At 45.8% G+C, this 71798-nt stretch overlaps 2 protein-coding genes across 3 annotated transcripts; both read right to left on the bottom strand.

Moving 5' to 3' along the window:
• Window positions 1-16625: 16625 nt before the first annotated feature.
• On the bottom strand, window positions 16626-32845 carry LOC149869264 (epidermal retinol dehydrogenase 2-like). 2 transcript variants are annotated; one of them, XM_090040015.1, is made up of 7 exons: window positions 32339-32845; window positions 29427-29770; window positions 25008-25139; window positions 23496-23595; window positions 21376-21520; window positions 20547-20672; window positions 16626-17386 (listed from the first exon to the last, which is right to left on the bottom strand). In XM_090040015.1, exons 2-7 carry the CDS (start codon window positions 29745-29747, stop codon window positions 17293-17295), a joined length of 918 nt encoding a protein of 305 aa, XP_089896141.1. In that variant the 5' UTR covers window positions 29748-29770; window positions 32339-32845; the 3' UTR covers window positions 16626-17292. The 2 variants fall into 2 exon arrangements, with proteins under 2 accessions (XP_089896141.1, XP_089896139.1); XM_090040013.1 differs by having other exon boundaries at window positions 32284-32844.
• Window positions 32846-45977: 13132 nt separating this feature from the next.
• Window positions 45978-64006, bottom strand: LOC149869265 (epidermal retinol dehydrogenase 2-like). The gene is given in 7 exon segments (XM_090037697.1): window positions 45978-46263; window positions 51619-51676; window positions 51679-51740; window positions 53204-53348; window positions 55459-55558; window positions 60727-60858; window positions 63680-64006. Coding segments are annotated over 7 exon segments (1110 nt in total).
• Between the last annotated feature and the right edge of the window lie 7792 nt (window positions 64007-71798).

The following is a 71798-nucleotide window of genomic DNA, read 5'->3' on the forward strand; positions in this document are numbered from 1 at the left end:
GTAAAGGAGATTAAGGGCTACAAGAAGAGGTTCTAAGTATGTTGGCCAGAAAATAAGGACCAAGGAAGCTATGGGTCCCTTTGTAACAAGCTAGGGAGAACTCCTAACTGACAATACAGAGGTGGTAGAACTGGTCAACAGCTACTGTGCCTCAGTCAAAATGATTAAGATGGCAGAACAGGGATTATTTGGATAAGAAAGGGGCCAAGCTGAAGGAGGAGATAACAAGAGAGACAGACAGAGAGCTTATGCTGAGTCTGAATAAATTCAAGTCAGCAGGGCCAGATGAACTTCATCCCCAAGGTCTTGAAGGAACTGGCAGATCATTGCCCTCAACAATAATCTTTATGAAGCTGTGGGAGATAGGCCAGCTATCAGGGGACTGGAAAAGGGCTAGTGTAGTTCCCCTCTAAGAGAGGCAGAAGGGAGGACCCCAGGAAACTACAGATGGTTTAGCTTCACCTCAATACCTGGGAAGTTAATGGGGCATATCCTAAGGCAAGCCATATGCAAGCATCTGGAGGAAGAAAGACTGATCATGAACAGTCAGCGTGGATTTATGAAAAACAAATCATGTCAAACATACCTGGTCTCTTCCTTTGACAGAGCAACTGCTTGGTGGATGAAGGGAATCCTGTGGATATAGTCTATCTGGACTTCAGCAAGGCTTTTGACAAGGTCCTGCATGACCTTCCATAAACAAATTGGAGATGGATGATGAGATGGATAAATAACTGGCTCAGTAGCTATAAGCAAAGGGTCATTATTAACCGGTCTATGTCAGAATGGCAGGAGGTTCTGAGTGTACTCCCACAGGGGTCTGTCCTGGGCCCGGTGCTGTTCAGTGGGTTTATTAATGACTTGGATGCTGGCACAGAAAGCTTCTTGAGCAAGTATGCTGATGACATGACACTGGGAAGGATTGTTAACATGTTGGAAGGTGCGAGTGTAATTCAGAAGGATCTTGACAGATTGGAAAGTTGGGCTAGAGCTAACAGGATGAAGTTCAATGTGGACAAATGAAATGTGCTATATTTCAGGAGGAATAATCAAAAACAGAAATATAAAAATGGGGGAAACCTGGCTGGATGGCAGCACTATGGAAAAGGTCTTGAGAGCCTTGAGGGTCCACAGGCTCAGTATGAGTCTCCAGTGTAATGCAGCCACACAAAAGACAAATGCGGTTTTGGGCTGCATCAACAGAAGAATTAGGATCAAGACATGGGAGGTGATAGTGCCTCTCTGCTCAGCACTGGTTAGGCCTCATTTGGAGTATTGCATGCAGTTCTGGGCTCCCCTTTTAAAAAAAAGGACATAGAAAGAAGCATAGAATCATAGAAGTAGGGTTGGAAGGGACCTTGCAGATCTTCAAGTCCGATCCCCTGCCTGGGCAGGAGAAAAAACTGGGCTCAAATGATCCCAGCTAGGTAGGCATCAAGCCTCCTCTTAAAGACCCCCAGGGTAGGATCCAACATCACTTCCCTTGGAAGTTGGTTCCAGATCCTAGCCACCCTAACTGTGAAGTAGTTCTTATGGATGTCTAATTTAAACCTACTCTCCAACAACTTGTGGCCATTATTCCTTGTTATAAAGGTTAGAGAGGTTCTAGAGGCAGGCAGCAAAGATAACCAAAGCTTGGAAGGCAAGTTATACAAGGAGAGGCTGAAGGAGCTAAGCATGTTCTAATAAGTAGTCTTGCAGAAAAGGCACTTAAGTGGGGACATGATAGTAGTATTCAAATACTTGAAGAGTGCCATAAAGAAGACGAAAAGCACCTCTTCTCTCTTGCTGCAGACCAATGGCTTGAAGTTGCAGCAAAGTAAATTTCGATTGGATATCCAGGAAAACTTCACTATGAGAATAGTGAGGCAGTGGAACAGACTCCTTAGGAAGTTGTAGACTCTTCCATTACTGGAGGTGTTCAAGAAAAAGTTGGATAGCCACAAGTTGGGGCTGATCTAGGCGTAGCTATGCCCATGTTCCATGTTCTACCATGGTTATTTCCCATGCTTCTGGGCTTTGCTAGTTGCACCCCCCACTTCTGTTACATGTGTCAGGGTGTTTTTAAGTCTTCTGCCGAGGCATTGGATGTTGGCTATAGCCAAGAATGGGGACTGTGATTGGGGTGTGCCAATACTTCTTCTGGGAGCAAAGCCAGAGATTCCTGGCTAGAGGGCTTACCCCTCCACTGAGGGTCAGATAGATGGCCATATCTGGTGTCAGGAAGGAATATTACTCCATGGTCAGATTGGTATGGACTGTGGGGATTTTTGCCTTCCTCTGTAGTGGAGAGATCCCTCTACCTGGGATCTCTTGAGCTTATACTGACAACATTTCATAGAAGCAGGACATTGGCTGCCATGGTTCCCCTGCTTAACTTGTCATAGTTTAAGGTTAGGTCTATGTTGTGCCAGGGTTGAAGACAGTCCTACATAGGGTTTAGATTATGGGTATATGGGCTAGTTTGGATGGGGGTGATCCTGCCTCAAGCAGAGCGTGGGCCTAGATGACTTCTGGAGGTTCCTTCCAACCCTGCTTTTCTATGACTATGACACCCAATACTAGGACAACAGCAATCATGATAGTAGATAGTATTTAATCTGTATACAACAGGATCTTGTGTACATTAATACTTCTGTCCCAGCCCAAGAGATCAGTTCCTGCCCTCTTATCATTAATGAAGAATTTTAGCAATGTATCTGGTTATAAAATTAATTGGACTTAATCTGAGTTACTTGGACTAGATCATTATACCACTGACTGTCGTGCCTCACCAAATTTATCTCGTATGTCACCTACCAGTTGTAATCCCCAATTCTACGTTGTTAAAGATCAACCTAATGTTCAACAGGCTTCTGTGGGGAGAGGATGAAAGGGCTCAACATTTATTAAAATATGATGCAACTACCATTTGGAATGAAGCTTCTGGAAATATTGCAATGTCTTCGTAGCAAGTCAGACTACATACTGGATCGCTGATAGCTAATAACTCTCCTGTGTGGCTGGAAATTGAACGGGCACTTATGTTTCCCCTGTCAAACTATCTATCTATCTATCATCTATCTGTCAAACTATCGTCTTCTAGGTCTTACAATTTTTGCAGCCCAACCAGCTTTGAAAAATGTGGCCAATTTACTGACGTTTCATCCTTCATTGCATAATAAGGCCTTTATTTGGAGCAATTCCTTTTTGAAGTATGGGTTCCACAGACTGATGCAGAGAAAGTGGATGTCTAAGGGTATGCATGCAGAACAGCTTCTACCAGGAAGTTGTAGAAAATCCTTTTCTGAGTTATGTATGAATATGACTGAAAAAACCCGTTACTTAAGTATTAGAAAAGTCAGTTTGGAACTCTTTAGGTGTAGCAAAGACCCTAGAGATATATATATATTTTTGCCTTTAAATCAGTTTCTCCCCTCCATTCTGTGCCATCGCTTTACAAATATATAATGTTAAATAGCAGACTGGATGCAGGCGATTTATGACTGAAATAGAATGGAGACCTAGGTATCCGTTCCAGATGACAGAGTTCTAGTGGGGAAAAAAAAATCAGCAATTCACAATAGTCAGATATTGAGAATTGATCTTAGACTTGGCTGCAGACAGAAGATGATAATTGTTGTACAGGACAGTCTCCCTCTAAAATTTAACAAATTAAGTATATGGCCAGTAGATATGTATTGGAGATGAGATAATTTGTAGGCAATGCTTGGTCACAGGTCATCATGCCCTATTATCAATTCACTATGGAAAGAAATTGTAACTAGAGTTAACATGGTTTTGAACACAGCACTGATGCCACTGGCAAGTAATTGTGCTCTTAGGTAGATCCTTAAGGAATTCAAATTGAATCCTTCCAAGATTGCATTCCTACAGTGGGCCTTTAGTGACATGAAGGATTATATTACTGCACTGAAAAAAAACCCCATCTCCAAAGGTTTTATGGAGAGATTTGTGTTTAGCAGACTTAACTGCTTTAAAGTTTGGTACAATTTAGAAGAGTTTTTAAACTGCTCTGATAATTAACCATTACTCCTAGGACACTTCTCTCTTCTTTTTCTATCCCTCCCTCTTCCTTTTCCCCCTGTATTATTTATTGATATTTATAGTTGATGCCTGTCACAAACAAACGATCTGAATTATTTATGTGCATATATATTTTTTTGATTTTTTTGGGTTTTTTGAGATCAATTTAAAAAAATGCAAAATGCACTCATTGTGAGGTTACATTAAGTCATATATACAAAACAAATTCTATCAGCTAGTGATCAAAACAAATGAGATCGAACAGGTGTGGTAGATACCTCCACAGGAAAGACACTTTGCAGGGAAAAGACAATACTGACAATTAATTAAAGAATCTCCCTGACAGTCTTATTTTTAGAATATAGATGCATCACAAAAGAAGATTAGAAGAGTGTGATCAATAGTGTTTAGACTGAAATGACTACCGAATGATTTAGAAAAGAAGAGGCAACAGCACTTCTTGTGATAGGAGAATGGTTTCATGGTCCATCTGACTAGCTGGCTTAGTGGGTAAGGCTGATTGTGGAGATGGAGGGTTGCAGGGGTACGCATAGGCAACTGGTGCCTCCTGTGTCAGGGGGGAGGAGGGGGGCATGTGCCCTCCCCCCAGTGGCCAATCAGCAAATGGGGGAAGCGAGGGGGTCCCCCCACCACACCCAATCTTGCTGACAGGTGGGGAGGTGGCGGTGGAGCAGAAGTCCAGTGGCACTTCTCCTGGCAACCCCACTCCCCAGCCAGCGCTGGCAGGGGGGGCACTGGCGCTCCCATCTTCCCCCCACCACCTGTCACCTAAGCAGGGAGCGCTGACTATGAGGGGGTGCACCAGTGCTCTCAGAGGGTGGATGTGCACCCCCTACAAATCGTCACTGGGGGTAAGAGTCAGAAGCCAGTACAAAGCTAGGGTCAGGGGCTAGGAAACAAAAACCTAGTTACCAATTCCAAAGGGTAACATCCAAGAGTAAGCCAAGTCTGGGTCAGGAGTCAGGAACAGGTCTGCCAGGAGAATCCAAAAGCTGAAATGCAGGAGCAAGCTGAAGGCAGGGTGAGGAACCAGGGAAGCCAGAGATGTCACTAGGACAGGAGTGACTCAGAAACTGAAGATAAGTGTGTTGTGCAGGTGCTGTAGGAGTTCCTTAAATGCAGCTCCAGAACCAATCAGAGGGAAGGAACTGGGGCCTTGATAAGTGGTGTCTGCATCAGTACACTTAACAAGGGCTGCAGGGTAGGAGCCTGCAGCCAGAGCTGAGCCAGGTTGTAGTGCAACAGATTTACAAGTCTGGCACAAGGCCCAGGTGCTGACTTAGGGTGATCATATGTCCCAGATTGGCTGGGACAGTCCAAGATTTTGAAGGGTAGTCCTGGTCAGCCACTGAAAATTAAAACAAGTATCCTGGGTGTGGGATTAATCCAGAAATGGAAGCTGTGAAACAGGAAGCTCGACTGTTACTTCACAGGTGATTATTAACACTTGTGACGTAAATAACCTTGGATCACTAACAGGCCATTGAGTCTCTACAGCCAGCAGTATTGGGGGGGCAGGGAGTGGGAGCGTCAATGTCAGTGTCCTGGATTTCACATTGTCCCATATAGTCACCCTAGACTTAGAGGGCGTGACAGAATAGAGGCTTCCTGAGGAAGTTTGTACTTTTCTTGCTGCTGGGATGGAGGTTGGGGCTGAGGCAGCAGGGCTCAAGGCAGCTCTATACCCTGCCCTTCCATCCTCAGTGAATAGCTACTGGTTATAGCTTCTTCCCCTCCTGCAGGTGGTAGGGTTTTTTTGCTACCAAATTTACCTTTGCCAGTTGCTACTGACAAGGACATTGGATGACACTCAATGACCAGCATAAGAGATGGTGGCAGTGGCAGCAGCAGGGGTACACAAAAGGGTCTCTACAAACATTAACCCCCTAGCTACTCCCCATGCCCACACCTTACCCCTTGCTGGAGTGGCCCTTCAAGGTTTGGGCACATAAGGCTGGCGCCCCCTGGACATTGACCATATCACCTACCCTGGCAGCACATTTGGCTCAGGGTGTAAACTGTACGACTTATGTCTCACTGCAAAAGTGTGGCAGCTGAAAAGTATGTCTGTGTGATAAAAGTGCTTGCTGAAGGCTCTGTTAGAAATGGAATATTGTTAGAAATGGAGTATTGTTAGAAATGCACAGCTTGCATCTTGCACCTGATAAGAAAGAAACACTGCCAAGGACTTTGTTCCTTTCCTAGCCTTGCCACAGCTTTTCTTATACTAAATCGCAGACTCTCCCCGAGCTTCTCCCTAGCCTTTTTCATACAGATTACAGAAGCTGGAATTCAACTGACTGTGTCCTTGAAAGGGGGGGGGTTAAACTCTTGGTGACCTATAGTAGTCTCTGAGCATGCTTAATTAGCTGATGCATATTTACCTCTCCGCCCTGCATACTTAAATAGTTAATTATAATATACATGCGATGTATGTAGTGATGTAACCACATGTATGCTTGTATGAAACGGAAGTGAGCTGTAAGAGTTCCTGTTTCTGCACACGTGCCCAGGAGGAAAAAGATAAATACAGCCTGCAAAATTCCTTGGTGGGTTCAGAGTAATCTGAGTTTTTGAGTCTGCTCTGACCCTATTTGCAAATACACCTTTTGTGCCATCTAATGAGTGTGTGTCTGTGATTTTGGTGGCCTCCAGAGAAACGAACCGCTTTAAACATCAATTTGGCACCGCCAGATGGGACGTCTCTGGATCACCTCGGGGCTCAGTGACAAGATCGTCTCTGCCACCATGGGGAGTGCGCATCGAGCCACCTTTTTGGGCTCGCCCAGGGGGTTTGAGACGTGAGTCGGGGTACCCGAGAGATTAAAGGCTCCTGTGCAAAATTTTTGGTTTCTGAGGATGCCAGACACACATTCCGGCATTCTGATCGAGATCTCTGGGGTATCTGAGTGAGTATATGAATTCCCTTGCCCAATTTGGTCTGGATCCGGGAACAAAGACGCGTTCAATTTGGTTTAATACTGGGAAATTTTCGGCCTGGTATATGAGAACCATCTGTAACTAGGATCTTTTGGTATTTGGTGTGCGTTGGACGCACTTTTGTGGGCATATGGGTGCGGGTCGCTCCCGTGTAGAAAACTCGGATACGCCTTTAAGTTATATATTACAAAACTTCAGTAAATTTTTAAAGCAGGCAGATTATGGAGTGAAGATGAAAAAGGGTGATTTAATTAAGTTTTGTCAACTCGAGTGGCCAACATTTGGGGTCCACTGGACCCCGAAAGGCTCCTTTGTAGTAAAAGAAGTGATAGCTATCCATGAAATAGTTATGCAGAACGGATATTGAAATCAATTTCCCTATATTGATTGTTGGTTGTGGGTGGTTCAAAATCAGCCACCTTGGATTAAGAAATGCTTAGTAAAGTCTCATGTGATGGTTGTTAAAGGAAAGACTCGAGGAGGACCGCCTGTACTCCCTGAGTCTAATGAGGGGGGGAATTCTGAATTGGCTGAGTATCGGACCCGCTCTCCGGTCACCCTGTCAGGTAGCGAGGATGAATCAGACACCTCCTCGGGATCCAGTCCCTCTGCACCACCGCTCCCTCCCTCAGGGAAACCACCACCGGCGTATCAAAGCATACCTAATGATTCAGAGTGTGAGCCTCAGCCAAGTGCCCCATCTGAATCAGGGAATAAGGGCTATTATTTGCGCAAGACTGTAGAATCACAGCCGGTGCTGAATTGCCCGATGCGAGAGGTTATCGGAGAGGGGGGCAATGCAACTTTTGTCTACACCCCATTTAATACTTCAGATTTATTTAACTGAAAGAATCAGAGCCCCTCTTTTCGTGAAGACCCTGAAAAGATGAGGGACCTGTTTCGATCTATTGGGCAAACCCATCGACCCACTTGGGCTGATGTCCAGATAATGCTCCAAACCCTCCTGACCCCGGAGGAGAGGAGATTAGTGTTGGGGACGGCAGAGCGCATTGCAGCAGCCAGGGTAGAAGCGGAGGGAGCTGCTGGTCATACCTTGCGTGATACCTGCCCTGTTGAGGAACCGAGATGGGGTAATCATACTGCAGAAGGAAGAGAGCTGAGTGCACGGTACCTGGGGATTATAGTGGAAGCAATGGGGAAGGCAGTGCCTCGGGTTACTAATCTGTCTAAATTGTATGAAGTGAGGCAGGGAAGAGAAGAGGATCCCTCAGCTTTCCTCGGGAGGCTGTATGAGGCGTTCCGCAAGTTTTCGGACCTAGATCCAGAAGCCCCAGATAATCAACGCATGGTAAATCTTATGTTTATTGGTCAATCCGCTGCTGATATTCGTAAGAAGTTACAGAAAACTGAGGGAGGTGCTGGGAAACCGATTTCAGAGCTGGTGGAAATTGCATATAAGGTATATGGGAATCGTGAGCATATGCAGGAGCGCAAGGAGGATAAAAAGGCTCAGCGACAGATGGCAGTGCTGGCAGCTGCTATAACTGGAGGTAACCCTGGAAAGGCTGGGATGCAGAAAGGGAAAGGAGAAAGAGTGGGAGCAGACGTTTGTGCTTACTGCAGGGAGAAAGGACACTGGAAGAGGGAATGCCCAAAGTTGAAGGAGAAGAGAGAGGGTGAACCAAGAGGTCACCTCATGCGGGCAGAGGAAAAGGGTGAGGACACAAAATGAAGGGGACGGGGATCTAAGACCACTACCCTTCGGGTTGGAGCCCGAGAAGATCCCATGGTAACCATTAGGGTTGGTGGCAAAAACTTTGAAGCCTTGGTGGATACTGGGGCTACATTTTCAATGATTCCAGAAAACCCCCCCTGTGCAGGAACTAGTGAACAGCATGTACTTGTGGAAGGGATTGAGGGAACGCAATCCCGACTCCCTGTTTGTAAGCCACTTCTCACCAAAGTGGGGGACCATTTGCTTGAGCACTCCTTTGTATATTCTCCAAGTTGCCCAGTTGCACTACTTGGGCGGGACCTACTCACAAAATTGCAAGCTGAGATATTTTTCAGAGACGACCAGATGGTGGTCCAGCTACCTGTCAAGCAGAGCTTGAACTATCAGATGGCTCTCCTGGAGGACCAACGCCCTGTAGTAAGTTCTGAAGATCACATGACTGGAGTAGACCCTTCGGTATGGGCTGATGGAACCCCTGCACGAGCTAAGTCGGTCTCCCTGGTAAGGATCATACTCAAGGATGGGGAGGGGCCCATTCGGGTAAAGCAGTATCCACTCAGCCGAGCGGCCAGAGCTGGACTCAAGCCGTTAATAGAGAAATACAAGAAGTGCGGATGGCTAGTGGAAGGGTCCTCACCATATAATACCCCCATTCTTGGAGTGCCGAAGGCAGATGGGGTATCATACAGACTGGTCCAAGACCTGCGAGCAGTAAATAAGAAGGTCCTTTCAGACCATCCTGTAGTCCCGAACCCACACACGATTTTGACACAAGTACCGGGGGAAGCTGAAATATTTTCAGTGCTAGATTTGAAAGATGCTTTCTTCTCCATTCCCCTTCACCGAGAGAGTCAAAAATTGTTTGCTTTTGAATGGGAGGATCCAGATACTTTCCATAAAGCCCAACTCATGTGGACAGTTCTTCCACAAGGATTCATAGCAGCCCCCCATATTTTCGGACTTGCCCTTCAGAAGGACTTGGAGGAGTGGAAGGGATCACACCCCGCAGTGACTCTCCTCCAGTATGTGGATGACCTGCTAGTTGCAAGCCCAAACTTGCAGCTCTGCAAGGAAGCCACCAGGTCACTGCTAAACACTCTGGGGAAAAAAGGATATAAAGTCTCTAGAGAGAAAGCCCAAGTATGTCAGCCTCAAGTTACATTTTTGGGATATAAGCTCTCAAAAGGAGTCAGAGCCCTGAGTGCAGATCGCATACAGGCAATCCAAGGTCTAACCTCACCTAAGTCACCCAAGGAGCTGCGGGCATTCCTAGGGCTAACTGGGTTCTGTCAACTATGGATACCAGATTATGGTGGGAAGGCCAGACCACTGTATGACTCACTGACTAAGGAGAGTCTCACTAAATGGAAATGGAATAAAGAAATGCAGCATGCCTTTGATCTGCTTAAGGCAGCATTAACCCAGCCCCCTGCCCTGGCCATCCCAAATAGTAAAAAGCCATATCGACTGTACGTTCATGAGAATCGAGGAGTCGCATCAGGGGTGCTGACACAGCCATCAGGCCCAACCTGGAGACCCATGGGATATTACTCAAAGGTTCTAGATCCAGTTGCACTCAGGTGGCCAGCCTGTCTTCGGGCTGTGGCAGCCACAGCAGTGGTTGTTGAAGAAGCCCAGAAGATAGTCATGGGTGTGGATATGGAAATACACACCCCACATGGAGTTCCCCAGATTCTAGGGACTGAGGGAGGAAAGTTTTTCAACCCCTCCAGACAATCACGGTATGAGATATTTTTGCTCTCTAATCCAGGACTTACTTTCAAACATACTACAGCCTTGAACCCTGCAACCTTGCTGCTGGAGCCAGGGAAACTGACGCATGACTGCCTTGAGGTCCTGAATCAAACCACACAGGTGCGGCCTGATCTTGCTGAGGACCCAATTGAAGACCCAGATGCTGAAAACTTCGTAGACGGCTCCAGCTCTGTCATCGATGGAAAAAGACGAACAGGATGTGCAGTGGTAACCCTGGATAAGGTAGTATGGAGGGAGTCATTGCCCAGCTCATGGTCGGCACAGGCCGCGGAACTCACTGCGCTCACCCGAGCATTACAGCTGGGGACAGGCCAGCGGGTTAATGTATACACTGATTCTCGCTATGCTTTTTCTACGGTCCATGCGCACGGACTATTGTGGAAAGAAAGGGGTTTCATTACGGCTTCTGGGAATAAAATTGCTAATGGCCCCCAGATTATCAAGCTACTAGAGGCACTCCACCAGCCTAAAGAGGTAGCAGTCATTCATGTGCGGACCCATGGGAAGGCTGCTGAGGAAAAGCATAAACTTGGAAACACAAAGGCTGATGCGGCAGCAAAGGAAGCCGCATTTATTGGTGGAGAACCGGAGGAAGTATCCAGGCAGGCCTTGTCCCATGCCATATGGCCATACGTCCGGGATTTAGTCCCGCAGTATTCCCCTGAAGAAGATAAATTTGCACAGAAGGCTTGTGCAAAAAAGAACTCCCAGGGGTGGTGGATAGTACCGGGAGGAAAGGTCATGATACCCAGGCCATTGCTTCAGGAAGTGCTGCATCAGCTTCATGCAAGAACCCATATGGGAAGCTTGGCTATGGGTGATCTAGTGATCTGCCAAGCAGTAGCCCCAGGGCTATATGTAGAAGCTCAGCATATTGCTACCAGGTGTATCACATGCCAGAAAGTAAACCCTCGAAGGAAACCCCCTGTGCCAATGGGAGGTAGACCCTGGGCAGCGTACCCTGGACAAGCATGACAGATTGATTTTGCCGAGCTCCCATGGTCTGGACATCATGGGTTTTTACTTGTCATGGTAGACCAGCTCTCTGGTTGGGTCGAGGCATGGCCCACCAGGACTGCCACTATGGCTACAATAGTGAAGTATTTGTTGCAGGAGATCATTCCACAGTATTCTCTGCCTAAATCCATCGAGTCGGATCAAGGACAACACTTTGTGGAAAAGGTAGTTCAAGAAGTCGCACAAGCTCTCAAGATCACTTGGAAACTACACACACCAGGGAGACCACAGAGTTCAGGACAAGTGGAACACATGAATAGGACCTTAAAGACTCTACTCACCAAAATCTGTATTGAAGCACGCCTTAAGTGGCCTCAAGCATTGCCGCTAGCTCTTACTTGCATTCAAAACACTCCCCGACAGGGCATTAAATTAACCTCATATGAAATTATGTTTGGCAAGCCCCCTCGAGTCTTACCCCCCAGGATGCGAGAAAATGTAACTTTTGAATTAGGTAATAGCGAGCTTCATATGTACGTTATTGCTTTGCAGTCTGTCTTGTCTTCTCTTCACAGGTATGCAGCCTCCTTTCAGCGTCTGCCTTTAGACGTACCGGTACATGACTTCTGCCCAGGAGACTGGGTCTCGGTGCAGCGGTGGAAAAAGGAACCTTTGACTGAGAGGTGGAGTGGCCCTTTGCAGGTACTTCTAACAACCCACACCACTGTAAAGATTGCTGGCCATGACTATTGGATACACCATACCCGTGTGAAACAACATCCACGAGCATCAGAGGACACCAAGTCCCAGGACGAACTCACTCCAGAAGCTGAGTCGTCCTCGGAACAAGAAGCCAGCAAGTGGAGCTGTGAACCTACTGGTGATCTCCAAGTGCGCCTGAGACGGCTTAATGAAAGTTCAGAAAATTAGACAAGAAAGTAAAAAGAAAAAGTTTAGACTGTATTTGATCTCAAGAAAGGGAGAATATGGTGGGAATCTTAATATGCCTTGTTGTTATCTATGTAGTAAGAGAAGCAGGATTGAGCAGCCCTAGATGCCAGCCTATATCCCCGCTTCCCCCAATTGCTCCCCCAGGGACAAATTTGTATGTTGACATGATGGAAAGAATTGCAGGTACCTTCAATCTCACCAACTGCTGGGCCTGTGGGGGGCTCCGAGAGGCCGGAGAACAGGGCCTTAAAAGGACATTATTGGATTTGCGGAAGGCGAGCCTATACGGTACTGCCACAAAGGTGGACAGGAACCTGCTATATTGGGGTAATTGTACCAGCTTTCTTTTTGCTATCATCTGAGGTTGGAAATAAGTTGGGAGTCTCTTTGTATGAAGATTGGAAAAGGACCAAGAGAAGTATTGATGTAAGTTTGACACGGGGTGGCTCCCAAAAGTGGAAGGAGGATGAGTGGCCCCCTCAAAGGATTATTGAGTATTATGGACCAGCTACATGGGCTAATGATGGGAGTTGGGGATACCGGACACCAGTATACATGCTAAATAGAATTATCAGGTTGCAGGCAGTCTTGGAAATAATTACTAACCAAACTGCCACTGCTCTTGAGTTACTGGCCCGACAGAGTTCTCAGATGAAAGAAGCCATATACCAAAATCGAATGGCCTTAGACTATTTACTCGCAGAGGATGGCGGAGTCTGCGGAAAGTTCAACCTTTCTAATTGTTGTCTCCAAATAGATGATAACGGAAAAGCAGTCTTAGAGACTGCCAAAGAGATTAGGAAAATAGCCCATGTATCAATACAAACGTGGGAAAACACATGGGATAAAGACTGGTGGTCTAATCTACTTGGAGGACCCTGGTGGAAGAAAGTAGGGTTTGTATTTTTGTGTGCTCTGACTGGTTTGATTTTTATTCCTTGCCTTACTCCCTGTCTCACTAGATTGATAACCACCACAGTTGAAGGGATGCAAGTTACAGCAGTCCCCCTCAAAGCGCAGACTGTAGCAAAAGTCATGGTACTCAGAAAAATTCCTCGTAATTATCTTGATCTGCCTAAATGAAAATGGGGAGCAGAAAGCATCTTGAGGGGGGAATATTGTTAGAAATGGAATATTGTTAGAAATGGAGTATTGTTAGAAATGCACAGCTTGCATCTTGCACCTGATAAGAAAGAAACACTGCCAAGGACTTTGTTCCTTTCCTAGCCTTGCCACAGCTTTTCTTATACTAAATCGCAGACTCTCCCCGAGCTTCTCCCTAGCCTTTTTCATACAGATTACAGAAGCTGGAATTCAACTGACTGTGTCCTTGAAAGGTGGGGGGGTTTAAACTCTTGGTGACCTATAGTACTTTCTAAGCATGCTCAATTAGCTGATGCATATTTACCTCTCCGCCCTGCATACTTAAGTAGTTAATTATAATATACATGCGATGGATGTAGTGATGTAACCACATGTATGTTTGTATGAAACGGAAATGAGCTGTAAGAGTTCCTGTTTCTGCACATGTGCCCAGGAGGAAAAAGATAAATACAGCCTGCAAAAATTCCTTGGTGGGTTCAGAGTAATCTGAGTTTTTGAGTCTGCTCTGACCCTATTTGCAAATACACCTTTTGTGCCATCTAATGTATGTGTGTCTGTGATACTTTGCGAGCCTCCAAGAAACGAACCACAATTTTTTTGCATCAGCTCGGCCCCAGGTACAGCCCGTGCTGTCACTGCCACAAGATCCTGGCCCCAGCCTTGAAGCAGCTCCCCACCCTGCCAGTGCTGCTTGTGCTTGTCTCCATAGAAACCCTGGCCCCATGTTGTCACGGCCCCACCACTCCTGGGGTCTCCATGAAAACTGGCTGTAGCAATGCGGGCAGGGCTGCTGGGAAATAGAGTCCACCCAGGCCTGAAAAAGAAAAAGAAAAAGAAAAGAATCCCCCCCATATGAAACAAAAACAAACAAAAAATAAATCAGCATCTGTAACAGATGTAAGCCAAACTTGATCTTAATCCTGTAATTCTTTCTATAAAACTCAGATGCCTTTTGTGCTTTTCAATTGTTAATAATTGTGGATTAAGGAGATGCTTCACATACTTTCAGGGTGTCTAGCACACTTCTGCACACACTGTAAATAAGACTGTCACTGCTTCTGACACCTGATCGGCACACATGTATAAAAAAATTCAGAGCAATTCTTCACTTGTAGCATCTCAAATGACTGCACAAATAAAAGCTTCACTTGGAAGTCTGTTGATGAACCATCCTCTCAAAACTGCTTGGTAACAGGTTTTATTCTAAATGTTTAAAAGGCATTTATATTTCCATACATCTACTTGCCAGTATCACCCTTGGTTTGAAGTCAGAGGGAAAATGTTTTCAGCTCCCCGTTCTCAGACCTCAGGTATTTATGATGATACAGGTACTGCTAGGTACCAATCTTCTCTGTGAGGGGGATAAAATTGTACCTTTATGTAATTGTTACAGCTGGTTGAACAGCTGAAGGAAAAATGCTGGTGAAACTGTCTCATTTTCATCTTTAAAATTTTGAAGTTGTCTCCCCGCTTGAAATTACATTCCAATTAAAAAAAAATTTTAAAAAAAAGCTTCCTTTTAAGCTCTTTTTGCCTATAGTCCTCCAGGGGAAATCTTACTTCTTAGGTCTACATGTGCACTTGAACATCCATACAGAAAAGCACTCCTCTCTTTGAACAGTTCATTTTTGTTGAGGGTTCTGCTCTCTTGAGCTGGCTAGAATACCTCATAAAAGCCAAGTCCTTCACTGACATGTAGCCGATTTGAAGTTTCATTGAGAAGTGGAACACGTGATTGTGAAAGACCCACATCCCAAAAAAGCCAATATTTTTATTGTTTGGGCACTTGCATGGGACACAGAAGACCTGAATTCAGATCTTCGATGTTTTACCTGATGTGGAGCAGAGGCTTGAATTTCACTTTCCCACAGGCCAGGCGAGTGCCTGTAGAGTCAAATTCTCTCTATGCCAAGGAACACTTGTTTTGTCCATAAATAACATTCTTAAACCATTTAAAATGTTGTTTACGCTACAAATTTCCAGATGGGCAACCAATTTCAAATGGTTTAAACATGCCAGAATATTTCAAAAGTGTACCTAGGTAATCAGGGATTATTTTGAACTGGTTCTCTTTGAATCAACCCAGTATTACTAAAGGGGATACCAGTAGTTGTTGGTTCTTGAAGTGCTGGTTGCTCTAGGGGGACTGCCAAATGTCTTTGCAGCTCTTAAACAACACTTTCCTGAAAATGCTTGTTAGTTTCAGGCCATTGGTGGGAAATGATCAAGCTTCAGGACATCCCAGGCTAACATGGACAAGGGAGGCTTGATGGCTAGAGGGGGAACAACTACTGTTTTTGTATTCCAGTGGGCTGCCCAGCACCACTGCACTTTTAAAACAGCACTTTCCCCCAGTCCACTGTTCAATTTAATTCAATTTCTACCAACTGAGGTACAGGCCCTAGGCAGCTCACAAGAGCACGCAGCACCCTGGGAACCCAGAAGCAGAGGTACCCCCTTTACCTGCCCAATCACTTTTCCCCTCCAGATCAGTCTGAGATGCCCCAACACCTAGTCAATTGTCACAAATGGAATAAAACTGATAAGCAGCTTAGGGAAAATGCTGTTTAAGAAAGTCCTGGAGGCTCTGGCACCCTCCCTTGCCTCCACACACTTGGCCACCTCTAGGGAAAGACTCCTTAAGGCAGTAGGCTGAGGCAGAGACCTTGGGCAACACCACCCCCCAAAAAACATGCAGGTCCCCGAGGCTCTGAAGCAGGAGTCTAAGGAGGCCACTCTTCCTTTTAGGCTTTGAGAGAATTACAGAAAAAAATTGTGAAGCCCCCTTATAATGTAAATGGTGTAAATAAAGCAAGTCAGAAGAATAAAAACATAATTTACAATGATGCTTTAAATTCCTGAATTCTAGAAGAAATGTCCATTGATTCCATCATAGTTGATTCTCTACTACCAGCCTCTTACCTCCTTTTGAAACAAATTTTAAAAAGAAAAGCTCAAGATTATACTTTAGCACCACTAGTTTTGTATTCAGTTGCCTGTCGTTTTATCTGCTTGATTCCTAGAGATTGTTTTTTATTCTTATTTGGTATGATTCTGTATACAACTTTTTACTGCTTTAACACCCCCCCCGCATTATTAAATGTGTAACTCTAAAACCTCACATTATACTATATTAATAATGCTTCAGTCCTAGTGAAGTTATAGAGTTTTATTTAAAATTGAAACACTCAGAGAAGTGCACGCACACTCTCACTTGTTAACAGTATGCCTCTGTAAAAAGTACATGTAATAGTATCCACACTTTTAAAGCATACCCTCATTATTCATATTTATAAGAGTTTTAGTGACTTTCAGTAGGTATAAAGAGGGGCTAGACAGTTCAGAAAACTAGCTTGTTTAGTAAACCACTCACTAGGCAAGCCAATGACAATGTAAGCTTCCTCACACTGAAACTCTCCAGAACAAGGTCAATTCAGCTTCTAATTCCATTACACCACTGGTTTCTTAACAGCAAGCTACCAATAATCGGTCTGTAATGATTAGTTTGTGATGTAATAAGCCATACATTACAAAATTAAGGCAGAAATTATATATAGGTATGCTCAAAGCTATACATTAAGGCATTAAGACAGATCATAGATCTCCAGATCCGGTGAAAGAAATTTTGTACAGGCACTGTACTGTTCTCATCCATCAATCATTAGAGAAGCCAGCTGAGGCTGGGAGCTGTTGATTAAACTTGATACAAACAATAAGCATGAGGCACCTTATGTTCTTGGCTGGTGAAGCAGTAAAGAATGTGCATCTCTAAACTGGTCCATGTTAACTTAGAGCTGCTGGTCTTTGACATCATTCAGTTCTCATTCTTTTTTTAGCCTGCCATTGAAATTGTCCATGAAATTAAAGACTCCAAGGTAGTTTTCCAGGAGACGTATCATTTTCACAGGCAGAATACTGAAGGGCAGAAAAGGAAAAAGCACACACAAAATTGTTACACAGAGTCTTGCAACTCACAAAAGTCACTCGCCTGATTAGCCCCCTGTGGCAGGGCACTGTTTGTGCTTGCCACTTTAAGAGCCAGAAGGCAGCAGCTGGCAGGTGCCTGATTAGGGCAGCCATTTTAGATTCAGGGCTGCCCGTATAATTAGGGCAGTTCTGCTACTGGAGGCCAGGTAGCAACACTGCCTGGCTGGAGAGCTGCTGATTATCATTTGGAGGTAAGGGAGGAGCTGTAGGGGATGGTCAGGAGGCTCTTGGTCCTGGGTATGACCTAAAACTGCCCCCTGCTGGCTGTGGGTGGCCTGGGTGGGCTCCCAGTGTTGTGGGAGCCCCCCAGGAAATGCCAGGCCAGTTACCACCCTGGGTTGGGGTGCCTTCACCCCTAGTCTCCACAACCAGGTGGGTTACCCCTTCCTTTGGAGGGCCCAGAGGGTGGACCCTGGGAGAGTGAGGAAAGGGCCATAGACTCAGGCCTGTCTGAACTCCCCCGACTGGCCCATGCTGGGGCCAGGACTGGAAGGGCTGGGGGGCCCACTGTGAGGAATGCCCAAGAGCTGAGGGCCTGGGGTTCTGGCTGGCCTGGAGGTGGGCTAGGGCTAGAGAACCAAAGGTCCTGGTGGGGGGATCACACCTGAAGTGGGATCAGTTCAGGGAGCTATGTTGCCTGGTATGATGATGGAAGAGTCTGCCTGAGGGGAGGAATCCAGGTGGGGTTCAATAGCAGGATTCTGGGCTCTAGTGAGGGGCTGGTGATATTGAGAAGATTGTGATGCCATCTGCGAGGCTTGGGTTGTGGTGTAGGGAAGGAAAGGAGATGCAGATAGAGCCCCCTGGCATTAGGGTAGAAAATGGGCAGCCTCCTGCTTATTAACATCTTTAAATAGTTAATTACCCACAAGGTGTGGTGGGTGACAACATGGGCAGTTAGCCCAGGAACAGGTGGGCGGGCCACACTGAGATTGGCCCTGGGCAGGTCCCGTTACACCCCCGTTAAAAGAAAACAGAAGTTCTGCCTGGCTGCAAGAATTCTGGACAGTCTGCATGGCATTCCCATGGGGCAACAAGTATCTCCAGTGTACAGCCAAAGAAACCGAGGTAGAGGGGGTGATCCCTGGTACCACAAAAGCTCGTCTGTCAGAGCCAAGATTACACCTTGGGAACCCTAGTCCCCAAATGGGGCACATTTTTTGACATACTTCAGTCTCTATTTGATAACTTCCTAAATGTCTTGGTAATATAGTAAGTGGGAGGCACATCCCAAAGCTAGTGGGGCTACTTCTGGAGTAGACAATTGATTTTTTTTTTTTTTTTTTTTTTTTTTTTTTTGGACATTGCAATTTAAAACAGTCATTTATTTGGGTTCAAGACCACGGTTGCCTTGTTTCAGTGTATTAGGTTCTTACACCCTAGCCAAGGGCAGGGCTTGCAGCATGGCAGAGACACTTGGAGGTGACAACAGTGGGCAAAAAACACGAAAAAGTTAATACATTTGAAATCAGTCTCTTGTCAAGCAGTTTTTCTGTCTCTCCTTAGAACTCCCATACATTCTCTCCCACATTATACCAGTGTGCTTATGGCACTTGGAGTAGAAGGAAACCTAGAAAGAACAACTAGAGAAGCAACTTCTGTTTCCCCAGGTAAAAGGAACATTTTTTGTACAGTCTTTTTAGTTCCACTAGCAATTCTGCACTTGCATACATGTAATGTTTCAGTAATGTCATATTTTCTTGCATCCCATATGTCCCTGAAAACGCTACATATCTTGTTTTGAAAGGCAGAATGAAGAAAAAGCTGTTTCCTTGAAAATATCAGCAAGTATGGCACTTTTACAGGGAAACCCCCCCCAAAAAACACAACACAAGCAGGCCTTTGCAGGGGGAGAGGAAGAAAAGAAAAGACTGGCTGTTTTGTTAACTTGGGGTACAGCAGATGTCATTAGCTGCCACCTAGGTCAAGAAGAGAAAACAGGTCAGACCATTCATCTTGGCAATCAATGCCTGCCAAGTCAGCTGGCAGATAATTTGCTGAAGCTGAATTGGCCAAACCTTTTCTCATGCTGGATAGACCCCTAAGCTGACTCTGCCGGTGCTGCTGGCTGCTCACCTGGCTTATAGGGTATTTGGGTCCCAGAGGATTGGGCTCTCTACTCCCTGAGTGTGTCATTATAAGTGAGTAAATACTATATTCTGTTATTTTAAACAGGAAAAATAAAATGAGTTAAGTAAGCGTTACACTGCTAACTGCTTCTAGATGTCATTCAGCCTTTGGAAACCTTAAAAAAACCAAACCAAAACAAAAAACTCCCAACACTGACAACAATAGAAAAATTGGCTATTAGAGCCTTCTCTACCATTTTACCCATGGCATGTTTAAGTAGTGAATTAATATTGTATCAACTTTCAACTTTCAAATAAACCACAAGAATATCAAGCAGATTATACTGGTGCACTGAACTTCAATGGATTGTATAATCTGCACAAGTTTCAGAACCGGTTTGTTTCTGGAGAGCCAGTGACTATATGACCAGGTCCTTCTGTTGTATAGGTTCCCCCTTATCCAGCCAACAGCCACATTTGACAGAACTCCAGAATCAGCCACCTGTGTTCTGTTAAAGGGGTTGCTCTGTGTTCATAATAAAGCTGCTTTATCCAGAATATCTACTGCTGTTGGTCTCAGCTATTTGGCATGGATTTTTCAGGTAAGGCTTTCAAAAACGAGTATTGGGGCACCTAGTCCAACTCAATTCATCTGCCAACCCCTACTGACTTGCTTAAATACCCAGTAGTAGTGCTAAGGCAGCTTAATCAAGGTAAGATTTCTATTGTACTCCTATTGGCTTGTTTTCAATACATTTGAATACATTACTCTCCTTAGATATAGTCAGCAATAGAAAGGTATCCTCTAGTACTAGTTCTTGTGTAAGCTGCCCAAGACTATAGTCTGCAATAAAGTCTCTATGGTAATGATTTACCAAACACAGAAGTGACCTGAAACCCACAGAAATTAATATGTAGCTTGGCTTAGCTTTAACATAAATTTTCTATTTGCACTGCAGCATACAAGTTAGAAAATGTGTAGGTAAAGAAAGGAAGATACAATGACTCTTAATTCTTACTTTTTCAGGGCCACTACAATGTATAGGGTTCGTGGCATTATTAGGTACACTTGTTCCTGTAGAACAGCATTTACAATCATTTCAGCTGCATACTCTGAATCTAGACTAGGAATTAGATGTGGCCATCTGGAAAGAAAATATACAGTTAAGACTGCAAAAATGTTCAATGCTTTCATTTTGGATTTAGTCCTAAATTCCAAGGTACCCAATTGTAGCAGCTTCTGTCTCTATCCCAGCTTCAACTACAAAGTGTTATTCCTCACAGTTCACTATTTTTCCATTTCTACTGTAGAGAGGAAATATTCATAACACCAAATATTTCAAAGTGAAGGCTAGCTGATTTATAAGACAACCAAATAAGCAGTCACTTCCAGAGGTACAATTTCAGGCCAACAGAAGAGAGCCCTTTATTGGTCAACACTAGATTTGTGTCTGAAAGGTCTGTTACAGTCATAAGCCTTAGATGTAAAAAGTACTTAAATTTTGTAGCCTGAAAAAGGGCCTGTGTCCAAGCACATCAAAGATGAAGCAATAAAGTAAAGCCTACCTTACAATACTTTATGCTTAGTGATTTCTACTATTTAAATACAGGAGTCATAAAAGGGAGCTAGTAAACCAGGAGTGGGCAAAATGCAGCCTGTGGGCTGGATGCGGGCCCTAAAACATTTAGAAAAGTAATATTTATCTTCCCCCAGCTGCCTATCACGGGGCCCTCAGTAAGCAGTCCTCCGCCCGAAATAATTGCCCACCCTGTAGTAAACCATTATTTTGTGTGCACCACATACAAATAGATATTATACCAGAAAAAACCCTCCCCAGATTCACTCACTTCCTTCTACAGCCATCAAACATGCCTGTATGTATTAGGTATGGACATACAATAGTTGTTTTAACACCAGTTTTCCTCTGAGCATGCATCTCTACATCAATGGATTCTGCAAAGCCCACTGCTGCAAATTTAGTTGCACAATAATCTGTAAAACAAATGAAAAGACAGAAGAGAGAGTTATTGTTTTAGACATTTTCCATTGAAAAATACATTTTGGTAAAAGCATGGTGAGGTGGCAGTATCCCTTCCCAGAATCTTACCTGCAAACACACAAAGCAAAATCTTTTTGTCTTGGGAGGAAGCCTGATAGACTTATATTCTAATACGAGCAGTCTGGGTATCTGCTGCTTTCACGGATCTTCAGCAACAACAATCACCAAGAACCTCAAGCAATTCTAAGATGCTCACATTTCTCAATAACAAACCTAGCATAAAAAACAACCCAGGGTAAAGCTGTCTTTGACACCCTTTATTTCTCTCTCCCATTTTTAATTCTAATTACAATCTTGATTTTTTTTCCTAAACTTCATTAAGCACATCATGGTCTCCACCTTAGGTAGTGGCTTCTCATCTTCATCTCTGGTGCACCTCTTTTTTCTTCCATACTTCAAGAAATTATTGTCACTCTCTCTGTCAGTCAAAATGCATGTCTTACCCTTTTAGGCTATGTACAGACAGTCAAAAAGCCCAAGGCTAAATTGATTCAGTCTTTGCAGGTTAGTTTAAGCCGCAGGGATTGAACTGATAAGCAAATGAACACACATTCACTTTTGATTCAGGAAATGCAGTCACATTCCTGCAGTGACTCAAGCCAGAAGCTGGGGAGTGCTAGAGCACAACGGCTGGCCACTGCAAAAGGGGAGGGAAGAGAGAAAGCCCTGCTGGAGTGGAGGGGGCATGGCCGGGCCCCATCCTGTGCTTTGCTTGGGCAGTGGGAGGAAAGTAGTGGCACTGAATTCATAAAGGGGGGCAGGAGAAAGTAGTGGCACTGAATTCATAAAAGCTTGAAAAAGAATACTTCTTTCTGTGAAAAACTATGAAGTGAAGAGCAATAAATGCAGCCTGGGCTGTGTGTTCCCTTACTCCTCTTGCTGCCCCTGAGGTCTCTGAGATTTGCAATCTGCAATCACAGCAGTAGGACTCTCAGAGTTGCTCATCACTTCCTCTTCCTGCTTCCAGGTGCATCTGGGATTTGTAGTCCACAATCACAGCTAGCACGAAGTTATTAGCAGGGCAGGGCAGGGCAGGACAGCTCTGTACTTGGGGGAGGGTGAGTTTAACCCCCCTTCTCGGGCCCCAGACTCTGGATAGGGTTTGCCTGGGGGGCCTAGTGAGCCATCCCTCACTGCTGCAGCTAGGGAGCAGAGGGGTGGGAACAGCCCTGCTCTCTGAAGCAGACAGCACAGCTCAGCCCAGGGCTGTGAAGCATGCTGGGGGACTCTGATTTAACTTAAACCAGGAAGGGGTCTGGGACAGAAATTTCATAAACTGGTTTGACCTAAATCACTTAAGTCTGATACTACATTCAAGCAGGTTTATTTTAAACCAGTTTCAGCCATTTTGAAACTGGTTTATGTGCACTGAACTTCTGTCCTGTTACAGGTTTAAACCAGTTTATGTATAATGTCTGTCCCTAGCCTTATTCATTTTTACAGCTCTAGCTGTGACTTGGGTGTCTTGCTGCTTCTTTGGGACAGTCTGCTCAGAAGAGAGACCATATATTTTTGACGCTATAAAATAATACAAAAAACCCCCAACCACCAAAATGCTAGTATGTTATGGAGGTTGCGGTTCTTTGAATCAGCAAAAGTCTGAATTGGGTTTAAATGTAGTATTGGGTGTTTTTACCAAGTCCTATCTCCTTGCCAAATCCCTGCATGTGAGTTTGAGCTACACATCTGAACTTCCAGAATTGGAAGATCCTACCTTAAAGTTCAGCAATACTGAACACTTAGGAAGGCAATTAAGAGGCATTCATAGGTTTTGAAAGTCAGGCTATTTATTTTAAGTGTTTGACATGAGAATTTAGGCTTTATTATTGAAAATCTTGGCTGAAGAGTTTAGCCCAAATTACATTTACCTTTATTTTCATGAAGACATATCTTTAAAAACATACTAACCTGCTAGCCCACTGGCTCCAGTTAGTCCTGCTGAACTTGCAATACTAACCAAATGCCCATGGTTAGAGGCAATCATAGCTGGAAGGAAGGCTTTGTAAGTCTATGAAACATGGGGAAAAACCATGATTAAACACTGAACATTTCCTAAAAATATTGCACAGTGTCATTTATCAGTTCAAAAGAGAAAATGCCATGTTAGCAGGAATCCTGCTAGGAATCTTCTATTTACAACAGACCGCAATCATGCATCTGACTTCACTCCAGAGAGAACTGGACAGGGCAAAAAGTATGCCTGCTTTATTCAACAACTGCACCTGGAAGTGAGACTCATCAATATATTTTTGTTCCCTCATGTTATCAGTTACTGGGAAGAAGATAGGAAGTAGTTCGTTGCCAGCCAGAAAGCACTTTATGAAACAAAACGTTCTGTATGCTACAGGTTCTCTACACTTAAGAGCTAGGCACAGCAACATTTTCTACATGGGCCTACCGACGTGAAACAGAAATCAGGCATAGGAAACCAGAACTTCTTACCTTTCTACTGTCACTTAGGGATTTTGCTTTTTCAGGAAATGGAGAAAGCTGCATGTTTTAATAAGCCTCTCTCATTACGGAGAAAAGCAATTCAATTAAGAATTTGTGAAGAAAAAAAATCATGTGTGCCAAAGTATATAGGTCAGACATTTGGAATATTATATAACAATGGTTCCTATTACCTGAGCATATATGCATCATGGTTGTTTAGGTCAGTGATATTCAAACTTCCAAAATGTCATGGCACCCTCTCATATCACTTCTTCTGCTGTAGATTCCCTACCTTGTCCTGAAGAGGATGTGGAGCCAGGTGACCCAGTCTGGCAATAGCAGTGCAATGCCTCCCGGCCTGCTCCACTGTTACCCCTCAATCTCTTTGTGGAGCCCCTGATGATCTCAGGAGTCCACAGAACAGTTTTAAAAAAAACACTTGTTTAAGTGATAATGTCGCATTTAGTTGCCTAACTTCCTATTGATTATAATGAGAGTTTATAAGCCTGAAGACTTTTGTGAATCTAGCTCCCACTCCTCAAATCAGAGTGAGCCCTACTTGTTCCTTGACAACAGCCAAGAGCACTTTTCTGGTGATGGAGCAGCTAATTTGTTCTCCTATTAAGGAGCACAGCACAATACAGATTACAAAATTTGGCATATGTTAATCTGATAAGAGTTGTTTTAAGAGAGTTTCTGAATACCATGAAGTCTACCAACATGGGGGATGGGGTTCATATGCTCTTTAAGCAAAGCCATGCTTTATGCATGTGCTAGGGGGCTGTTGCCATTCCTTCAGTCTGTCATTTTCCCACCTGCTTCTATATCACAGGTTCACAGGTATGCCAGCAGCTTGAGAGTATGGTCTTACAATTCCAGTCAGTCATATAATTCTTGTTTGGAATTGGGGACAGTATTTCAAGCAAGACAACACCACCCTTCCCCCAAACACACACATAAGCTTATCCATAAAAAAAAATTTTTTACCCAGAAGTGTGCCATAGTGTTCACCTCTATGGTTTTCTCCACAAGGGAATCTGGACAATCAAGAAATTTCTTTCCACTTACAATACCAGCATTGTTGATTAGGATGCTAACATCTCCAACTTCTTTTTTCACCTGGAAGAGGACAGAAAAAAAGAGTCAACCTGTTGTGCAACAGTTAAAAGAATCAAAAGCATGTTTGATATTTGTTTACTCCAAATTGGTAACCTTTCTAGATTTCAACCTTTTTTTTTCTAGGAATCACTGTTGGAGACTTACCCATTAGCAGCCATGCAGCCAGCAGATATTTTGCTGCAGTGCAGGACAACCTTTCCAAAATACACCAGGCTTTGTTAAGTCAGCTGAAACATAGGATTTTAGTGTCCTTAGGTTCAGGTGGAAAAGCAATGCTTACATGCACACCTATATTGGCAAGATAATTTGCCTTGCTATCCCAACAACCTCTCAGGCAGCAACTTGCTTAAATGAGGACTCTGAAACATCCATTCTTTCCTTTGAATTACAACCATGCTGCTTTCATATATTCTGCTGGTTTTGGCTGTTTCTTCACTGTGTAACCAAATTATTCTAGATCTTAGCTCTTAAAGGAATCCCCCCTGTTGAAGTTATTACATGTTTATGTACTGGGAAGTGTAAGCAGTGCATGCACAACCTTTAGTAATGTAGCTGTGTCTGTGTCTTCTGCATTTCTGATTCAGTTAGTCTTTAAGGCCTATAAAAGGTACACCTTTTACAGGTATAAGTGATCAGAAACTGGTCTCTACCTGTAACAGAACAGAAGTTCAACATGCATAGACTGGTTTAAAAATGGTGAAACCCCATCTAAGATTTGCCCCCCTGCAACGAAGATGTGTTCTGTTCTCTGCTCATCTAAACTGTGCTGCTTACAGAAAACTACGTAACTCTGATTCTTCCTTTGGCTTTTTGAATGTCTGCCCCTAGCTTAAAGGTGCATCTTTACCCTGCCTTCTGGTAATGTAGCAGAGTGGAGAGAGAGGTTTTATAGAACTCCTTTCCCTTTAGCTAAAATATCCTTTCATTGTAGCCTGATATCGCTAGTAAACTGCCAAGGATAAGAAAAAAGATTAAAGAAAAGCAAAAAACCAAAGGGAGCTAGACACAGGGACAAGTTCGATATACAAACAGAAAATGGACATGCCTGTCCATTCTGACCATTTTGCTTTATGTTCTCTTTCTACACTTCTCTCCATCACCCAACACATTGTCATTTAAGGCTGTAAGCTCTTTGAGGTAGGGGCAATTTTTTTAATAATTGTACATTGGCTCCTACACTGAGTGCTGCAATACAGAAAACAGCAATATAACTCTGCAGGAAAGGTTATGAATGGAAATGGACTCTTAGGGTTGGATGAGAAAAAACAAAGCAAAACAAAACAATTTTTGTATTAGAAGGGGTAGTTACTAACTTAAGCAAAATATTAGTTCTGGGAAATCTGCTTCAACTATTCAGTCCCTACAAAATGGATGGGGTTGCTTACTGGCAAGAATGAGGGAAAGTTTATATTTACCTACAAGTATACAGCCTTGACTGCTCACTTCCCATGACAATTACCTTAGCTTGACATGTGCTAGAGGTGTCCTGACAGCCAATAGATGTCCCTTGTGTATTAGCTTTCAAATTAATGTCTTTATGTCTATACTATTTGACTAGGGATGTGATTTTTTTCCAAAGATTTTAATATCAGTTCAATCTCTCATATGAGGCTATTTTCTGTAAATGTGTCCTACTCCGGTACAACTAATTCTCCTACCCGTATGGAGTTAAGCTACACCATTATACTATTATTACTATATATGTACATAGAATTATGGAAAAGAAGGGCTGGAAGGGACCTCAGGAGGTCAAACCCCCTGCTACCAGAAGGATCATCCCTGACTAAACCATTCTGGTCACACGTCTGTCTAATCTTCTCTTTAAAACTGCCAGGGATGTTTTTAAGGCACCTAAGTCTAAAACTGCAATTGAAAAGAAGAAAAGAACAAGAACAGCTCTGTTCAGCTGCTGCCCAACTCTGGAGGTACTTAAATTCACTAGGCAACTCTCCAGGGATCCAAACTTGCACTCACCTCTTGCATAAGCACAAAAGGGATTCAGAAACCAGGCATTCTTTTGCCAAAACCCATAAAAACCCCATCTGGCAACATGCCAAAACACATGCCTACAGCATCAGACAACTCACAAAATGCAACTCTGATTGCTTTCTTTTTGGTATGTACAGATTTGGACCCCACCTGTTATACAATTCCTTAAGGGTTAAACCACCTGCTGATTAATTGTGAGCACCAGCCTGAGCAGAATGGCTGATTTCTAACAAGCAACAAGGTTTCTCCAGGCTCCCAGAGGAATCTTTTATGCATGAACTCAAAAAAGTGGTAGGAAGCATCAGAGGTCTGTTTGTCTGTCTAGCAAATGAGAGACACTCCCAAGGCCCTGTGCCAGCGATGTGCTAAGAGTTATAGCATGTGAAGGCTTCTGGAATAATGGGAAGCTGGCTGAACACAGAAGCCCCCAGTGGTGGCGAACCATATGGATGAGGGGCACGAATGCTGCATGACCCTGGAGGCTGGGGGAGGGCACGGTGAGCTCCCACAGGTGGCGGTGGCACTGTCAGCAGTGGGAGCATAGTGGCAGCAAGTGGTGAGCTCCTGAAGGCAGCTGAAGCGCTGTTGGTGCAGGCAGCCGCAGTGCTGTCAGCAGTGGGGGGTATGTCAAGTGCCAACCAGTGGTTGGTGACCACCTGCAAACACTACCGGCAGTGTCAGTGGTGGCCAGTAGCGATCGGGGACTGCCCACAGACGTCGGCAGCTGGGAGTGGGGGGGTAGTGGTGACTGCCCACAGGTGCCACCAGCAGCGTCGGTGGTGTTTTTTGCAGGGGGTGCACTGCCAATCTCAGGGGGTGCACGTGCACCCACACACACCCTCTATGTGTTGGCAATGCGGGCGGGGGGGTAGCCATGCCTCCGGGTGCGGGCTGGGCTTAGTCCCCGGCAGCACTTCTGGTTTCACTGCTGGTGTTTCTGGGCTTGGCAGTTGGCCACCAGGGGACCACCCCCTTGCTCAGCGATGGGCCACAGGGGGACCCCCCCCACTTGCCAATTGACTGTGGACAGGGTGGGAGGGCACAAATGCAAGCATAGGCCCCCGGGTGCCAGAGACCCACAGTATGCCACATTAGACTGCTGAGAGAAGGTTGGGGGTAAGTGACATGTCCTGATGAAACAAGGACAAGACCTTACTTCATTCTCTGTCAATGTTTTCCAAGGTGAAGTGGAGAGCTGATCATTTGTTTCAAAGCTCTGAGGATCCAGGATTCCTAGGAGCTGGGGGGATTCTCCCAACTTGCTGCTGGGATAGCAGGGGAGAGGGAACCTAAGTGTTTAGGGCTCTGGTCAGAAGGCATAATTATCGGTAAGCATTACTGGCTACAACAGTCAAAATAGCCGATAGCCAACAATGTAAATCTCCCTTTTATTACTGCCGATCTGATCAGCAACCAATATATCAGTGCACTGCTACATGTAATAGTCACTGGATGAAAAGGATAGGTAGCAGTGGGAAGGTGCAAGGCTGATGCCCAAGTTTGTCTCCTTTCCATGATAGGAGCCATCACATTGCTCTGTGTTGTTGTCTTTCTCCTGGCCCCACATCTCTCTGCCTTCTGGCTGCCCAGGCAAGCCTGTAAAGGAACACTGTAGAACAAACTGAGCTGTACGTAATCTGTGACACAGTGTTTAGATCGCTGTGCTGAGAACAGAGAGACTCCAATTCAAACATCCTCTTGGTAAGGGAAGGGTTAGAGCCTAGGTTTCTGGCTCCCTGGGCAAATGCCCTACCCATTCAGCTATTGAAATAAAAACAGGCAAACCCTCCTTTATACATTACAGATTTCTGTGGAACTACATTTTCTGCCTAGCATGTAGCCAGCTGTGCATGTTCAGTCTACACACCCAAACTTATGTGTCTACATCACAGGGAAAGTTGAATTACTGCCTGTGTGCAAGCCAAAACACCACATATGTAGCTAGAAAGCTGTCATCTAAATGCACAGAGGGAAAGATAATTCCACCCCTACTAACTACTCAAGAATTTAAACCACTTGGCAAAGGACCAAGCTATGTCCAAGAATCCTCTTTGCAGTATCCAAGGTTAATATTACAGCTGAAGGATTTCTCTCCTATCAGAAGAAAGAGGGCAGGGAGTGGGGAGAGTAAGGGGAAACAGAAAAAAAAATAACACTAGAAAATGGCATTATCAAGATAGGCCGCTTATGCTCCATGAACTCTGGACCCACTAAATTTGAAGACTACAAAGCAGGAGGTCAATACATGGTAATCAGATGTATAACACAAAGTACGTTAACAGGCGTGCACTATTTTACCTTGTCTGCATATTCGTAGATCTCCTGCTTTTTGCTGCAGTCACAGGTATAGGTGTGTACTCTCACTGCTCCGACTTCCTTGGCTAGTCTACCAGTCTCCTTGTTACCTTCTTGATTAACATCCCAAAGAACAAGGACAGCTCCAAGACGGGCAAACTTTAAGGCCATCAGTCTTCCGATTCCACTCCCTGCTCCTGTGATCAGCACTATTTCACCAGTAACATTCTTCTTTCGCCTGGGAACAACCCGCAGAACGAGAGACTCCAGCAGGTAATATATGGAGAGCACCAGGACTTGAAGTGTTTTCAGAAAGAAATTCATCTTCTAGACAATTTTTCAAACAGCTGCCAATGAAAGGTACATAACACAGAAACTTAACACAGAAACTTTGATACTTTCAGTTTTTCAGAGGATAAAAGGCAAAGCAGTCTTACAACTTCCCTCCCATGATTAGGCAGCAATTAATGACATATCTTTACCAGGGTGTATTGTATTTAAATAGACTGTGCCAGTAGAATCCTACATTCTTGCTCTAGTTCACTTGCAGTATAGCACAATCCTTGGACAGTAAACTTATTAACTGAATTGGGCCTTCATTAGGAGGAAATAGATGTCTGATCTAAACTTTCAAAATGCATTACTTTAGCTATTGCACCACCTTTTTTCCCCCTCTACAAAGTCTACCCATGCCCTGGCTAGAAAAACCTTACCCTAGTGAGCCAGATCAGTTTCGCCAAAAATAAGGCTTTCTATTTAAAATTGGAAAAAACAAAGTGAATTTCAGGGCAAGCCAATGGATAAGTAGACCACAACTTTTAAAATCTTTACTAGTATTACTAAGTACTTTTTTCTCTCTATGACTATATAGTGCCATGTAAACTACAAATTAACAGTAATATGAAAAAATAGGCACTCATAATTAACTTTTTCCTTAATTCCCATGGACATACTTTTTTATGGAACAACATGCCATCTGGCTTATGCAAGGCGCTTGAACAGATGGTATGTATTCTGTATACCATGTATTCTGTATTTATAGTTGCACTAAGATATAGCGGGGAGTAATTTTGGGTTTTTTTTAGAAATCCACTGGTGCTGGGGTTGTCAACCTATGGCCTGTGAGATAGATTTGGACTGTGGACCCTGGTAGTTGGGCAAAACTTTGTTCATGTTGCAGCTGGGCAGAAGAAGCAGTGGAAGAGGCAGAAATACCTGGGAATGACTTGGCTCAGGTATTGGGCCCTCCCCATACTTGAGTCAAGTCACTCCCTTGCAGCTGCAAAAAGGTTGCTGAGTGATGCCATGGCATGTGCATGATTAACTATTTTAAGGCAATTTTGTCTGGGATTTGACCACTGCATTCATCTTCAAAAGATTAACAGAGATGAGAAATACTGTCTTTTATCTGAAGTGGTTTGCTGGATTCATCAAAACAGCTTGTATTTTGACAAGTGTTCAAGCAAAGCAGTTTCATGCTTTAATCTATATTCATTTCCTTGTTGAAAAAAAGAAACCTATTCAGTGCAAAAATCTCATCTTCTAGGAACTATTTTATATCAACTTAAGTAGGCGAGAATACAAGACGTAGAATGCTTCAGCTATTAACTCAGTCTTGGAATTGCTGCACATTTAGGTTACATATTAGGAAAAAACTCTCACAAAGAGGGTGACAGAGGTGACTGGCGCGCCTCCTGAGTCTGGGGATGCACAATTTATGGGTGGGCCCAGGGGCAGGCCAAAAGCTATTCACTCCTATACTTCTGTGCCACAGCTTGGTGCGCCCTCCCCACCCCCCCCAACAAGCTGCTGGCCTGTGCATCAAAAAAACTACCCCGTCATGAGTGGTGCTGAGTCAGGGACTAATCTATGGCGGGGAGCGGCACATGCCCCGCCTCCTACCAGTTGCCTGTGTCCAGAGAGGCTGTGGGATCTCCATCATGAGAGGTTTAAAGACCCGAACACACCATGCCTTGTGTGGGATAATCTAGCCAGGGCTGGTCCTGCTTTGAGCAGGGGGCTGGACTCACTCGTCAGTGTTTCTCAACCAGTGGGAGGTGTTCCACCCAGTGGGACTTGAAGGTCATGTAGATGGGACTTCAACTCATGGCCCAATTGAAAAAAAAAAAAAATCAGTTGTTTGCACTTTAAAATAGAGGAATCAACAGATTCTCGACCAGTGCAGTTTTGTGGAGTTTTGTTTTTATCACAATGGGACCAACCAGGGCTTTTTGATAAAATGGTTGGTCGGACGCAAGGTATAAAAGGTTGAGAACCGCGGACATCCGGAAGTCCCTTCCAACCTGCGTTTCCCATGCTTCTTCGAACATCACTGGCACCCTGGTGCAGCAGTGACCACCTTTCCCGGGGGGACAGGACAACTTGCCTGGGGTCCGAAACAGTCTGGTGCCCGGACCCGGTTGCTCCTCCTCCCCGCTGCCCAGCCACGGCATGGGCAAAGCGCCCCCATCCCCGAGGTGCCTGCAGCCCTGCGGGTCTGGGGGCCAGACCCCACGGCCGGGATCCGGCGCACAAATCCCGCCCTACAAAAGAGGAGCGCCTGACTCCAGTGTCAGGGAGGTTCAGCCGCACGTTTAGTTTGACATCGGGGTCAGTGCAGCAAAGCTCCTCCCTCCCCCCCCGGGCCGGGACCACAGGCTTATTTCTCCCTGCAGAAGGGGATCGGGCCGACCCCTTCTCTGCTACCGCGGGCTCCAGCACCAGCGCTCCCGGCCCGGGGCGGGCTGCGCTGGTCCCGGCACAGCGCTGGCTGCGGGGCCCACGGCCCGGCCCGGCCTGCCGCACTCCCTCGCTCGCTCCCCGGCCCCGCGCTTCCTGCCTTGGGCAATGCCCCGCTCACCCGGGCAGTTGGCGGTTGGGCAGCAGGACCTCAGCCTCCGCAGCCCCGCTCTTACCCAGAGCCCCGCGGTCTGGGAGGAGCCCGGCTCCGGCTCCGACGGAAGCTAAGGCTGAGGCAGCCGAGGACGCGGCAGGGCCTGGCCAAGGGCGCCTGGGCACCAGAGGCCTGTGCCTTATGGCCGATGCTGTCTTCTGCCCAAGGCGAGAGGCGACAGGAGGATGCGGCGATTCCCGAAGAGACCCTGTGCCTGTGGCGGTTCTGACCCCGAAGGTGTGGCTTTGCCGGGATAAGCCTTGCCCACACACGAAGCGCTGGCACAGCTGGAGCGCAGCGGCAGCAGGAACCTGTTTCTAGCCTAAGCCAGGGCCAGCGGGGGGTGAATCTCCCCTCCACCCTTCCCACTGGAATGGGACTCCAGCTGGGTGGGGTATGCCTGGCTTCCCCCCTGCTCGCGGCTGGAGTGGTGATGGGCATGGTCAGAAGCCAGTCTGAGATGAAGGAGGGGGAGGGAAGGGAATTAAACCCCACTCCCTCCCCTCTCCTCTCCTACCAGCATGGGAGCCCAGCGGGTGTCTGCCTGGCTTTTCCCCTGCTGTGAGCCTCCTGGCTCGGGGTCCCTGCTGGTGGGAGAGGGGAGGGAGGGGGGTTTAATCCTCTTCCTTCCCCAGCTTCATCCCAGGCTGGTGTCTGGCCATGCCCCCTTCTGCTTGAGTAGTGACTGGAGGGGAAAGTCAGGCAGACTGACTGGGGTCCATGTCAGTGGGAGGGGGCAGAGGCAGGGTTTAATCCTCCTCCCTATCTCACCTTCACCTCATGCTGCTGTTCAGGACTGACATTTTTTTTTTTCTGGTTTTTTTGCACCGGTCCTGGAAGCACTGCAATACCAGGTCAATGCATGGCCATGCCCTGCCACTCGGGGATGAAGCCTAGCAAGGGTTGCTTCCCCCTTACCCCTCCAGGCACACCCCAGCTGAGGACTGTGCAGGCCAGGGTGAGAGTTTAAACCCCTCCCCAGTCATGCTCAGTGGCCTGCTGGGGCTTGGTCACACCCCACCTCACCTCAGATCATCTTCCCTCCAGCTTTCCAGCCACTGCCGAAGGGAAGGGAGGGTTTTCTCTAGAGCCTCTGAACTTCTAGCCTGAGCCACTGCATTTTTGGAATGAAAAGTGAATATTTATTCCCTTGCTTCTTGGTTTAGTCTACTCAGGTTAGATTAACCTGCAAAGATTGAATCAATTCAGGCTCAGGCATTTTGAGTGTCTGTCTTCAGAAGGAGGCTAGATAATCACCTAGCCGGGGTCGTTTGACCCCAGCATTCTTTCCTGCCCATGACAGGGGGTCGGACTTGATTGCTTAGGTCCCTTCTGACCCTACTAACTATGAAAACTACTTAGCCCTAATGGAAGGCAGAATCCAATCCTGCTCATGATGGAAGACAGAACAACTATTTTGAAACAGTGCAGTTCATGAACATGTTGCCTAAGATGATCCTTTAGCCTTTGCAACGTGGCCATTAATTCTAAAATATATAATTCAAACATAGCCAGTCCATGGTATCAGTGAGTTTTAACTAAAAGGGAAGTGTGAGGAGTCATACAGTATTCAGTTACTGAGAGTATTCATAGGAAGTTCTTAATATTCTATACTAGCATTCCTAAAAGATGCATTTTCAATTAAGTTTAATTTCAAAATGAATTAACTGGTTAATTTACAAAACTAATTTATCAGAAAACTCATTTTGCATCCAAGAGAATGTGTGCTGGATGTCTAGGGGGGGATACTGGATTAATCTAAAACGGGTACAAACTTGTTAAACTTACTTATAAAGGAGTTTAACTGTTTCTTTAGAAGTGATAGAAGTTTCTAACTCAAGACATAAATGTGTCACAATCCAAAGCTGTGGCAAATGTGAGGCCATGCAGGACTTGAACTGTATGGACACATCCAGACATGCATGGACATTTGGTTCCCCAGGGACAATTAGCAGCGGTGCACCTTGCACCATAGCTACTTGTCCCCGGGGGAACACCCATGCCACGTGCACTGTGGCGCGCAGCAATTTACCCTAGAGGTGATATAGGAGGCTGGGACCAGCACTGTGCTGGCCCCAGCAGCCTGACCTGGGGGCCTCCTGGGGCTGCAGCAGTGCTGATCCTGCTGGGCGGAGTGTGGCTGGCAGCTGCTGTTCAGCTCTGGGTGGCTGACTCTCCTTTTCAGAATAATGCCTGAGAGCGTGCTGTTCTGTTTTTTCTTTTGATCCCTGGATATCCAGGGGTGAAAAAACCCTGCAGAAAAAAAAAATTGAGCAGCGTACACTTGGGCACAGTGCCCTTGTAGCGCAGAGAATACCAGACTGTGCAGTATGTGGAGCTGCAAACATATTGGCTATGGTCCATGGTGTGGGAGAGAGGAATCCCTGCTTAAGCAGGGAGGGGTGGAGGGGGCAGGGGTGGAGCAAGGGGAAGCCACGATTGCCACGATGCTGCTGGGCCTGCAGTCTCTGTTGGAGCTCCAGATAAAAAGCAGAGGGGCTGGGCCAGCCTGTTCTCTGGAGCAGAGAGCCCCACCCAGGACTGCAAATCTGGGTTGCTGGGGGAGTCTGGTTTAACTTAAACCGGGAAGGGGTCTGGGACAGACAGTACATAAATTGGTTTGACCCAACTCCGTTAAGTCTGATAGTACATTCAACCAGGTTTATTATAAATCGGTTTCAGCCATTTTCAAAGTGGTTTCTGTGCACTGAATGTCTGTTCTGTTACAAGTTTAAATCAGTTTCTGATCACTTAAACTGGTTTATGTGTGGTGTCTAACCCTAGCCTGTTTGGACAAGCACATTGTATGGCCTTCACAGATTCCCAGGGAGAAGACTTTGGTTTGGTTGCTGCCTGAAAGTGATTTGGGGTCAAGGATAAGGAAACTCTCCTGTTTTTTAGTCTTTCTTGGCCTCAGGAAAAAAAATGATTTAGTTCATTATTAACAAACAGGATCAAACTAACAGGATTGCCTCTATCATCATTTGTCCTCCTAACTGGAACAATTTACACAGCTCCAAATTTGGGGTCTGAAAGGGTATCCATACGCTATATGCTGCACACATAACAATACATTTTAATTTCTAATCAAAGTACACAACTCAGCTGATATCTGGTTAAGACTCAGCTATTTTTTGTTATTTTACCAAAATGTAAATTGGGATTCCTGGACAAATGAATAATGCGGAAATACCCATTCAGCGGAGTGGGGGACCCATAAGCTTACACAAACCAAGGGTGCATCTCGAGGAGGACCCTGACACCTCAGGGTTTCATCACACCCATCTCTCAAGTTATTCTGTTCCATCAGCTGACAACTTCAATGTCCCTCTTATTGCCCAGCTTCATTAAAATATGATATCACCATCAGAATTGCCTTTTCCTCACTTTTCTTTGGTTTTAAATTAACTAATTAATATTTAATTAATATTTTTTCACTAAATCATGAAAAGCAGTCCCTTACTGACCAGTGTTACTGCTAAATGCTTGTCTCCATCACCTTAGACACTTCCCATTGATTAGTCTGATCTCCCCTCCACCTGGAATTTTCCCTAATGAAGTTTATCCAACAAGCACTGCTAGAGTCACTTTGCCATTCCTCCTTAGCAACCATACTTCATTTGCTCCTTGAATGCCTATACTGCTTGCCTCTTTTACTGTATTCTATTCAAACTCTTTGTCCTCCTCCCCAAGGATCTATATAATACTGCCTCACACAAAGTCTCTTCTCTCATTTCTTCATACGTCCTTTACATTATGTGTTTTACAGTCTTCATCCTGCACTTCCTCCTCTCCATAATCATTCTAGCTTGTCCACAAATCTGAGACATTCCCCCTTAACTCTCCTTAAAAATCCTTCCTTCTAGAGATTCTTCCTGTCCTGTTCCTATCAGTTATCTTTCCCTACTCTCCTTTTTTCATAGACTAGAAGGGCTAGGAGGGAAGCCTTGGATCTAACCATCTTACCTTTAATGCTTTATTCTTTTTTTTTTTAAATAGTGACTAACCATATAGGAAACCCCATGACCTTTTAGCCTGACAGCTGCCTCTTCCTTACACCATCTAGAAACAGAATTCAGAAGCCTGAGCAAAATTTGGGAGAGTCCCAGGCTCCCTATCCATCCTATTGTGTATCAGTTTACAATGAGATCTGGGTGCCAGGACACCCTGCTCTTTAAACCCTAGGTTCTCAACCTTTTTAGATTCCGGGTACCTTACAACTTTTACAAGTTGATTGGCACCCCATTTAAAAAAAACTAATGTATTTATTATAATACTTATCTTTTTGCTGGGTGGTTGGGTGGCAGGGGAGCAGCCAAGCACAGCAGAGCCTGAGTTTGTGTTTATCTTCTCATACCCTCTTATCTCCTGTGCTTATCCCTTCAAAGGATCCCAGTTGAGAATCATTGATTTAATAAAAAAAATCTCTTTTCAACACTCTTTTTAAATGCACCTGCGTTAACACAGCCAATTACTTTTTATCTCTCTACTCTAGCTCATCACATCCTCTGTTTTCATGCTTCTAATCTTAATGCTACTCATTTTCATCCCCATTGTGCACCCGGTGATTGGGTTATGCTTCCATTCACTCTCTGCATCTGTCCACTTTTTCATGTAATCTCTTACCTCCCTGGCTCTCTTCACCTCTGCTCCATTCTCCCCAGACAAAAAAAAAGGAGAAGTTCCTTTACCTCATAAAACAATAATATAGTAGCAATATATTTTCTACTTGAGTACAGGCCTTGAGGGAACACAATGTGGCTAAATCTGAAGTGTTGAATAAGTATATTAAGTGGAATATATTAATAATTGAAATAGTCATGTAGGGGATTCTTGAAATCAATTAGACATATTGGGTTTGTTTATGTTGGTTCACTAGGCACTTTGCTTCTCTCTGCTCATAATCTTTAAATATATTAAATGGGGTCTAAATGAGCTTACTAATATTTGTATTACAGAAAAGACAGTTGTAATTAGGAAAGTTTGAGATGTCAAAAGTGAAATGATTAAGCAGTGTATATTTTAACTCCATTTATGAATAGACACAAAGCAGTAACCTGACATTCTACTGACACCAGCAAGTCCTGCTCCACTTGAAATGCTTACGAAGTGCCCAAGGTTACAGGCAGTCATGGCTGGAAAGTAGTCTTTGCAAGTCTATGAAGCACAGCATATATGACGCCAATGGTCCCAGGAGAGACAAAACCAGGGTCAGAGAGGACCTTGTCAGGGAACTTCTGGTGGGACTGGACATGTTCAAATCAGCAGGTCCTGATGACCTCCACCCTAGAGTGCTGAGAGAATTAGCAGAGGTCATTGCGAGACCCCTGGCATGGCTTTACGGGCACTCGTGGTGCTCTGGCAAGGTGCCAGAGGACTGGAAAAGGGCCAATGTGGTCCCCATTTTCAATAAAGGGAGGAAGGAGGACCCAGGAAATTATAGGCCTGTTAGTCTGACCTCGGTCCTGGGGAAGCTGTTTGAGAAAATTATCCAGGTGCACATCTGCAAGGGACAAGCAGGGGAGTGTATTCTTAGGGGCAACCAACATGGGTTCATTAGAGGCAGGTCCTGTCAGACCAACCTGGTGGCCTTCTATGACCAGGTCACAAAATCCTGGGATGCAGGTGTCGTGGACATAGTCTTTCTGGACTTTAGGAAGGCTTTTGACACTGTCTCTCACCCCATCCTCATTAAAAAATTAGAAGATTGTGGTGTCGATGCCTACACAGTCAGATGGGTTGGCAATTGGCTAGAGGGCTGCACCCAGAAAGTGGTGGTGGACGGGTCATTTTCAACCTGGAGGGATGTGGGCAGTGGGGTCCCCCAGGGCTCAGTCCTTGGGTCTGCACTGTTCAACGTCTTCATCAGCGATTTGGACGAGGGGGTATAAAGCACATTGTTCAAATTCGCAGGTGACACTGAGATGTGGGGAGAAGTGGGCACACTAGAAGGGAGGGACAGGCTGCAATGGGATCTGGGCAGGTTACGGGGTGGGGGCAGATGAGAATACGGTGGGATTCAATACTGACAAATGCAGGGTATTGCACCTAGGGCAAAAGAACCAGCAGCATAACTACAGGCTGGGGAACTCCTCTCTCATCAGCATAGAGGCAGAAAAGGATCTTGGAGTCATTATAGATTCCAAGATGAACATGGGCTGGCAATATGGGGATGTGGTCAGGAAGGCTAACCACACCTTGTCATGCATCCACAGATGCATCATGAGCAGGTCCAAGGAGGTAATCCTCCCCCTCCATACAACATTGGTCAGGCCGGAGTGGGAGTACTGCATCCAGTTCTGGGCGCTGCACTTCAGGAGGGAAGTGGACATCGAGAGGGTCCAGAGGAGGGCCACTCACGTGATCAGGGGGCAGCAAGGCAGGCCTTATGAGGAGAGGCTATGGGACCTGAACCTGTTCAGCCTCCACAAGAGAAGGCAGAGAGGGGATCTGGTGGCCGTCTATAAACTGGCCAAGGGAGACCAGCAGGCAATGGGAGAATCCCTGTTCCCTCGAACACTACTGGGAATAACAAGGAATAATGGCCATAAGTTGACGGAGAGTAGATTCAGACTAGACATCAGGAGGTGCTACTTCACTGTCAGGGTGGCTAGGAACTGGAACCAACTTCCAAGGGAAGTGGTGCTTGCTCCTACCCTGAGGGTCTTCAAAAGGAGGCTGGATAATCACCTAGCTGGGGTTGTTTGACTCCAGCATTCTTTCCTGCCATGGCAGGGGGTTGGACTTGATGATCTGCTCAGGTCCCTTCCGACCCTACTAACTATGAAACTATGGTCAAACAACCCCAGCAAGGTGATTGTCAAGCCTTGTCTTAAAGACCCCCAGGGTAGGAGCCAGCACCACTTCTCTTGGAAGTTGGTTCCAGCTCCTAGCCACCCTAACTGTGAAGTAGCGCTTCCTGATATCTAGCTTAAATCTACTCTCTGTTGCCTTATGGCCATTATTCCTTGTTATTCCCAGTAGTGCTCGAGGGAACAGGATCTGCTCAGGTCCCTTCCAACCCTGCCAACTATGAAACCATTTTAGATAGACATAGAAGAAAGCATGTAATTCAACAATTGGTTTTATGGTTGATTTTTCCTCCAAAATCCACAACTTTGACTTATGATTCACCAGCAATGACTTTTAAGGTACGTGAGCATTTGGGAACAAAAAATAAATAAAAATTAACCGTAGCCTAGAAACGCTAGAGCTCTTTGCAGGGATTCTTTTTAAGAACAAGAAGTACTCTTATCTCTTCCATTTACAGATGCTCACTGGTATAATTTTTGTAGTTTCATTAATGCATTTTTGTATTTTCTTCATATTTATTGATTGACTGAGTTATTGATTTATATGCCACCCTTCTCAACAAAGGTCAGGGTGGGTTACAATAAGAAAATAGGATAACTTAAAAACAGGACAGTGATGAGGGGACCAAGACAACTTAAAAAGAACTAGAAAACAGATTCCCAAATTATGTCTCCTAGGTTTCTTTGCCAACACTGAAACAATTTACTTAAGGAACTGCATGCAACTTACCAGATAGCTCATGGCTGTTCAACTGGGAGCCAAACAGCCACATGTGGCCCAAAGAGGTTAAATTGTGGCCCCAGGGCTCCCAGCCAACTGCTGCTCTTCCCATTTTGATTCCAGAAATGCAGCTGCATGCCTGAAGTGGCTCAGACCAGAAGTGGCTGTGTGCTAGAGTGAGCCCTCCCTTTCCTTCTTCAGTGGCTGGAAGGCTGGGGGGAAGCTGGGCTGATGGGGGAGGGGTGGGAACCAGGCCCCAGCATGCTGCTGAGTATGACTGGGGAGGGGTTTAAACTCCCACCCTGGCATGGGGGGACCCCAGCCAGGGTGTGCTTGGAGGGGGACGGGAGAAGCACACCTTGCTAGGCTGGTGGGCAGGGGGGAGGGAGCGTGTATAGACCCTGACCCCCCCCCAGCACTTAAAGGATCAAGATCCCCCCTCTGGGCCCCAGGATAAGGGAGGTAGAGCAGGGCTAGAGTCCTGCCCACCACAGTGGCTTTGTGACAGCCCAGCCCGCCCAGCCTAAGGGCAGGGAGCTGGGAGCAAACCAGGCACACAGGTCCCACAGCCCCAGCCTGAGATGCAGCCGGCTGGGAAGTGCCCTGCCCCTGTGGCCCGGCCAGCACCTCTGTGGTCACCCTCAGTAGCACCTGCAGGCCAGCCTGGCTCAGCCCCACAGCCCTACCCCAAGCTCCAGGTGAGCAAGTGGATGGCAGGTCCATTCAAGGAAGAGGCTTGCACTCCCCAGGACAGAGTTTCTCCCTCTTGCTTCCAGGGGCAGGGGTGGGGGCATGCCCAGATGCTGGCTGGCACATCCTGCTGAAGCAAAGGGGCCAGGGAGGGAGTTCATTTTGCTCTCCCTCCCCCCTGTCCCTTGGGGAAGTCCAGCCGGGGTCTGTCTGTCTGGGACGTAGCAGCCCCTGGCAGGGGGCACTTAGCCTGTGTGGGGGGTGAATGGTGGCTGTGGTGGCCAGGGCTGGCAGACCTCAGCTGCAGTCCCCCTGTGGGAGAGGGGAGGGATGGGGGAAATACACTTCCTCCCTTCCCCGTTCAACCAACATCTGGCCGCGCCCACACCCTGCCACTGGAGCAGCCAGGTGAGGGGAGGATTATGACAGGGGCTGCTATGCCCTGGCCAGGTAGACCTGGGCTGGTATCCCCTGGGGGGGAGAGGGGAGAAAAAATCACCCCCTGCTTCCTTCACCTTTGGGAGCCATACTGGCCAGTGTCTGGCCATACATCCGCCCCTACCATTTAATGGACTTGGGCCCTGTCTCAGGCCCTCTTCTCATGATCTGGACCCCCTCCACCCCCGCAGGCTCCACACAGTGGAACCTGGCCCTGTGCTTTTCTGTTGGGGTGTGCTTCCCTAGACTTTCCTCTCCATGGTGTTGCCGGCACAAGGTGCCCGAGGGAGGCAACAATTGGGTTCGTTGCCCAGTGTGCGTTGAGCCAATAAATACACTGGGGGGAGAAGTAGACAGAGTTTATTTGAGCTCAAGTAAAAGGCGCAGGGAGACTGTATGGTCTCAAATCCTGTGCCCCTAGCCCTGCAACAGTGTATATTTATACCCTGGTCATTTTCTGCAGTAGTTTTCCACTAGCTGTCCCCACCCCTTTCCCTCCTCCCTTCTCTCTCTGAGCGGTGCCCTTGCATTCCACAGATAACAGTTTTTAGGGAGTTTTAGCTTGCTTGCTACTCATCCTGTTTTCCAGTATTACAGGAGGTTACAAATTTCAAAGAAAGGGTTACAAAGGTTCGGGGGGGGGGGGCCCTGGCTCGCCTAGGCCTAGAGCAGAGGGGCTTCATTGACACTCGTGTTCTTCCATCCCTCTGAGTTACCTAGGGTTATGCCCAGTGACACTAACAGTTTCATTAATACATTTCTATATTTTCTTCACATTTATTGATTGACTGAATTGGCTTTATATGCCATCCCTCTCAACAAAGGCTCAGGGTGGCTTACAAAAAGACAAAAGGATAACTTAAAAACAGGATGGGGGACCAAAACAACTTAAAAGGAACTAGAACATCAAGAGAAAATAAATTCCTAATTTATATCTCCTAGATTTCTTTGGCAACACTGAAATGATTGACTGAGGGAACTGCATGCAACTGCTGGGCCCCTCTTGGGCCCCGGGGGAGGCACACCTGGACCACGGGTTAGCGAGGATTTAGTTAGGGAGCTTCTGGAGAGGTTGGACGTATTCAAGTCAGCCGGCCCGGATGATCTCCACCCTAGAGTTCTAAAGGAACTGGCCGGGGTCATTGCAAGTCCCCTGGCACAACTTTATGAGCACTCGTGGTGCTCTGGTGAGGTACCGGAGGACTGGAAGAGGGCCAACGTGGTCCCCATCTTCAAAAAAGGCAGGAAGGAGGATCCGGGAAACTATAGGCCGGTTAGTCTCACCTCAATCCTAGGCAAGCTGTTTGAGAAAATTATGCTGGCACACATCCAGGAGGGGCCAGCAGGAAACTGCATGCTTAGGGGCAACCAACATGGGTTCATCAGTGGAAGGTCCTGTCAGACCAACCTGGTGGCCTTTTACGATCAGATCACCAGATCGTTAGACGCAGGGGTAGCAGTGGATATAATCTTCCTGGACTTCCGGAAGGCTTTTGACACTGTCTCTCACCCTGTTCTCATTAAGAAACTGGGGGGCTGTGGTGTAGACACCCGCACAGTCAAATGGGTTGCCAACTGGCTGGAGGGCCGCACCCAGAGGGTGGTAGTAGATGGGTCCTTCTCAACCTGGAAGGACGTGGGCAGTGGGGTTCCGCAGGGCTCGGTCTTCGGGCCCGCACTGTTCAAATCTTCATCAGCGATTTGGATGAGGGGGTAAAAAGCACCCTGTTCAAATTTGCTGATGACACTAAGATGTGGGGGACGTGGGTACATTGGAAAGATGCAACAGGCTGCAATCAGACCTCGACAGGTTACAAGGGTGGGCGGACGAGAATAGGCTGGGTTTCAACACAGACAAGTGCAAGGTGATGCGCCTCGGGAGGAACAACCGGCACCATACCTACAGGTTGGGGAACTCCCCTCTTATCAGCACGGAGGCGGAAAGGGATCTGGGGGTCATCATTGACTCCAAGATGAACATGGGCCGGCAGTGTAGAGAGGCAGTCAGGAAGGCCAATCACACCTTGGCATGCATCCACAGATGCATCTCGAGCAGGTCCAAGGAGGTGATCCTTCCCCTCTATGCAGCACTGGTCAGGCCGCAGCTGGAGTATTGCATCCAATTCCGCCGCACTTCAAGAGGGATGTCGACAGCATGGAGAGGGTCCAGAGGAGGGCCACTCGTATGATCAGGGGACAACAGGGCAGGCCCTATGAGGACAGGCTGCGGGACCTGAACCTGTTCAGCCTCCAAAAGAGAAGGCTGAGGGGGGATCTTGTGGCCTATTATAAACTAGTCAGGGGGGATCAGCAGGCATTGGGGAAGTCACTGTTTCCTTGAGCACCGCCAGGAGTGACCAGGAATAATGGTCCCAAGCTGGTAGAGGGTAGATTTAGGTTAGATATCAGGAGGCGCTACTTCACAGTCAGGGCGGCTAGGGTCTGGAACCAGCTTCCAAGAGAAGTGGTGCAGGCTCCTACCCTGAGGGTGTTTAAGAGGAGGTTAGATGAACATCTTGCTGGGGTCATTTGACCCCAGTATTCTTTCCTGCCATGGCAGGGGGTTGGACTAGATGATCTGCTCAGGTCCCTTCCGACCCTACAAACTATGAAACTATGAAACACCTTGCGCTGGATGGTGAATTCCAGCAAGCGATGATCGCTATCACCCAGGTGGTCAAGAACCTGGAGGTCCCTTACCAGGTCATGGCCTGTGGCCAGGACCAGGTCTGACAGGGCATTTCCTCTGGTGGGTCTGTGAACCTCCTGAATTAAGTGGAGGTCCTGTATCTCAGCCAGGAACCTCCTGGAACAGTCTAACCTGGCTGACTGTTCCTCCCAGCAGATGTCCAGGTAATTTAAATCACCCATAACAACTACATCCCTTGCCTTAAGTGTCTCTGCAAGCTGGCCCGAAAATTCCTGGTCCAGCTCCTCCCCTTGGCTGGGGGGTCTGTAGTAGACCCCCACTGTTAAATCCCTCTCCCCATGGCCCCCTTGTATGCATCCCCATGACCCAGAGCACTTCAGCTTGCCCCTCCTCTGATCCCATTCTGCTGGCAAAGGATGTGTATTGCTCCTTGACATAAAGCGCCACACCCCCACCTTTCCTTCCTTCTTTATCCCACCTGTAAAGCCTATAGCCTCTAATGCTAACTGCCCAGTTGTGGGATGAATCCCACCACGTTTCTGTAAGCCCTATTATGTCTGGGTTTGAACTGGCTATTCTGAGGACGAGTTCCTCCTGTTTGTCCCCCATACTATGAGCATTGGTATATAGGCATTTAAGGCATTTAAGGTCTTGCATAGCTGCGTGTGCCACCCCCCCCCCCCCCCGATTTGGGACACTGTCTGGACCCCTGTTTCTTACCTCGGCACTCCTTGCATTTGTCACCTGTGTTGCTCAGGTGAGGCTAGTTTAAAGCTCGCCATACGAGATGCATCAGCCAACCTGGAAGAGAAGACACGCTTGCATTTAGGAGAGAGGTGAAGCCCATCCCACCCCAGCAAGTCCCCCATCCAAAAGCATGGCTCATTATCTAGGAACCCAAGGCCTGCCTGGCGGCTTCAACTATGTAAGTGCTGGTTGACCTCGCCAATGCAGGCCTCACGTCACTGTCCCCACCTACTCACTGGAAGAAGAGAGGAGAATACATAAATCTGAAGCAGGCACTTGAGCTCCAGTTCAGCAAGTCACATAAATCATGTAAACTTAATTGTTTGAGTAATTCCATTTACACCACTAGTACTATTAAAATGCATATAGTCAAGGTTATTCTTAAATTACCTTGCAAGGTACAGTTACAGTAACACTTTTCTATGCATGATACTAGCAACTCCACCATTTGAATTCTGAAGTTTAAAACAGCCTTCTATAAGTGTTGTCAAGAATAGTCCTTCAATGCAAGTCATTCCTATTTTTCCAGAAAAACAAGAAAGTTTTAATTAAATTTGATTTCACTCAATGTATATAAACTGATATATAATAACATGTTTTCATTTTTATTTCCATTCTTCCCAATTCCTACGGAGCAGGTGTTTCAAATTCATCCAATCCTGTGGGCCATGTCATACATACACTTGACCCACTACTATTAAATACTGTTAAATTTATAAAACTAAAATATAAAATGACATGGGGGTCATCATTGACCACAAGATGAACACGAGCCTGCAATGCAATGCTGCAACTAGTAAAGTGACCAAAACACTGGCTTGCATCTATAGATGCTTCTCAAGCAAATCCTGGGACGTCATTCTCCCCTCGTACTCAGCCTTGGTGAGGCCTCAGCTGGAGTACTGCGTCCAGTTTTGGTCCCCACAATTCAAAAAGGATGTGGAGAAGCTTGAGAGAGTCCAGAGAAGAGCCACGATCAGAGGTCAGGAAAACAGACTGTTGCCGGCAAGCCTCAAACGTACAGTCTCGCGCTGTTTGGCCTCTGGCGTATGGTCTTGCCTGGCGCTTCATCCCTGGATTTTGTTTCCTTCTGGATCTGCCTTAGATGTAGTCCCTGCCCCTGTCTCGCCTGCCATGACTTTTTTCGAATCTTCAGTGGAGGGGGTCGACTACTTAAGCTTCTCTGGTCACGGGACTCTTGAGGTGACGATCTTCTGTGAGGCTCTGCCCTCCCCTACACCTCGCCCTAATACCCAACCACACTGAGATTTCCGGCAATCCCCGGAGCCAACCCTCGCCTTGTGATGCCCAGATGGCCGGGTGGTGAATCCTTGGGCTTGTCCTGATCCTAGACCCCTCTGGGGGGGGACCCTTACTCAGGGTTCTTCCTTGGCCCTCTAGCCGTGGGCCACCCTGAAAAACAAAAGAAAGATCAGCCCATAAGCCTCCTGGGCTATAACTCAAAATTTGGACTCTCTTGTCCTGGAGGAAATTCACTCCATCCTCTCCCTGAGCGTTCCCCTGCCTGCTGCAGGAGAATGTGTCCCAGCTTTGGGGCTGGCTGATGGCTTCTCCCTTGCCTCCACGGGAGGCTCCAAGCTGGTTACCTCTCCTGGCCGGTCTCCAGCTCTCCTTCCCTTTGCCTTCCCTTGGGGTGCTCTTTATGCCCCCCATGCCAGCTCCGATCATCATTGATTGCAGCTGGCTGAAGTTTGAAAAAGACATGAATAATCAGCCGCGTGGGTCCCACTGCTCCTTCTGGTTCTCCCGTGTTGTCGGCTGCAGGTAAGGAGTTCAGGGGTTTCTTTCCTTCTCCCTTCCTTTCCCGAGCCTTGTTTCGGTTCCCAGGGTTCCCCTTCTCCCCTTCAGGGCTAAACTGTGCTGTCACCCTGTGACACAGACCTTATGACAACAGGCTGAGAGTTATGGGGTTCTCTAGCCTGAAAAAGCGCAGGCTCAGGGGTGATCTGATGACCACCTATAAGTTTATCAGGGGTGACCACCAGTTTCTGGGAGAACATTTGTTCACCAGAGTGCCCCAAGGGATGACGAGGTCAAACGGTTATAAACTACTGCAAGACCGTTTCAGGCTGGACATAAGGAAGAACTTCTTTATTGTCCGAGCCCCCCCGGTCTGGAACAGACTGCCACTGGAGGTGGTTCAAGGACTTACTTTGAACACCTTCAAGAGACACTTGGATGTTTATCTTGCTGGGATCCTATGATCCCTGCTGACTTTCTGACACTGGGGCAGGGGGCTGGACTCAATCTGCCAAGGTCCCTTCCAGCCCTAATGTCTATGAAATCTATGGCATGATAGAAACTTGTATTTTATTTGTCCATATTCTAATGCTTTTGAAGGTGGTTATTTTTCCAGCAACAACAGTATGTCATTCAAGAGTAAAATAAATCAATTAGAAGTGAACAAACAAAGCTTTCATAAAACAGGAAGTTTAATTTTTCTCCCCTAGGCATAGGGTTGAGTCAGAAAGACCAGAAAGAGGACAAGAATATATTTTCTTTGGGAAAAAAGAGAGTCTTAGTAGATTAACATTTTCCTATAGGCAGAGGATGAATAGTCACTAACTGTTTTTTTCACCACAGAAAAGTTGCATTATTTGTAACCAGGCATTAGCAACCTATTAACTTAAAATTAATTTTAGCTAGCAACAGATTCATTATATTGCAACCAGTAGAAATATGCTCATGTATAATTTATTTCAGAAGTGTTATGTTACAATTATTTAACTGGAACAGAATTGCCATCTAAAATAAGTAATATATCATTTCATTTTAACTTTAATGAGAAACCAAACAGCACTAGAAAATAATCCAAGCCAAATACTTCTGAATGACAGAGTAAACAAAACAGAAAAAAAATTGTTTCCTTACGATGCCCTGACAACATACTTCAATGGCATTTAGGATGGGGTGGGGCAGAGAACCACCCTTAGGATTGCAATATAAGTAGAGATGACCTAGATGAAAGCCTAGGAAGAGCTGGTAAAACAGAGAATCTTAACAAGGTTTTAAGGAACAAATTGGTAGGACCATCAGCTGCTCATCTAAGATGCTTATGTAGTAATGAAAGAAGTATATGAAATGGGGAGGCAGTGCTGGAAATTTTAGTATGGATAGAAAATTATCATCTGATGGAGACTGCTGATATGTGGTGGGTTAGCTCATCTGACTGGAATATGGATATAGGTGGCTATACCTTGTTCAGAAAAGACAAGTAGGAGGAAAAATACAGGGGAGTAATAGATGTTGCCTTCCTCTGAGGTACAGAACGATGCGTTAAAGTAACAGAGGAAAAACAAAGGGTGATGTTATAGTGAGCATATACTGTACACTTTGAAGGCACAAGGAAGAGGTGGATGAGGCTATTTTTAAACTTTAAAGCCAGAATCATCCAAATCACATGATCTGGTACTTATTTCAATAATGTCCTCGATTTCAGTAATAGCTGGATGGAAGGTAGTATAGCACAGTGTTTCTCAACCCACGGGTCGTGACCCAAAAGTGGGTTGCAAGAATATATGAAAGCGTTGTGGACAAACTTTAGATATGGGTTCTCCTTTAAAGGAGAAAAGTGGGGGAACCATGGGTTTTCCCTTGCAGGTTGGCAGAGTTCCACCCCCACCCCCTGGCCCACACACTGTGGGGCTGGAGCCTGGGGGAGTGGAGAAGCAGGTCGGGAGTGAGGGGCACTGGGTCAGGACTGGCCACCAAGGTTTACACACAGATCCTTGTGCAAAAAGATTGAGGACCTCTGGTATAGCACATAGACAGTCCCAGAATGTATTGGGCTGTGTTAGGGACAACTTTACGATAAAGAAACCAACCCTTTTGAGAAACTAAATAGAAAGTAGACTTTCCTTGAAGGAAAACCCTCATTTCATTTTATGGGAGCTATGCATATTCATTAATTGGTGAGAAAGCTCTTACCTAATTCTGGCATGAAGAAGAATGAAGATAAACTTAGACAATTTAGGAAGAAACAAGTCAAGGATAGAAGCAATGTATCTAACTCGTTGAAAAGCACAAAGTAATAATCCGTTAGTTCCATTAAGTATTGGGTGTAAATTCAGATCTGTTGATATTTGAGAAGCAACATTTTAGTTTAATTCGCATCCTTCTTCCGCCAGCCTATATAATTATCCATGATATTAAAGATCCCAAGGTATTCGAAGATGAGAAACAGCACTTTTTTAGGTATAAAACTAGGGGGAAAAAAGACAAAAAAGTATTTCTAGTTAGTCTTGATAAATTAAATAATCTCTTCACACACAATCTCACTTTTGAACAATAAATGCAATATGTGATTAATTAATGAGACAGCAGAAAAGCTTATGTGGGCACACTCTTGGTATAACAGAGGGAACTACTGAGATGTTACTTTTGAGGATCTCTGAACTTTAGATCTTCATTTCCACCTGCCCTCCAGAAACACTGAAAGGCCCATGTCTTTTTACTGGGCCTTGCAATAAAAGCAATTAGTTTACAGCCCAGTTAGGTTACTAGTACCCTTTTCAAAGTTGCATAGTGTGAGGTAGTATGAAAAAAAATTCTGGTGATGATTATTTAATTATTTTCAAATGGGGTAGTTTTCGAATGAGGTAGTTTAGCTGCTTTTTCTTTTTGTCCACCCATATACATTCTTTCCCTCTCCCTAGAGAACCTGAAAAAACCTGGGACATGGCTAGCTAGTTCTAGGTATCTTAATTTTAAATGACTATGCTGCAGTTTTGTTTTTTCCCTTTCTAAAATAGTAATGATGACTATAATCCCAAGACAAAAATGTATCAATTTAGAATTAAAAATTGAAAATAGGTAACATGAATGTGAAATAGGAAAATACTAAAATTTAGTAATTTGCTACAGACCCAGGAAAATTAGCATCAAGGAAATCCAAATATAACATTGTATAGGACTATACAATTAAGACACCCAAACAGCCTTCATTCTGCCCTTCAGTGATGCCACTCAATTATAGTTAATTCATATCTGCCATTTATGATGCCAGATAAAATTAACCTTTTTTTTAAGACTTGTAAGATGATTTTATAAAAGAGTGGGAGCCCTTACAAAATGGCTACCTACCTGAGTACAGCCACACTGGGCATCTGGGCTAGGGACAGAAGTTACACAGAAACCAGTTTAAGGGATTAGAAACTGCCTTAAACCTGTAACAGAGAGGGATGTGGCCAAACTTGGGTTTGAAGTGTGGGAGCAGGGGAAGAAGGAGGATTAAACCCCACTCCCTCCCCTCTCCCACTGGCACGGGCCCCCAGGAAGGGTCTGCCTGGCTTTCCCCTTGCAGTGAGCAGGGGGAAAGCCAGGCAGGCACCAGCTGGGGTCCTGTGGCGGTGGGAGAGGGGAGGGAGGGGGGTTTAATCCCCCTCCTTTCTCCCCTGCTTTAGTCCCATGTGTGGCCAGGCCCCCTGCTGCTTGAACAGCGAGCGAGTGGTAAAGCCAGGTAGATTCCGGCTGGGGTCTGTGCCAGGGGCAGGGAGTGGAGTGGGATTTCATCCACCTTCCTACCTGCCCTTTGCCTCATGTTGCTGCCCAGGGCCGGTGTCTGGTCACGCCTCACCGTTTGGGGACTAGCAAGGGCTGTACCCTCTTTCCCCCTCCAGTCTACCCCAGCTGGGGACTGTGCAGGCCAGGCTGGGGCTTTAAAACCCTCTGCAATCATACTCAGTGGCCTGCTGGGACCTAGCTACACCCTACTCTCAGCTCAGCTTCCCTCCAGCCTTGCAGCCACTGCCAAAGGGAAGGAAGGGCTTACTCTAGGTTCCTGAGGTTTGAGCCTGAGTCACTGCAAGCATTTCTGGCATAAAAAGTGAATGTTTACTCAATTGCTTCTTGGTTCAATCTATAGAGGTTAGACGAACCTGCAAAGACTGAATCAAACCAGGTACGGGCATTCTGAATGTCTCTTCTTAGCCTTAATGTTGGGTAAAATCCAGTCCTGCTCACTATAGTAGGACAGGACAGCTATTCTGAAGCAGTGCAGTTCATGAACATGTTGCCTAAGATGACTCTTAGGCCTTGCTTCAGAAAAAATAAACATATTTTTTAAAAATGTGGCTGTTAATTCTAAAATAAACTTCAAACATAGCCAATCCATGGTATCAGTGAATTTTAAATAAACCGGAAGTGTGAGGAGTCAAATAGTATTTAGTTACTGAGAATATTCATAGGGAGGTATCTTAATACTCTATACTAAAATTCCTAAAAGATGCACTGTTCAATTAAATTAAATTACTTAATGAATTAACAGGTTAATTTACAACACTAATTTATCAGAAATCTCATTTTGCATCCAATAGAGTGTGTGCTGGATGTCTAGGGAGGATACTAGATTAATGTAAAACTGGTGGGGAAACTTGTTTAAACACATTTATAAAGGACTTAACTGTTTCTTTAGAAACGATAGAAACTTCTAACTCAAGGCATGCACGTGTCACAAGCAGTTTCTGTTGTGGCTTTTCCTCACCCGTTTTACAACAGAGTAGATGTTGGCGCGAAGAAGAAAATCAGCAGACAGTCCCCAGAAACAGAGAAATAAATTCCAGACACTGTCTGGACAAGCACATTTTATGGACCTCACAGATGCCCAGGAAGAAGACTTTGGTTTGGTAGCTGCCTGAAAGCGGCTTGGGGTCAGGGGATCTCTCTTGTTTTTCAGACTCTCTTGGGCTCAGGGAAAAAATGACTTGGTTCATTGTTAACAAACAAGGTAAAGCTAACAGGATTGTCTCCATCATCTTTTGTCCTCCTAATTGGAACAACCTGCAAGCCTCCAAATTTGGGGTCCAAAAGGATAACTATATGCTGTATGCTGCACACAAAAATAAATTTTAATCTCCACTCAAAGTGCACAAATCTGCTGAGTCTTAACCAGAAATCCTCAATGGTAACTCTATAAAATACAAAATACACAGTTTCCCCAAATAATTTCACAGCAGTTTCAGTTGAAAATGTTACATTGAATGTGATTGGCAATCATGACAAATGTACTAATGGAAATCCTTAAAGTCTAATAAGTGTGTTCATGTGGAGATTAACTGAGACCAATTAAAATAATAATAGAAATGAGAACAAAATTTCCTTGTGAAATTCTAGAAACAGCTAGTCTTAAAATTAATAACACCAGCAGAATATTTTACTACTTTGCATGTTAAGTAGTGGATATTTGGCAAAGAGGAGAAGTACAAGAAAGCAAGAGCAATATTTACTTTTTAAGAGAAAAAAGGCTCAAATATGAAGGCAGAAACAGGTAAAACTTCTCTTTCTAGTAGCTTCCACAATCTTCCTGCCAATGTATCTTGGATCCATCATAGGTAATAAACATGGCCTTCTGAAATATTCAGGTTATGCAGCTGTTAGAATTAATTGGTTTGGGAATGATTTATTTTAACAAAAATACTGCTTTTATATTCATCTCTTTAAATACTTTATACATTTCTTCCTCGATATATTTGCATTAAGACAAAACAGAAACAGAAACAAACAAAACTTACCTAAAACAGACATCTTTTTAAAAATTTAACCTGTATAAAAACATTTTAATATTTGAACTGATGAGAAAATGCCAGGCTCAAATTTGTTCTTGTAATGTTTGAGCTACTCAGTGCTTGCCTGATCAAAAAACTCATGAAATGCTCCCCTAGAACTGCTGTTGGAATTATATTACCATATTTACTTGAATCCAGGACCACCCAGAATTTAAAGACAAGGCCCCCAATAATTAGATTCTATACATGGAAAATTTACAAATGGAATATTATTTTCCACATACAGAATCTAATTATTGGACGGTTGTCTTAAATTCATTCCCACTACTGTTGTGAGAAAAGAAGTAGCAGGGAGGCAGGCAGTGGGGGTCAGATGATGGGGTAGGCAGAAAGGGGCAGGTGGTAGGGGGCAGTGCTGGGGCTAGTGGCAGGGAAGGCAAAAAGAGGACAGGTGGTGGGGGGAGCAGTAGGGGTCAGACAGTAGTGGGCAGGCTGTGTGGAGGTAGCGGGAAAGCAGGAGCTTTGGGAGGCAGAGGGGGCAGGTAGTGGGGTGGGGCAGACAGCTTGCTTCCTGCCACCTATCCACCCTTGAACCCCTTTTCTGCTTGAGCCCCACCTCAGCCTCTTCCCATCACCTGCCCTTCCTGCAGCCTCAGGTCCTCCCTTTCTGTCATCTCTGCCCTCCCCCTCACTGCAATCTCTGTTGGGCCAGGACCTTAAGCCATGCCCCAGGTGAAGCAGGGAAGGAGCCTGCTGGTGCTGGGACAAATGTAAGTTGTGGGGAGGGGGTGCGGGATTGAGGTTAAAGGTGGGAGTTGAGGCTGAGAGACAGAGAGAATGGGTGTAGGGGTGGCGGGTGTGCTGGTAGGCAGCAGCTATAGCTCTGGTTTCAACCCAAGAGCTGATGCCAGAGCTGGGGCTACAGCACTTGTCCCTCCACACCCCCTCCCCAGTGCCTCGTGCTTGATTCCAAGGTGAGGGGTTTTTTTCTCCCTGTTAAATGCAGAAAAAAAATTATCTTGTAATCAAATATATAAGGCACGGTCTTTTTGATTGGTCTTGCTTCGGAAGGACAACATAGGAGGCTGGGTCAAAGCACTGTGGATTAAACCGAGCCTTCTGCTAGTGCCATGCCTGCATTAGAACTGCAATGGTGCAGGATGTCACGGTGGGTGACACAATGGTTAGTCTGGATTGGAGAAACTTTTGGAGAACACTTGACATACTTGATTGTGTGCACTTATGAACAATAAATTATCATTGAATACATATAGTTATCACAGAAAATGCAGTAATTTTTACTCACATGACTTTAATCCCAGCACTTAACTGAGTTTTTGCATAACTAAGGAAGACAATGGTGGTTTTAACGCCTTTCTTCCCTGTAGCCTGCAATTCAAAAGCAACTGTCTCCAGAAAGCCAACTATCGCAAACTTGCTTGCAGCGTAGTCTGTTAAAGTGAGGAACGAAACAACATTTAAAAACATATCCATCACCACGTGCCAAGTGTTGTTTACCAAATGTAATGTGAAGGACTGTGCTACCTTTTAGCTATTTGGGGATGAATTTCACAGGGTTTGGCAGTGCATTCTTTATTAATGCTGGTCGGCATTTACTGAAGTGAATTCAATAGGAAGTAGGAGGAAGTGCTCATCTACATAAAAGTCAAACAGCCTGGCTTGTAGTTCAAACATTACAAAACAATTTTTTTTAGTACATCTGAAAACTAAATTAGGACAATTGAGGTATGCTCAAGAGCAGTGCTGAAAACCTTTGGTGCCCCTCAGGGTCAGTCTTCACTTCATTCACTCATAGAAACCTAGATACCCCCAGTATGACCTTTTTGTGAAAGATGCCCAAACTTACCTTTATTCCATATGCATTCACAAACTTTTCAGACATCTCCTCTTGTGGCCCAGTTGTATCTCCCACTTAACCTAGAATTTCTTTTCTACCTGATTTTTTTCTCTTCCCCCCCTACCCCTTGTCATGGAACTATAGGCAGAAACACGTGAAAGTAGGTGGGGTGGGAAATTGTGTGGATGTTCTGGAGGCAGTGACCATTAGGAAATGGCTGGAGAGATGGGGGTCTTTAGGAGGAAAGGAGGAATGGAGGTCCTCAGTTGATCTGTTACAGAGATGTGGTTGACCCCAGCTATTTTTATGAGGGCCAGGTAGTAGTCTGAAAGTAGGGTAAGAATTTTGTTAGCTTTGTTTTACCATAATCTGTTGTCTAGGCATTTAGTCACTTTTTTCTTTTTTTATAAAGTCCTTCTTCCTTGGAATAAATTCTTTTTTTCTGTTATTTTACCAAAGTGACAGTGGTAAATTGAAGTTCCTGGACAAATTAATAACCTGGGCATATGCATGCAGCAGGGCGGGGGCCATATGTTTACACAAACCTAGGGTGCATTTCTAGGAGGACCCTGACACCCCAGGGTTTTGTCACACCCATCTCCCAAGTTATGCTCTTCCATCAGCTGACAACTCCAATGTCCCTCTTATTGCCCAGTTTCATTAAAATGTGATATCACCATTAGAATCTCGTTTTCCTCACTAGCCTGTCTCTCAGTTTCTCAAATTTTTTTTCACTAAATCATGATATCAGTCCTTTTCAGACCAGCATCACATCTTGGATACTTCCCATTGATTAGTTTGATCTGCCCTCCACCTGTAATTATCCTAACCTAGCTTATCCAACTACGTTGACTGGCACCCCATTTGAAAAACTAATTTACATATTACAATGCTTAGCTCTTTGCTTGGGTGCTGGGCAGAAGGGGCAGGGCCGGGGGAGCAGCCAAACACAGAAGAACCTGAGCCTGTGTTTATCTTCTCACACCCTCTTATCTCCTGGGCTTATCTCCTTCCACCTGGAGAATCCTTCAAAGGATCCCAGTTGAGAATCACTGATTTAATAAAAAAGCATCTCTTTTCAACACACCTTTTTAGTGCACATGCATTAACACCACCAACTACTTTTCATCCCTACTCTACCTCATCAGATCCTCGTTTTCATGCTTCTAATCTTAATGCTACTGTTTCCCATCACCACCATGTACTCGGTGCTTGGGTTATGTCTTCATTCACCCTCTGCATCTGTCCACTTTTTCATGTAATATCTTACCTCCCTGACTCTCTTCACTTCTGCTCTTTTCTCCCCAGACAAAAATAGAGAATTTCCTTTACCTCATAAAACAATAATATACTCGCAATATATTTTTACTTGAGTTTACAGCCCTTGAAAGAACATAATGTGTCTAAATCTGAAGTGTTGAATAAATATGCTATGTGGAATATATTAATAATTGAAATAGCAACCATGTAGGGGAGTGTGTGGATTGCTGAAAATCATGAAACATATTGGGCTTGTTTATCTTTTTCCACCATGGCGCTCTTCTTTCTGCTCATACTCTTCACAAATATCTATGGCGTTTAAATAAGCTTACTGAATATCTGTATCACAGAGAAGACTTAGGAAAGTTTGAGAAGTCAAAAGTGAAATGATTAAACAGTGTATATTTGGACCCCATTTATAAATAGACATATAAAGCACTAACCTGACATTTTATTGATACCAGCAAGTCCAGCTGCACTTGAAATGCTAACCAAGTGTCCGTGATTACGGGCAATCATGGCTGGAAGGAAGGCTTTGCAAGTCTACGAAGCACAGCATATATCACCATTGTAGATAGACATATAAGAAAGCATGTAATTCAACAATTGGTTTTATGGTTGAATTTTCCTCCAAAATCCCCATCTTTGATTTATGATTAATCAGCAATGATTTTTAAGGTACGTGAGCATTTGGGGAAAAAGAATCATCCTTACCCTAGACTCACCAGAGCTCTTTGGAGGGATTCTTTTTAAGCACAGGAAGTACTCTTATCTCTTCCATTTACTGATGCTCAATGGTATAACTTTTGTAGTTTCATTAATGCATTTCTGTATTTTCTTCACATTTATTGATTGACTGAGTAATTGATTTATATGCCACCCTTCTCAACAAAGGCTCAGGGTGGTGTACAATAAGGAAACAGGATAACTTAATAAGAGAGTGATGGGGGACCAAAACAACTTAAAAGGAACTAGAACATCAAGAGAAAATAAATTCCCAAATTATATTTCTTGGATTTCTTTGCCAACGCTGAAATGATTGACTGAGAGAACTGCATGCAACTTACCGGATAGATCATGGCTGTTCAACTGGGAGCCCAACAGTCACATGTGGCCTCAAAGAGGTTAAATTGCAGCCCAGGGCTCCCAGCTGGCTGCTGCTCCTCCCACTGGTTCGGCTGCAGCAGCAGCAGCTGGGGACTCCAGACTCTGGCTTCCCCTTCTTGCTCTAGCCTCATCCCAGCCATGCAGTGCAAAAGAGTGTGATACAGCCTTCAATGCTGCAGGAGCCCATAGGCAGTGGTGGCTTTATGAAGTCATGTAGAGGGAGACCTCATGACTGGGAAGCAGGATACGTGGGTGGATGGTGCAGGAAGGAGGCATGGGAGGCAGCAGTGAGCGGGGTTCACAGTGCAGAGGGAACCTTGGGGTGCTGAGGCAAGGGGTGCATGGAACAGCAGTAGGGCACACTCAGATTCATGGTAACGTGGTGGGAAGGGATTGTAGCTCCTGGGGACCATGGTGAGGCATGATGGGCATGTGGAGTGGGGCCTCTGGATACTTAGAAATTGGACAGCCATGAGATTTACATGCCACCTTTTTTAACAAGGGCTTTGGGCAACATACATACAATAAGAAGACAGAATGATGGTGGTGTTACAGGTTACATTTAAGCCACTTCATCAAGACACTTTAAAGGGAGTATTTCCCTGTTTAAGGGTGTTATCCTGTCCTAAGTACCCTCTAAATGTTTTAAAGATAAGCCAATTACAGTGAGGGTTATCTTTGATGCATCTTACCCAGGTCATTCCAGGGTGTTGTTAGTCAACTCCTAGGAAATGAAAGGCTTAATCTGCGGTCCTTCAGTAACCCAGAATGCATAGCTCCCAGCTCCTCTACACATTTCTACCCTCCAAACCTTTACTCCTCTACCCCCCAGCTCTACACTGAGTTTACCCATGAAGGTGGGGGAAGCATGCTTCCCCATACTCAGTGCGGAGCCACCATTGCTTAAGTGCAGCAACACCATGTATCTAGAAGAGGCATACTAAGGCCCTTGGGTAGAGGTCCGCCCTATTTCTGCTTATGCTACACCAACTGTGTGGATAAACTCGTGTTACCTCTCAGCTTTGTGTTCTTGAGGAACCCTGGCACAGTACGCAGCTTGTCTGACTCACAAAGGACTCAGCCCCTCTCCATCTCTGCCTGAATGAGAATGATTAGAGGAAGGACTTACAAAGGATAATGAAGATGCAGTGGGAGACACACCTAAAGCCCTCCAGACAAGGTTGATAAGAATGAAGCAACTCCCCTTGTCTCATCTGAATCAGAGATGGAACTGGATGACAACTCATTTAAATGGGAGATAAGACAGGAATGCACTTTCGTTAGCATTCAGGATGGAGAACAGAGATTCCAAGGCAAGGACCACACTGAATTCTGGGGGCATGATGGGGGATCCCTGCTCCAAATGCTAATCAACCCAGGTCTGCACGCACCCAACTCAGCATTTATCAGACCAATTCTAGTAATGATCCCTCTGTTGATATCCAAAACACTGAATCTGCCTGTCTGTATTGTGAGCTTGGTGGATCAGGTTCTTCCCTGTTTGGCTGCTCAGGTTCTTCTGTGTTTTGCTGTTCCCTTGCCCCTGCCCCTGACTCCTCCTGCTTATCACCCAAGCAAAGACGTAAGAATTGTAATATGCACATTAGTTTTTCAAACGGGGTACCAGTCAACTTGTAGAAGTTGTACAGGGGTACCTGGAATCCCTGTATTGTCCCTGTAACGCCACCCATAGCCAGGAGTGATCAGTTCCTATTATCCAACACATGAGCCATTGTTTAAACATAAACAAACCTAGTGTTCTCCCTTGAACCCCTACCCAAGCTCAAGTTTCTGTCCTGGTGCTTGGATCCAAAAGCTGCACCAGTTCCACTCCTTTTCTGCCTGGAATCTTTCCACTGGTTGTGCTGAGGACTCTGCCTGTCTGCCAGCTCCAACAAACACCTGGGGACCTCAAGTGGTTCAAGCTTCACTGAGTGGTGAGATCCCAACTCTCTCTCTCTCTCTCTTTCTCCCTCTCTCTCTGACTCCAGGAACCTGACTTTTGCTCTCTTGCTCCAGTCACAGCTTTCTAAACCTGACTTTTAATCAGACTTGAGTTAGGCTTCCCCAAATACCTAACTGAAACTATGTAATACTGTAACTGTTTTATTTGTCTCTCTTGTATGGCTATTACTACTGGTATCATCAAAAGTTCATATACTTGGCAATAAATAACTTTTATGGTCAGGCTGGTTGCTATACTCTGTCTTTGAACATCACTTACTCTTCCTTTCCCTTGATCTCCCCATTTGCTCTGCAGCAATGCTTCTTTTACCTAAGCCAAAGATCCCTGTAATGTCCAAAGCTACAGTGGCATCTGCTCATCAAGGGGGTTACTACTAGGACCATTGTGACAAGAGATTGGGATGTGCTGAATTTTGAGGTGCATGAGGGTATCAGCTGAAAGTGCTGATTGGACCCAGCCTGCTTGGACATACTTTGTTAGCATGTGTGTATGTGTATCTAACTGCATTTATTATTGTCCTGCTGAAATAAGGGATGCACTGAGTTCAAGGCACATGAGGGTGTCAGCCTGTCAATGCTGAATAGTCCAGCCTGACTCTGATGCACTCTGTTAACCTGTGTGCTTGTGTCTGACTGCATTTTTTTGTTGCCCTGATGAACTGAGTTCAAGGCAGGTGGCTACAGGAGCTAAGGTGAATTTTGGGGTGGCTATAGCCCCCCCAAGCCCATTCTAGGGCTGCTGCCAGCCGCATGCCCCCCATAGTCATCCTTTCCAGCTCCTCCTCTGCTTCTGCTTGCCCTGCATAGGCTGCGGCAGCTCTGCCTACCCTGCTCCTGCCCACAATGCAGCCTCCCCACCAGGAAGAAGCTTGTGCTGCCTGGGACACCATGACAGCAGCTGCTGAACTTCTGTTCAGTTACAGGTTTAAACCAGTTTGATCCCTTAAACTGATTTATGTGTAACTTCTGTCCCTAGCCCAGAGAAGTAATAGAGTCCTGGCTCCTGCCCATGCCTGTGTTCACCAGCCTGCTAGTGGCAAGTCACAGCTGAGCAGGTCTGAAGCAGCATTAAGACTTAATCTGTGACTTTTTTGAAGCTGTTCTACCTTTATGATGGGATAACATTCCACAGATTTAAAATATTTTAAAGTAACCTGTAACAGTAGCCTGTAATTTAAAAACAGGAGAGTGACAAGGAGACCAAAATAAATTAAAAGGATCAAGAACATCAAGATAAAACAGAAATCCCCTAAACAAGGTCTCATCCTAGATTTCTTTGGTAACATTGTAATTACTAAGGGAACTGCATGTCAATTTATCAGACAAATCATCCTGAGATAATTTATTTGTGCACTTGGACACCTTAAGAGGCTAAGCTGGCTAAGAGGGAACACTGCCCGGAAGTGCCTGTGGCATGCCCAGAAGGGGCAGGGATGCACCCAGAAGTGCTAGTGACACTTCTCCTGGTGCACCCATTCCCTGGCCAACGCTCTTAGGGGGGGCACCAGCGCTCCCACCTGCCTCCCGCCCTCTGCCTAAGTGGGGAATGCTACTGTGAGGGGGTGCACCAGTGCTCTCAGGGGGTGCACCCCCACGCGTCACCACTGTGTGTCATTTTCCTGTTTTCCAGCAAACAGAAACCTCCAGTTCCTTAGAGCAACAAGATTAGAGCAGACTGATTTCCAGCAGAGGCCATCAAAGGACAGGATTTATCTGCATGGCGGCAGAGTACAAGATCTACTGTTTGAACACAGGCAATCAACCCTGCTTCTCCTCCTGTGGACATTTGCTAGCATCGAATCTCCTTCTACAGGCCTTAACCTTCCAGGATTTGGCATTACTGCTACTGCCCACATATCCTCCATATCTGTTGCAGTGAAGCCCCAGAGAAAATTGTATTTCTTCTTGCTGGAATCCCAGAACAAAGCTTGGATAATTCAGTGTTCTGTTTTGTCCCTCAAAAGTTAAGAGCCTTTTCAACAGAGCCTTTTCTCTGCTACATGAACTGAACAGCTTTGCTGCTGTGTCTACTCCTTTGCCCTTCCTTCTCTGCTTTTAAGACAACATTCAGCAGATGGTCAAAGGGTTCACATAGATAGATTCATAGATTCATAGATTCATAGATGCTAGGGTCGGAAGGGACCTCAATAGATCATCGAGCCCGACCCCCTGCATATGGTCCAAGGGACCATATTGACTGGTGCAGGCGGGTGGCACAGAAGCCATTACATTAAAGTCATACCATAAGAAGTTCTCATTTCAAAGCTTGGCTTATTGTGGTTTTAGATTGTGTTGCTTTCATGATACAGGATACTGTGGCCTGTATATACAAAGAAAAGCAGACTTACTTTTAATAATGTTTGCTTTTGCTGACTACAGGGATTCTATGTGACATGCTGACACTGAATAAAACTAGACATCAAGATTATCTTGGGCTGGATTGTCCTGGGTTTTGAAGGCCTTGGTACATGGTAATTTTAGGTGGTTTCTGGAGCTTTTCACCTCTGGACTGACTGCTCATTAACACCTTTTAAGTGGCTTGAAGGACTCATTATTTGTCTTCAAGTTATTTTTGCTCACTTCTGAACCACTGCTTTTTAGGGCACTTATATAACTGTACATAGGAGAGGATATATTACCCAAAAATGAGCCATAATGTTCACATCCATTGTTCTTTCAATGTCCGGGTCTGGAGTATCAATGAAGTACTTTCCATTTAAAATACCTGCATCATTGACTAGGATAGTAACATCGCCAACTTCTCGTCTAACCTACAGGAAGAAGAAAAAAAAGGAAACTATGATTTTATGCAACACACGGTCTCTCTGCTTACAAAAAATGGGATTTCATCTATGCATCATGTGAAGTGTTGCATTGACTATAACTGTGGCAGTAGCTATGTCCTATCCGAACACAGAAAACAAAAGTCTCTGCCCAGAACACTTTTCACTCTGAGAAGATTACTCTGACTTCTCACATGTTTGTAATTTCCAGGACCACCAAGAAGCTAAGTGAGCTGAAAATATATATGTAACCCTCTGCTGGTACACTAAGGCTGGGTGGTGTGCTGGAGTTTGGGTCCTCAGGGTGCTAATAGCTCTGGGAACCCCTTAGGCAGACACTAAGGTGTCCTGTGGAGATCTGTGTCCCTCACCCTCACCATCCAGGAAGTCACTCTGAACCCAATGAATGCATTACTCTTTATAATATACAACCAATTTAAATAACAGAAAATAAATAAAAAATATAATAACAAGAGTTGATAACAAAACTAACAATTTGGATAAAATTTGCAACTAAAAATTAGGTGGATAATTCCAGCACACTGACTGGTCCCACTGGTGTTAAACAACCTAAATAACTAAATATACCTTGTTATAATCCTTTAAAACAGTTTCCCCATAACCTAATTGATTTCCTCCTCTGCACAATCCATTTCCCATAGCACTAAATAGCAGCACAGCTATAACTATGATCCACCACTAGATGGTGGAGGCAGAGCTTCTGCTGCTCTGGGGAAAATGAGCTCTTTTACCTCTTTTTGAGTTCTGGTAACACAGCAAAACAGCCACTGAACAGAAAAAACTGCTGCAGACAAAGGGCTCAATTTGTTTCATTCACTGGGAGATTTTTCTCTTAAGCCGTTCTCTTCTGAAAATATATTTACTGCAAACACAAGTGATTACCAGGGATCCTGATTTTCCCTAATAAAAAAAAATCATAAATTCTCTGCTAAAGCCAGCAAAATCCATGATTAAATTAAAGGTCCTCCACATCCCTCCCAGCCCTGCTGGTGCCCTTCACTCCCCATCCAGAGCCGCCACCTTGCTGGTTCCCCTTGCCCCCTACCTACAGCCCCTGCTTCCCTGGTCCTGCTATAGGGGGCCCCCAGCTGCTGGGCTATGGACCCAGGTTCACAGCCCCCACTTTCTCCCTGCTGTGGGCTCAGGCAGGGTGGCTCCTTACTGTTGTGTGCGCTGCCAGGCGTCAGGGGGGACCTGTGCCCCCCCCAATCTGTACCTGGGAGGCTGCTGCCCAGCCAGGTTTGGATTGGGGCATGGGGCCCAGGGGCCGGGGACCGGGGCCACAATGCGTGGCTCCAGGGCCCTAACACAGAGCAGAATGGGGCCATGGGTGGCTTGTCTGGGGGAGGGAAAGGGCTGGTTTCCCACTGTCATGTGGGCTCCCGGGGGGCAGGTGGGACTTGTACCTCCCAAATCTGTACCCAGGGCAGGTGCAGACTGAGGCTGCTGCCCATATGGGTGGGGCATGGGGCCCGGGATCACAATGCATGGCTGCATGGCCCTAGCTGGGAGCAGGATGGGGCTGTGGGTGGCTCATCTGGGGGAGGGAGAGGGCTGGTTCCCTGCTGCCGTATGCACTCCCAGGAGGCAGGTGAGACCCACCCCACAAGATGTGTACCCAGGGCAGGCGCAGGCTGAGGGCTCAAGCTCCCATGCTACTTCTCTCCCCCAGGGCCTCCAGAGCCAGCAGGCGCGACCCAGCACAGCTGAGGACAGCACAGCCATGTGAGGATTTTTCCCCACCTTGGTGATGTACTTTCAGTGCCTGCTGCTGTTTTGCGGGGTGCAGCCCCACACCGCTGCCCTCACTACAGCCCCATGCTTAGGAGGTGCATCGCCAGGGCAGTGGGGTAGGGGGAGATGCGGTAAGGGTTTTTTTTGCACAGCTCCTCCACTCCCTTTTGTGCTGGGTCATTGGGTGGGGAAGCAGGGCAACAGGGAAAAGCGGCGAGCAGGGAGCCTGGTGAAGCTAGAACCTGGCCTGGTGAAAAGGCTTACATAAAACAATGTAGTAGCATATAATTTTATCTCCATATTGCATGTTTATTAGTCAGTATTCCTATATGATCTCTACTAAATGATGTTAGACACTCCCACATACAGTGACTATATTATTGAAGACCACCTGGCATTTATAGCTATATAAGATTTAAATACAAAAAGGGAAAATAAAATAATGTCTTTCTGAGTAAGTTCTAGCTTTGAGAAGTGGCAGGTGGAAAGAGATACTCCCCTCTGCCCACTGTTTCCCCAGAACCAGAGTGTTTGACCAAGGAAAAAAATTACTTCTGCTATTCTTCCTATCTACACCACTGCATAATTGCTTTGCTGAATAACTTAAGACAGTCAGCATTCTATAATGGCCCCCAGAACAACTGGAAAGATATTGCAGCACAGTCTGATAATGTAACACTAAGTTTCTCCTAACCGTATTTGAGTTTCAGTGTATCTTCCAAAAGAAGAGACTTTTACATGCATGTAGTTGGACAACATAATGCTTTCAAAATAACTATAGATTACACATTAATATAGAGTTTTAAAACTGGTTAAAAAAAACACAGTTGCCTGAATGCATAATGAGGGACAGCACTTAAACCATTTCAAATGGTATCTAGACAGGAAAGCCATTTCAAATGGTATCTAGATACGAAAGCCATTTCAAACAGGATTTCACATGTATTTCTATCAAAACAGATCTGTGATGTCAGTCTGCTTGAGCAAAAGGTTATCTTATCTAATATACTCCAATACTGGGAACAAAAGCAAGGAGCAGCAAATAATATCCTACCAGATCAGCCGTTTTGTAGACTTCTTTCCTATTACTGCAGTCACATCTGTAGGCATACACTTCTTTGGCTCCATTTATTTTGGCCAGTCGAATTGTCTCTTTGTTTCCTTCTTCATCAATGTCCCAGAGAACCAGCTTGACTCCAAGGGGAGCAAAATGTATGGCAATCTCCCTTCCAATCCCATTTGCAGCTCCTGTAATTAGCACTATTTCACCAGCAACATTTTTATGAGTAGGAAAAAATATCATAACAAAAGCCTCAAAGTAGGAATAGATAAACAATACCAGGAACTGCATTGTCTCCAGTATGGTGTTTATGCAGGACATGATTGTTCCTGTACCTGTTAACGAGAGATTATTTTCTAATGAAAAACAAAAATATTACTGAACCCTCCAGAAAATCAAGCGGCCCAGACATTCGTCTTTCTTCAATGTTTGCTTTTGCAATGATGCCTTAAAACTAGAATAACATTTTTTACAAATAAGCTCTCATGGCTACAAATTATTTGTGAATTATTTTGATATCTTGTGTGATCAGACAAGGAAACTTATGGAAATAAATAGAAAGAACTAGACATGTCATAATTCTCCCTCTGATCAGATGGACAATTGCTTCATTCTTCAATTTTTCTATTTTTCCTGTCAGTCATTTAGAGAAACAAGCTTTAACCTACCTTGCATGGGATATTAGAAGCTTGCAGCAGTAGACTAGTAAGAAGTGGTTAATTGCTAAACTGAAGAGAGGCAGAAGGCAGGGCAGGGTGCCTGTAGAAATGTGGGACACTTCATCTGACATGCTGTAACTACACACGTCAATGCAGATTCAATTAATTGAGTCTGCTGGATCATGCTCACTGAGTTCCAGAAGCCTCTGTGTCTTGTGTATTCAGTGTCCCTGAACTTCAAAATGATGGCAGGAGCGCTTTAACTAAAGCTTGTGGAATGAACTTTAGTTAAAGGGCCCCCACCACCATTTTGAAGTACAGGACGCTGAATACATGAGAAGTTCCCAAGAGTCACTGTAATTAAAGTGCCCACCCAGCCCTGGAGCATGCATAAGGATGCCTTTAGAGACTAACCAGTAAACTAATGATAGGGATACTGACTAAGTGTCTGTTGTAATCCTGTTTTTTGAGTTCTGTATCCTGGTGTGCCTAAAATTACACATTTTCCTGCACCCATTCATCGTATGTAAACTAGCAATTATATACGAGGTGTCCAACCTGCAGCAAATGTGACACAAGTGGGAGGAGCAGACTGTATGCATGGTATTTGGTATATTGGGGAGGGAACAGGCAGTGCAGCAGCAGATAAGGTAGAGAGTAGAAAGCAGTGCACCCTGACCCTCCAAAGTGTGGGGGGTCAGGGTGGCATTCAGGGATGGTGGAAGGCTAGTTTGGGGCACACTTGCCAAAAAGTTTGGCCTCCACCGAATTAAATGATGCCCAGGCTGGTTATGCCTGCATAGAATAGTAAAATTATGACTGATTATCACACAAACATTGCAGCCTAAGACAGGCCATTGCCAGAAGAGGAGTCACCAGTAGCAGAAAAGGGCAAGAGACAAGAATAGGCCTGAGACCTTCTGTAGGGATGGAGGAGGTTGAGTCTCATGTGTCCTGGCTGCTCAAATGGCAGAAGCCAAAGGTTGGACCATGTTCAAGGGATTTTCTCTTTCCTCTCACCCCTGCATGGAAGTGAAGTCCTGCAGGGCTGCCTATGCCCTGGCTTCCTCTAGCTGCCCTGTCCCACCACACTCTGAATTTTATCTGCACCACATAAGTCACACCAGACAGCCCCTCTCCTGGACTGCCCCATCCCTCTTGCCAGCAGCTGTGAGCATCTTAGCCTGCCTTATCTGCCCCAGATGCAGCTCCCATGGCACCCACCTGGCAGCTTGTGGCTGCCTCAGCCCATGCTGCACCTGTTCCCTGCCTGCTGCCCCCTACAGAGCTCTGGATGGGGGCTCTGCAGTCCAGCCACTGTTTGGGCTCCTGTAGGCCTAGCTGGAGAGTGGGAAAAAGGCTAAAGGCTTGGGAAGATAGAAAGAGGCATGGGGTGTTCTCCTAGTGCCCAGTCCCCTGCCCTATCCTGCCCTGTGCTGTATTTTGATGTGCCACTGGCTACCTACAAGCTCCAGCTGTAAGGTTTCTGCCCTGAAGCCTATGTAACTAGGGGCCTTGTTACCTGATACATTTAGGTGGCTTTTGGAGCTCCTAACCTCTGGACTGGCTGCGCTGGTTCAAAGCACTTATTATTCAGCATAGAGTTATGTCTAATTTTGTTCCTGTTCCATTACCTTGTGGCCACTTCCCACAGCTATTCCAGCCAAGTTGAGTATCCCAGAATGCTCTGAGCTCTGAGAGACTGAATCCTTTTTTTTTTCTGAAGCACCTGCTGGCCAGTTCCTCTCATCTCAAAAAGGATATTGTATAATTAGAAAAGATAAAGAGAAGGGCAGTCAAATGATCAGGGGCCTGGAACAGTTGTCATACCAGGAGAAACTAAAAAGGCTAGTACTCTTCAGTTTGGAAAGGACAGGGCTGGAGTGGTGAATGTATGTGGGTGTGGGTGTGTGTGTGTGGGGGGGTAGTGAGAATATGATGTAGAAAAAATCATGAAGGGCGTGGACCAAGTGAACAGGGAACTGTTTTTTACCAAGTACCAGACTACTTGAACTAAGAGGCACCTGCTGAAATTAGTAGGTGTCAGGTTTAAAACTAACAGAACATTATTTTTTATGTAACACATAGAAAATGCATATAATTCATTGCCAGAGGAGCTGGGGGAAGCAGATAGCACAGGCAGGTCAAGGAGGGACTGGATAAATTCATGGATGATAGAATGGTTGGAGATGTTTCCTCTCACATCTCTTAACCAAAAAATCATGGATGCCCAGACAGTTTTGAATAGGGGATAAAGAATGAATGATATAGCTCACTCTTAAGATATCCAGTTCAATGCTTTCTAGGGCTGTACGAAACAGCACTGTTTCATTCTGACTTTCGTTTAGCTGTTTTGAAGAGACAGCATTTAATTTCAATGTTTAATTTCTATGTGAAGCACTGTTCCTTTTCATTTCGTTGAAATGTTTGTGGTTTTGATGCGTTTTGACGTTTTGCCCATACTGCCTATAATGTTGTTATTTCTTGCCTGGTTTGAATGAATACAGCAGGGAGGGTAGCCCCTGCTGAGGCCACAAAGTCTGTCAAGTTTTAAGGAGATAGGTGCAGGGGTTTCAGGAAAACTGCACCTCAAGCTGCTGACAAGCAAAACTCGTGTCATGTGCATGTTAAAGCGCAGTGGGGTGAAAACAGCAGGCATGGTAGCTCCTTCTGAGGCCATGAAGCCTACCAGGTTTCAAGGAGATAGGTACAGGGCTTTCTGGGAAACTGCACCTCAAGCTGTTGACAAGCAAAATTCATGACATGTGACTTTGTGTGTGTGTTAAGGTGCTGGGGCCTCTACATTACATGGCAGTGTCCCAATAAGGTCTCCTCCTCCCCTACAGCCTCAATCATTCCACCACTTTAAATAATAACAGATAAGTAAGCAGCACAGCAGCACTAACATTTCAGGCAGCCAAACTGTCACAGAATCTTTCTTTCCTTTCCCGCAGGAGCTTCTTCTTCAGCAGCTGCCAGAGAACTCTCCCTGCCAGCCCCAGCCCTGGACCTTAGATATGCCCAGGCTCCTGCCTCCTTCTGGTCAGCTGACGGGGGACAGGTGCTAGGGGTGTAAGTTGTAGCTGTGTTGGTCTAAGTATATGGCACTAGCAGACAAAGTTCTTTGGGTCAGTCTGATATATTTTAGTAGACCAACTGAATAGTTGGAGAAATATATCTTAGCAAGCTTTCACTTTGAAAAACTCTTCATCAGGCTGAGGAAGCACCTGCAGTTGGTGTGTATGCTGTGCCTGCATGGAAGAAATAGTAAAGAATCCAGAGGCTGGCATGCAACGTAGGCAAGAAAGTCAGTCAGTGAAAATGGAAATGGGGGCATCAGGGGGTGAGGGACAGGCTAGGGTTGGTGGCCCTGAGTGCCTGAGAGCTGCTGCTGCTGCAGGGGGGCTGTGCACCCTGCGGGGAGCAGGCAGGATACCCACCTTGCCTGAGTAGCCCCGCACCCAAGTCCCCACATACCCACAAACCCCAGCATAACCTACCCACAAACTCAACATCCCCAAACCACCCCCACAAACCCCTCTCCCACATACCCACGCACAAACCGCAAATCCCCATACAGGCCTCATACCCCCCACAAACCCTACTCTCACCCACCAACCCCACCAACCCTCCATAAACCCCACATCCACCCCCACTCCCCTTTTGCCCCTAAACCCCACATCCCCCCCACAAATATCACACCCTGTATGCCCAGGCAGCCACATGGGATGGGACAGGACCTGTTGGTGGGCCTTCAGGGGAAATTGCCACATTGCAGTCCTGTCCCATGCCCATACCAGTGCCGGGACATGTGGCCCCAGCCTGGGGGGGCTCCTGGTCCCAGGAACCACTTAAGGGGTGTGATGGTTTGGGGGCAGGCAGGAGCTAATGGGGGCAGGCAGGATTGAGGGGCACTGGGGGGGGGCTATTGGCTGACAGTGAGGGGCACGGGCAGCAGCAGGGCACTGGCATATCAGTGTTGCTCAGTGTTCCACTTCCTGGTGAGCTAAGGGGGCAGGGGCAGCTCTGATTTTTGTATGTTAAAAAAACCAAAAGCAAATGCCAAAGTGTACAGATATTTAGATTTTTTATTATGACAATAGAAGCACTGGTAGGCTTCCATATTGCTTTAAGATTATAAATATATCAATAAAACATTGCCTAAACAATCTCTCTCTCTATAGTTTCATTTTATTTTAATCATGGAAGAACAGGAATTTTAGGTATTTTAACGAGAGAATTTGGGATTTTTATTAGAGAATTTTCAATTTTTAAACAGCGAACACCAGTATCTGCCTCTGCTGGTGAGACAAGTGGCGAGACCTGGGCAGAGGAGCCTGCCTATGGCCAGCACCAGGGACCCAGCTGGAGGGCAGATGAGGTAGCTGACCTCCTTGCTGGGCTTCAGAAACTCCTCCAGATACCAATTGGGTGGGCCTTAGAAGCTCCTGTCTATTTGTTCCATTTATTACGGTTGGCCTTGAGGCCCACCTGGCTAACTAGTAGCCCTTACTATACAGGGGCTAATGGGTGAGTGGAACAACATTCTTGGGACAACAAAGGCAACAAACAAGATAGGAACATCATGTGGGTCAAAGGTTCAAAACATGAAAATAAGTGCACTTGAGGGGGACACTGAGCAAAGTCCCTTAGGCAGTGCCCACCAGTCCTTAAAGGCATCCAATGAGCTGGTGGACACCTCCGGCTGGTGCTCTGCTTGGAGGCATTCATAGACAAGTGAGAGGAATGCAGACCTACAGTCCCTGGGCACCTTCCTGGCCAGAGCTTCCTTCCTGGTCATGTACAGAGCCCACTCGGCCAGGGTCAGGAGGAGGTTGACCAGGAGATCCCAGGACTTGGTGGGGCAGAGGATGGGGTACCCAAAAATAAAAAGGTGGGGGGTGGAGTTCAACCAGAACCTCAGGAAGAGGTTCTGGAGGTGGAGGTGGAGGGGCTGCAGCCTGGCGCACTCCAGCATCATGTGCGCCAGGGTCTACGTCTGCCCACAGAAGTGACAGAAGACCGGGGTGTCGGCAAAACTCACCACATACACACCTGTGGAAATGGCTCTGTGGAGGTCCCCAGTGACTAATGGGATGAGGGTGGAGTAGAAGCTCAGCCTGCTGGAGTCAAATGATCCCAGAAAGATAAGCATAAAGTATATCTTGAAGGTGTCCAGAGTAGCTGCCTGCACCAGGTCTGGGTGAGTCCGTTCCAGACTCTGGAAGCATGGACAGTAAAGAAGTTTTTTCTTATGTCCAGCCTAAAATGGTCTTCATTGAGTTTGTGACTGTTAGACTTTGTCTTCCCTTGGGGTGCCCTGGTGAACAGATGTTCTCTCAGTTCCTGGTGCATACCCCTAATATACTTATAGGCTGCCACCAAGTCCCCCCTGAGCCTTTGTTTTTCCAGGCTGAAGAGTCCCATGTCTCTCTGCCTTTCCTCATAGGACTTGTTCTCTTGTCCTCTGATCATGCATGTGGCTCTCCTTTGAACTCTCTCAAGCTTCTCCACATCCTTCCTAAAGTGTGGGGCCTAGAACTGGATGCAGTACTCCAGCTGCAGCCTCACCAAGGCCGAGTACAGTAAGAGAATGACTTTCTGGGTCGTGCTTGTGATGCATCGATAGATGCAAGCCAGGGTTTTGTTTGCTTTGCCAGCTGTGGTATCACATTGGTGAATCATGTTCATCTTGTGGTCAGTCATGACCCCCAAGTCCCATTCAGTCACAGTGCTAGTGTATAGGCACTGCTGAGACTATATATATGATGTGGATTTTTTTCCCCCTGAGGTGGAGCACCTTGCGTTTCTCAGTGTTGAATGCCATCAAGTTTTGGACCACCCACCTTGCAAGCCTATCCAGGTTGGCCTGAATCACCAGCTTATCTTCCAGTGTGATGATGCTTCCCCGCAGCTTGGTGTCATCAGTGAACTTAGCCATTATGCTTCTGATACCTGAATCCAGATCATTTATAAATATGTTAAAAACTACTGGTCCAAGTACGGAGCCCTGTGGGACTCCACTGGTCACCATGCACCATGTTGACACAGTTCCATCGACTATCACTCTTGGGTCTGATCACAGAGCCAGTTCCCAAGCCACTGGACAGTGAGGTCATCGAGGCTGCAGTTCCCCAGTTTAACTATGAAGACTTCATGGGAGACCAAGTCAAAGGCTTTTTTGAAGCCTGAGCAGATTATATCAACCTAGTTTCATAGTTTCTAGGGTAGGAATGGACCTGAGTAGATCATCTGGTCCAACTCCCTGCCATGGCAGGAAAGAGTACTGGGGTCAAACGACCCCAGCAAAGTATACATCTAACCTCTTCTTAAAGACCCCCACTTCTCTTGGAAGTTGGTTCCACATTCTATCCCTGACCGTGAAGTAGCACCTCCTGATATCTAGCCTAAATTGACCTTCTGCCAGCTTGTGACCATTATTCCTGGTCACTCCTGGCAGTGCTCGGGGGAACAGGGACTTCCCCAGCGCCTGCTGATCCCCCCTGACTAGTTTGTAACAGGCCACTAGATATCCCCTCAGCCTTCTCTTTTGGAGGCTGAACAGGTTCAGGTCCTGTAGCCTCTCCTCATAAGGCCTTCCCTGCTGCCCCCTGATCATGCAAGTGGCCCTCCTCTGGACCCTCTCCAAGTTGTCCACATCCCTCTTGAAGTGCAGCGCCCAGAACTGGATGCAGTACTCCAGCTGTGGCCTGACCAGTGCCGCATAGAGGGGGAGTATCACCTCCTTGGACCTGCTTGAGATGCATCTGTGGATGCATGACAAGGTACGGTTGGCCTTCCTGACTGTGTCCCTACACTGCCAGCCCATGTTCATCTTGGAGTCAGTGATGACTCCAAGATCCTTTTCCGTCTTTGTACTGACAAGAAGGGAGTTCCCCAGCCTGTAGGTATGGTGCCGGTTGTTCCTCCCCAGGTGCATCACTCTGCACTTGTTGGTGTTGAATTCCATCCTATTCTCATCCGCCCACCCCTGTAACCTGTCTAGGTCCGATTGCAGCCTGTTCCTCCCTTCTAGTGTGCCCACATCCCCCCACATCTTAGTGTCATCAGCAAATTTGAACAGGGTGCTTTTTCCCCGTCATCCAAGTCACTGATGAAGATGTTGAACAGTGCGGGCCCCAGGACCGAGCCCTGCGCAACCCCACTGCCCACATCCCTCCAGGTCGAAAATGACCCGTCCACCATCACTCTCTGGGTACGGCCCTCCAGCCAGTTGGCGACCCAATTGACTGTGCAGATGTCGACACCACAGTCCCCCAGTTTCTTACTGGGGGAGAGACAATGTCAAAGGCCTTCTGAAAGTCCAGGAAGACTATGTCCACTGCTACCCCTGCATCTAATGATTTGGTGATCTGATCATAGAAGGCCACCAGGTTGGTCTGACAGGACCTGCCACTAATGAACCCGTGTTGGTTCCCCTAAGCATGACCTCC

The sequence above is a fragment of the Crocodylus siamensis genome, chromosome 3 (assembly GCF_052110815.1).
Source record: "Crocodylus siamensis isolate JL-2025a chromosome 3, ASM5211081v1, whole genome shotgun sequence".
In the NCBI taxonomy this organism is placed as follows: Eukaryota; Metazoa; Chordata; order Crocodylia; family Crocodylidae; genus Crocodylus; species Crocodylus siamensis.

Coding starts and splice junctions, on each gene's coding strand:
- LOC149869264 (XM_090040015.1), bottom strand. CDS start 29,747: ATGAATTTCTTTCTGAAAACACTTCAAGTCCTGGTGCTCTCCATATAT. Junction 20,673..21,375: donor TTTGATGGCTGTAGAAGGAA/GTGAGTGAATCT, acceptor TTTTCTTTCCAG/ATGGCCACATCTAATTCCTA. Junction 17,387..20,546: donor ATTGTAGTGGCCCTGAAAAA/GTAAGAATTAAG, acceptor TCTGCCCTTCAG/TATTCTGCCTGTGAAAATGA.